Source organism: Erythrolamprus reginae, chromosome Z, assembly GCF_031021105.1.
Source record: "Erythrolamprus reginae isolate rEryReg1 chromosome Z, rEryReg1.hap1, whole genome shotgun sequence".
Classification (NCBI taxonomy): domain Eukaryota; kingdom Metazoa; phylum Chordata; class Lepidosauria; order Squamata; family Dipsadidae; genus Erythrolamprus; species Erythrolamprus reginae.
In genome coordinates, this window is record NC_091963.1 from 29,208,871 (window position 1) to 29,280,959 (window position 72,089).

The 72,089-nt window shown below is 39.1% G+C and overlaps 1 protein-coding gene across 1 annotated transcript; it reads right to left on the reverse strand.

Moving 5' to 3' along the window:
• Window positions 1-6,530: 6,530 nt before the first annotated feature.
• ST8SIA6 (ST8 alpha-N-acetyl-neuraminide alpha-2,8-sialyltransferase 6) lies at window positions 6,531-52,451 on the reverse strand. Its single transcript, XM_070766871.1, has 8 exons — window positions 52,357-52,451; window positions 51,990-52,097; window positions 43,611-43,709; window positions 28,944-29,030; window positions 14,142-14,286; window positions 13,245-13,354; window positions 8,569-8,661; window positions 6,531-7,291 (listed from the first exon to the last, which is right to left on the reverse strand). The coding sequence occupies exons 1-8, from the start codon at window positions 52,449-52,451 to the stop codon at window positions 6,823-6,825; spliced, it is 1,206 nt and encodes a 401-aa protein (XP_070622972.1). The 3' UTR covers window positions 6,531-6,822.
• Window positions 52,452-72,089: the final 19,638 nt, after the last annotated feature.

The window sequence follows — 72,089 nt, forward strand, 5'->3', positions numbered from 1 at the left end:
AAACAAAAACCTCTGAATCCCACGCACATTCAAGGAACAGTCTTAAGAAAAACACGTTGAATGATTGAATTCTAGTTATTCAGAGAAGCTAGGGGAGGAAGAATTTTTCTGAGAAGCCACAGAGCATGTATGGAAGAATAAAATAACTTCACCAACTTGCCTTCTGGCATATGGATGCTTGGTGATTTGTATACTTATTCACACCATGGTGCCCTTTTTCTGATGATACCCAAACAATCTTCAGAATTCTGCATTGTTCCACCAATCCTAAAATAGTTGGGGATCCCTCATCTTAATATGGATATTAATATGGACGTAACTTGGGCGTCCTCCTCGATCCACAGCTGACATTGGAACATCATCTTTCGGCTATGGCGAGGAGGGCGTTTGTCCAGGTTCGCCTGGTGCACCAGTTGCAGCCCTATTTGGAAAGGGAGTCATTGCTCACAGTCACTCATGCCCTCATCACCTCGAGGTTCGATTACTGCAATGCTCTCTACATGGGGCTACCTTTGAAAAGTGTTCGGAAACTTCAGATCATGCAGAATGCGGCCGCGAGAGCCATCATGGGGCTTCCAAGATTCGCCCACGTTTCTGCAACACTCCGCAGCCTACACTGGCTGCCGATTGGTTTCTGGTCACAATTCAAAGTGTTGGTAATGACCTTTAAAGCCCTACATGGCATTGGGCCAAAATATATCTGGAACCGCCTTCTACTGCATGAATCCCAGCCGCCGATAAGGTCCCACAGAGTTGGCCTTCTTCGGGTCCCGTCGACCAAACAATGTCATTTGACGGGCCCCAGGGGAAGAGCCTCCTCTGTGGTGGCCCCAGCCCTCTGGAATCAACTCCCCCCAGAGATTAGAACGGCCCCCACCCTCCTTGTCTTTTCCAAATTACTCAAGACCCACGTTTGTCACCAGGCATGGGGGAGTTAGGATATTCCTTCCCCTAGGCCATTACAAGTTATGTATGGTATGTTTGTTTGTATGTTTGGTTTTTATAATAAGGGTTTTTAGTTGTTTTATTAAATTGGATTGTTACATGTTGTTTTTTATCATTGTTGTTAGCCGCCCCAAGTCTGCGGAGAGGGGCGGCATACAAATCCAATAAATAATAAATAATAATAATATCATTCATAATGATCTCAAAGCAAGCATAAAATGAATTGCTAGATGCAATAAATATCACAAATATTTTTATTAGCAAGATTTTTAAATAAAATAACAAAAATATTCTAGTTCACCAACCAACATGTACCATACCTATGAAAGCAAACATCTTTGGCACTGAGATACTTCATTAAAGCAAAGCATCAACAATGTCTTTTGGCTGATGACAAAATAAACAATAAACTGATACAGAAAGGTAGCAGAGTACAATTCCCAATACATTGCACAGAAAATGAAGGTATTGATCCATAACTTAGTCAGACAATTAATAACAATTTCATGTAGATAATAATATTATAGTTTGACTGTAAGTATCAAGTGTTGTGACAAATTTACTGAAAAAAGACTAAAGGAAGAGGATAATACCCACACAAGCATAAACAGTTTGAAATTCTATGTCCAATAGTTCATTGTAGAAATTCAATAAACCAATAAATATTACAATGAAAAAGTATTTATTTAAAAGTCCAGGAGAAGCTATCTTTCAATAGACATAAAACCAAAAGGGCATTCCCTGATTTTATAAGCTGAAAAAATACTGATGTTTCAATGAATTTTCAAATACAGCAAGCTTCTAAGTCCAGTGCAAAATGTCTGGCATTGTGACAACATGGCACATCTGTAGGGATCTCTCATGTGTATCTTCTCAGTTATGTATCTCCACCTAGATTACATTTCTCTGAAATCAAGAATCAGGAATGGAGTATAATAATAATAATAGCATGTGCTTCAGGAATCAGTAAGGCATTTGACAAGGTAGACCACAACCTACTAGTTGGTAAAATAAAGCATCTAAGACAGTATCACCACCAGAAGGAATTCCAAATGGGTGACCAATCACACTCAACGTGTAGTCCTCAATGGAACTACATCTATATGGAGGGAAGTATTCAGTGGGATATCCAAGGTTCTGTCTTAGGTCAAGTTCTTTTCAAAATCTTAATAACTGATTTAGATGAAGGAATGGAAGGAAACTTATCAACTTCATACACAGCACTAAGCTAGAGGTAATAGCCAACACTTTAAAAGTTAAGCTCCAGAAAGATTTTGTTAGATTTGAACATTGGACCCTGTCAAGCAAAATACAATTTTGTGGTGAGAAAATTAAGGTTTTACATTAGGAAAGAAAAATCAAATGCACAGTTATAGAAAAGATGGTACCTGGCTCAATGGTAGTAAATGTGATAAAGATGTATAGAAATCTTAATGGACAATCACTTAATTATGAGCCAGCAGGGTCCTTCAGCTACCAAAACAATCAATGCAATCCAACCAATGCATCAACAGAGGAGCAGTCTGCTCAAAAACATAATAAAATATTAATCCTGCTATATACTGCCTTGCTGAGACTACACATAGAATACTGCATCCAGTTCCGGTCACCATGGTATAAAAAAGATGTTGAGACACTAGAAAAAGTGCAGAGAAGAGCAATAAAGATGATTAGAGGGCTGGATATTTGCAGGAATTGGGTATGCCTAATCTAATGGAGAGAGGATTAATTCCCTTCTCACAAAGAAGAAGGAGTCAACCTAGTCTCCAAAACATCTAAGGACAAGAGAAGAAATAACAGATGGAAACTTATCAAAGAGAGATACAACCTAAAACTAAGGAAAATTATCCTGACAGTGAAAACAATTTGCCTTCAGAGGTTTTGGGGGCTCCACTATTGGGAGGTTGCATGGAATGATTGGGGCTATCCTCAGTGGTGGGTTCCTACTGATGCGGTCTAGAACGTGTACCAGTAGGAACCCACTGATGATGCAATTTCTGCCACTTTTTTTCCAGTGTCTCCTGAGAAGGAGCTTCTCAGCTGTGCTTCGGATGAAGAATAAAAATCAGCATTAAAGCAGGGTGGCTGGGAGGGCTTCTTCTGATACGGAGACGCTGGGGGAAAAATGGCTGAAAATTGCATCATTAGCGCTTTCCTACCGGTGCAGCTCTCTGGACTGCAGCGGTAGGAACTCACCACTGGCTATCCTATTTGGGCATGGGCTCGGACTAAAAAACCTCCAAGGTCCCTTCCAACTCTGTTATTCTGTATTCTGCTAGTGCGTGACTGAATATGCAAAAAGCAGCGCAATCCATGTAGTTTCTGCTTTTCTGCTGACTATGGAAAATCTATCTGCGAGAGATTTATTTACCAAAACTAGATATACTTTTCATAAATAGATTGCATTCCCTCAGCTTTGTTCAGTAAGTGGACAAAATTAAGCAGAATTTCAGTTTCTGAAAGTGCCTGTGCTCAGTAGAATATTTGCTCTGTCTTTCATTTTTGGAGAAAGTCAATACAAAAAGTTATTTATTTACCCATTTTTTTTATAGACAAGTGCCTCATTTGGTTAATGGAATGCCATCAATGATCTGCAAATGTTGCCCAAGAGGCATATCCCAATGTTTATTGGAATGCATGATATAACTTGTTCTCCTTGTTCCATGTTGTTAAGAAAAGAAAATTTAATCAGGACTTGTTAATAATTTAATTCTAATAGTATTTTAATGAAACACACATTAAGAATTAAATATCAGAGTCCAGATGATTATCTGTAAAACATGCATCAATTAGAAATAGATTGTCTGTCCGTACAAGAAAATTATTATGAGATTGGAAAATGGGTGTGAAAAGCACACTGTCGCTATTCCCGGCCAAGCTTTTTTTTTTCTTTTTCACTTTATTCTGATCTCACAAATTCCATTCCTTAGCATTACACTTAAAAGTATTATTTTATCCTGGTTAAAAAATAAAGGAATATGTAATTTTTAATATTATGACTGGAGAATAAGACAGGGATTGTTAATTCTTGGAATATTTGATTGTATAAGGCATGTTGGAATATTTTTAAAAATATCTTGCTTGCTCTCAATTACTATTATTTTAATGAGTATAAAAGAAATTCTGTAGACGAGATGGACAGGTCAAATATGCAGAAGATTCAGTACATGTTACCTGCACTCTGGTTTTGAAGAGATTGCAGAGGGTTGCACTTTTTGGCAATTCAATACTTCACAGAAATAAGCTGGATGTTACATTGGGATTCCACAAGTAACAAAAACAAGAAAGCAAGGGCAAAATGCAGAGGAAGGCTTACATTTGGACACAGGCCATGTATAACTCTTGCACACTGGAAAAGGTTCAGTAATATTTCAAGATCTTAGACAGTGCTCTACAATTTTAGGTTGCAGTAAGAAAACAATAAATACATTTATAAGAATAACAACTAAGCATGCAATAGTTACATAAACACCACTTTCAGCCTGAGATTTAGTGAACATTCTGAGCTTTGAAAATGTAATCTATGTAAAAAAGGTAGATTACAGCCATTTACAACGGCACACATTTATTTTTATATAACTATATTTAAGTACAAAATGCTTTGTAGTATACTTGCAAAAATTAATCATTTGAGACTTGATCAAATCCAACAACTGATTGCAGTGCATCACTGTGTCCTGACATTTTTTACCCCAGGATTCAATAAAGAGAAGGAGGCTGAATATTGATGGAGAAATAATTGTCCGGTGAAAGATAGAGTACCTTGAAATCCTTTATATATAAAATAAATATAAAAAATCCAGACCTCCTCCATGAGAATATCATCAAAACATTATTTTCCCTGGAAAACCTCATAAAAAGCTACATTGGTTCTCTTTTAGCTCCTCTTTTAACATAGAACATTGTTCATTCTATGCTAGTATCCTGTGGTTAGAAGTTCATATCTAAACTCTAAATTCTTGGTTTTTTTCACCTTTGCATATATCATGCATGATTTTGGATATATTATAAAATAAAATATAATTTACATGATTGCTGATCTTCGTAGGGAACAAGGACCACATTTAATAGAATGATTCTGATCTAGAATCAAGACTCCATTTATTTCTCTTCTACAAGGAGGTATCATGTTCACGTGGCAAAATTAAAATTATAATTTTAGTTAAGGATATACCCAGGAAATTCACAGGTAATAACATCGTTGTCAGAGGCACTCTAAAGTGATGAAGTCAAATAACATTTCTGGAGCAGCTAAAAACTTCAGGTAAATAGGCGTACAATGATCATGTGGTGGCCCCATTTAACCCTGGGCAGGATTAAGATCTGCTATTTTTCTCTGGTTTTTAGATGGCATTAAAAAACTTAAAGTCGTATTAAAACATTTTAGGGCTTCTTTTCACAAGTTTTCTGCATCAGTTATCTCCAACTAACAACAAACTTTACAGTCAACCTCAATCATAGAGGTCTGGTTTTGAGGATAGCATGTGATTATGGGCTACAGATTGTCCTTCCCAGCTATAAAACATGAAGCAATTGCTGTTTAATTAATTACTAGATAGTCAAATAAAATAAAGATGTAGAATTCTTAGTGCTCTTCAAGTCTGGTTATTTGCGTGCAAACATTTCATTACCTGCCTAGATAACATCATCAATGTGTGTCACCACTGATTTTATTTAGTTGGCTAATAAAATATCTGCAAGAAAACAACCAGACTCAGAAAGCAGCAAAGATTCCATAGTTCAACCCTGAGCTATAAATATTCTCTTTTATTGAAAGTAAAAATGACAATTTTTTTGATGCGATCCTAATGCACCCTATGTGATCCTAACGCACCCTCTGGTTCTCACTGTAATTCTGTGCAGGTGTCCTCATTTCAAAAGCCCTTTATAGACAATAATTTTGGGAAATGCCAAGTGGGTAAAATAGAGAGAATCAGAGAAGGGAATACTATAAACAAACGGACTATTACAAAGAAAGAAAAAAAATACAGTGATACCTTGTCTTACAAACTTAATTGGTTCCGGGACGAGGTTCTTAAGGTGTTTGTAAGTTTGTAAGACGAAACAATGTTTCCCATAGGAATCAATGAAAAAGCGATTAATGCGTGCAAGCCCAAAATTCACCCCTTTTGCCAGCCGAAGCGCCCATTTTTGTGCTGCTGGGATTCTCCTGAGGCTCCCCTCCATGGGAAACTCCACCTCCAGACTTCTGTGTTTTTGCGATGCTGCAAGGGAATCCCAGCAGGGAAATCCCAGCAGCACAAAAACGAGCACTTCGCTGGAAACGGAAGTCCGGAGGTGGGGTTTCCCAGCAAAGGGAACATCAGTGAAATCGCAGCATCGCAAAAACACTGAAGTCCTCGAAACCCCACCTCCAGACCTCTGTGTTTTTGCGATGCTGCGATTTCACTGAGGCTCCCCTCGCTGGGAAACCCCACCTCCATTTTTGTGCTGCTGGGATTCCCCTGCAGCATTGCAAAAACACAGAAGTCCAGAGGTGGTGTTTCCCATGGAGGGGAGCCTCAGGGGAATCCCAGCAGCGCAAAAACGGGTGCTTTGCTGGCAACGGAAGTCCGGAGGTGGGGCATCCCAGCAGCGGTGGTGGGTTTGTAAGGTGAAAATAGTTTGTAAGAAGAGGCAAAAAAATCTTAAACTCTGGGTTTGTATCTCGAAAAGTTTGTATGACGAGGCGTTTGTAAGATGAGGTATCACTGTAGTTTCAGAAAGACAGAGAGAAAAGAGGTTTTGCAACCCAGTTTGTGCTCCAGCATCCAACACTTCTGGAATCATCCACATACTGTCTTCCTGACTATCAAAATAGAAATACATGGCCATCACAGAAATGTCCTCCATTCTGAAGCAAAAACATACCTTGGGCTACTCTGTGAAACATTTGCCAAACTGCAACTTGAGGATACCTTTTCCATGAAGCTGGAGTATCTGGTTATACTCTTTGGGCATGGCATGGAAACCTGGCTTTGGAAGCTGGTTGTCATAGTAGTGGTGACTTATGGGGATACCTGCTATGCTTTTGGAGAAAGGCCAAAACCCATACAACTTCACATTCTCACAGAGTTCCATTGCTGCGCTGGTGATCATGAAGCCAGAAGACAGTCGGTAGGCTTTGACACCCTTAGTTCTCCAGAACTGGGCGAGACTTTTGAGATACCTCGGATAGAAAAATATGGCCTTCTGCTTTGCGCTGAACTCTCTTAGGGTGTGATGCACTTTGAAAGATGCTGCTGTGTTGCTTCTAAAGGAAAAGGCAGGTAGCAAGAGGAAAGCTTCTCCATAACTTGCAATGTTTTCCAGGAAGGTGGCCTTCTGATCATTCAATTTGTTATACCTAATCATAAGAGCAAAAACTCTGGATGTGAATACATGCTAAAAATGCATTGCATCTGTTCTGTCTGGGTCCCCCCAGATGCCAACACCAACCAAAAAGAGTAGCCAGACAAACTGGTAAAAAGCAAAGGCAGTTTATATAATTGAAAGCAAACACAGGTAACAAAAACTGTTCTTACAGACAGGAACACTATGAAGCTTCACAGAGGTTTCACGAAGGCCTGGCAATAAAACAGGATTCTTGCTGGCAAAAACAACGCTGGAGATAATAAAAACCCATGCCTCCCCCAAGTCTTCCAGACTTCTAGGCCACAAGCCAAGATCAGAGACGCCAAGAATCGAAGCAAGGTCACAGGACTCCCAGTTGATAACTCTCCACAAGACTGTAAGGGCGGGCCTGCCTTTTCAACCCTGCTGAGGAGAACCACACCCAAACCCAGCTGTTGCCAATTCAGGGATGGAAATACCTTTCTAATTGGCCCCGTCTTTGAGCTGCACATCGCTGCCTCATGTCTATTATAGCCTGTGCGTCTTCATCCAATGAATCCAGGCTACTAGCTGGGAAGAGCCCCCCCCCGGGAGTCTCAGGCTGCTCTCCCTCCTCCTCTTCCTGACGTTCCTCTCTCCCGTCTGCCTGGTCCTCCCCCTCCTGTTCACTGTCCTCCTCCTCTGGGCATGGATCCGGCAGAGCTCCAGCCGGTCCCTGAGGAGCCTCAGGCTGAATCACAACAGCATCTACCTTAAGCAGCAGTAGTTTAACTGTAGACCAGCAATCAGATTGAGCCTACAGTTTATTTAAATTTACCAATATTTAGTTTGTACACAAAGTGACAAACGACTGTGCAGATTTTGTTTTGTGGAGAATCTGTTCACCCCTTTCCTTTTGGTTCTTTGCCATATGTTCAGTCAATGCATAATATAAAAGTAGCTGCAGCACTGAGGCAAAGTCTTAAGGGGCACTGAGAGACAAGAAAGCCCATTGCCACTTTTAAGATAATGGTTTTCATTATTCCAATGCTTTCTAGAACTCAATGCGATGTAGAAATTTGTGGGAGCAGAAACTATAGGACTCCACAGCTCCATTACTCTCTCAATGGATAAAAGGACAAGGAGTCCCTCTTTGCATTAGCCTGCCTTTTAAAAGGCAATTTGGGACATTAATGAAGCCCACAGAACTCAGAAGCCATGGTGATGATGATAACACACCAATGAGCTTCTGGATGTTTAGCCTAATTATAATTAAACACCAATTGCAAATAATACCACACTTATACTCACTTCTGAGCTATAATGCTTGGGTTAACAGTTACAAGGTTTGTCTTATTGCCAACATCTTGACTGACATTTCCACTGGTTGGGGGAAGATTGCACCTGTAATTTTAACAAAAGGTGTTTAGATTTCACTCCTATTCTCCTGTTATAACAGTCAGATTTCTCTCAAGTATGAAAAGATATATTAATTTTACCAAATCAGGCTCTAGCTTCTAGCCAACTAAATTTTAAGAATTGTAGTTTTCATGACTTTTATAGTCTTAAGATTGTTTATTTTATTTTATTTTATTTATTTTGTCCAATACACAATGAGGGTTTTAGTGTGTGTGTGTATGTATGTGTGTGTGTGTGTGTGTGTGTGTGTGTGTGTGTGTGTGTGTGTGTATATATATATATATATATATATATATATATATATATATATATATATATCTGGTACAGAGCTGAAGGGATTGGATACTGTAGCCTAGAGGATAATTCTCTGCCTTACAAGGCAAAGGTTGCAGGTTCAAGTCCCAGTGGGTATGGCTAGCTGATGAGGCCAAAATAAGGCCGAAATAGATCTATCCTAGTCTCCCTTAATTTTCAAAATTCAGCTTAAACATGTGACACATACAGATAGAATTGTCGGCTATCAATAAAAATTAACTGCCTTGGAAATGGCCCTGAGTTGGGCCGAGAGGCAAATAAGGAGCTGTGATGTTCCTTTAATACACCAGGGTGATTCGACACAAAATGTAACCCTTCCCTGGTACAGAGCTGAAGGGATTGGATACTGTAGCCTAGAGGATAATTCTCTGCCTTACAAGGCAAAGGTTGCAGGTTCAAGTCCCAGTGGGTATGGCTAGCTGATGAGGCCAAAATAAGGCCGAAATAGATCTATCCTAGTCTCCCTTAATTTTCAAAATTCAGCTTAAACATGTGACACATATATATATATACATATATATACATACATACATACATACATACATACATACATACATACATACACATAGAAAAATACATGATGAAGGTTATAGAGGAGATACTCATAGTAAAATATATCTATGAAAGAATAGAAAAGAAGATATAGTAATAGAACATATCAATGAAAGAATAGAAGAAGAGATATAGGAATAGAAGAAAGGTATAGGAGATATAGGAGAGTAATAGGACAGGGGACGGAAGGCACTCTAGTGCACTTGTACTCACCCCTTTCTGACCTCTTAGGAATATGGATAGGTCAACCATAGATAATCTAAGGGTAAAGTGTTGGGGGTTTGGGGATGGCACTATGGAGTCCGGTAATGAGTTCCACGCTTCGACAACTCGGTTACTGAAGTCATATTTTTTACAGTCAAGTTGGAGCGGTTAATATTAAGTTTAAATCCGCTCACCCCAGGGGTCTCCCCAGCATCGCCAAGTTAAGGTGGGTGGCCGCTGTCTCCCCTCCCTCCAACCCAGGATTTCCCTCCGGGACAGAAGCTGCTGGTGGCATTGATGGGGGTTCCCTGCAGGGGGCTGATGTGGGGGTGGCATTTGGGGACTCTTCCTGAAAAAAGGAGAGATACAAGCCTCCCCCCCTCATCGTTTTGTGCATGCTTTTGTCAAGCACTGACAGCGAAGGGGCTGCAGGAGGTGTGTGTGTGTGTGTGTGTGTGTGTGTGTGTGTATATATATATATATATATATATATATATATATATATATATATATATATATATATATATATATCTGGTACAGAGCTGAAGGGATTGGATACTGTAGCCTAGAGGATAATTCTCTGCCTTACAAGGCAAAGGTTGCAGGTTCAAGTCCCAGTGGGTATGGCTAGCTGATGAGGCCAAAATAAGGCCGAAATAGATCTATCCTAGTCTCCCTTAATTTTCAAAATTCAGCTTAAACATGTGACACATACAGATAGAATTGTCGGCTATCAATAAAAATTAACTGCCTTGGAAATGGCCCTGAGTTGGGCCGAGAGGCAAATAAGGAGCTGTGATGTTCCTTTAATACACCAGGGTGATTCGACACAAAATGTAACCCTTCCCTGGTACAGAGCTGAAGGGATTGGATACTGTAGCCTAGAGGATAATTCTCTGCCTTACAAGGCAAAGGTTGCAGGTTCAAGTCCCAGTGGGTATGGCTAGCTGATGAGGCCAAAATAAGGCCGAAATAGATCTATCCTAGTCTCCCTTAATTTTCAAAATTCAGCTTAAACATGTGACACATATATATATATATATACATATATATACATACATACATACATACATACATACATACATACATACACATAGAAAAATACATGATGAAGGTTATAGAGGAGATACTCATAGTAAAATATATCTATGAAAGAATAGAAAAGAAGATATAGTAATAGAACATATCAATGAAAGAATAGAAGAAGAGATATAGGAATAGAAGAAAGGTATAGGAGATATAGGAGAGTAATAGGACAGGGGACGGAAGGCACTCTAGTGCACTTGTACTCACCCCTTTCTGACCTCTTAGGAATCTGGATAGGTCAACCATAAATAATCTAAGGGTAAAGTGTTGGGGGTTTGGGGATGGCACTATGGAGTCCGGTAATGAGTTCCACGCTTCGACAACTCGGTTACTGAAGTCATATTTTTTACAGTCAAGTTGGAGCGGTTAATATTAAGTTTAAATCCGCTCACCCCAGGGGTCTCCCCAGCATCGCCAAGTTAAGGTGGGTGGCCGCTGTCTCCCCTCCCTCCAACCCAGGATTTCCCTCCGGGACAGAAGCTGCTGGTGGCATTGATGGGGGTTCCCTGCAGGGGGCTGATGTGGGGGTGGCATTTGGGGACTCTTCCTGAAAAAAGGAGAGATACAAGCCTCCCCCCCTCATCGTTTTGTGCATGCTTTTGTCAAGCACTGACAGCGAAGGGGCTGCAGGAGGGGCGGGCCAGGTGCTACCAAAGCACTTGGCGAAAGTTCTCTCAGCGAAGGGGCTGAAAGAGGGCTTTCGCCAAGCACTTCGGTAGCACCTGGCCCATCTCTCCTGCAGCGCCTTCACTGAGAGTGATTTTGCCGAGCACTTTAGGAGCACCAGGCCTGCCCCTCCTGTAGCCCCTTCGCTGACAGTGCTTGGTGAAAGCGCTCTCAGTGAAGCGGCTACGAGAGCACTTTCGCCGAGGGCTTCGGGAGCGCCTGCCTTTCCTTCAGCCAGGGAGAGGCAGCACCTGTCCGCCCCTGCATAGCTTGCTCGCCCAAGCCGCCAATGCCTGCCGGTCTCCCGCGGTGCCCTCTGCTCCAAACTGGAGTCCCTGTTGGTACTCGGGCCATCACAGCACTCAAGCGCCTTCAGTGACTCAAGTATAAGTCGAGGTCAGATTTTTCATCACATTTTTGGTGCTAAAACTTGACTTATACTTGAGTATATACAGTATATATATATGCTTCACAGAGCTTTTACATCGCTAAGTGATTTATAGAGTCAATATATTGCCCCTAATTATCTGGCTTCTCATTTTACCGACCTCAGAACGATGGAAGGATGAGTCAACCTTGAGCTGGTGGGACTTGAACTGCCAAACTGCTGGCAACCAGCAGTTAGCAGAAGTAGTGCACTCTAACCACTGGGCCACCACAGCTCTTGATTGCTATCTCCACTTAGAAGTGACCATATTGTACATTGTACATTGAACATCTAAATTCTAGAATAATCAGCTATCACTGCAAGGTGGGGGATAAACAATGTTATATTTGTAGTTAATTATCTTTATATTCTTCTACATCAGGGGTGTCAAACTTGCAGTATCACATTGTTGTTACATTATGTATCACAACTTTTTTCCCCTTCGCTAAACTGGGGGTGGAGGTGGCATAATGCAGCTGGCCCACGGGCCACATATTTGACATCCCAGTTCTACAACATGTGCCTTCATCTTCTAGATGTGTTAAGTTATAACTCCAGTCATCAGTAGCCAATAGCTCCACATTGGGAAAGGCTGGTTCACTCCCTTTCTTATTAATGGGCTGCAATGATTTATCTATCTATCTATCTATCTATCTATCTATCTATCTATCTATCTATCTATCTATCTATCTATCTATCTATCTATCTATCTATCTATCTATCTATCTATTCCAATACACAATGAGGGTTTTAGTGGGTATATATCTATATACACATAGTAAAATACATGATGAAGGTTATAGAGGAGATACTCATAGTAAAATATATCTAAGAAATAATAGAAAAGAAGATATAGTAATAGAACATATCAATGAAAGAATAGAAGAAGAGATATAGGAATAGAAGAAAGGTATAGGAGATATAGGAGAGCAATAGGACAGGGGACGGAAGGCACTCTAGTGCACTTGTACTTGCCCCTTACTGACCTCTTAGGAATCTGGATAGGTCAACCGTAGATAACCTAAGGGTAAAGTGTTGGGGGTTTGGGGATGACACTATGGAGTCCGGTAATGAGTTCCACGCTTCGACAATTCAGTTACTGAAGTCATATTTTTTACAGTCAAGTTTGGAGCGGTTAATATTAAGTTTAAATCTGTTGTGTGCTATTGTGTTGTTGTGGTTGAAGCTGAAGTAGTCGCCGACAGGCAGGACGTTACAGCATATGATCTTGTGGGCAATACTTAGATCTTGTTTAAGGCGTCTTAGTTCTAAACTTTCTAGGCCCAGGATGGAAAGATTCATACTTAAAATTTCTCACCTAAACACAAAGTCAGATTTATCGATTTCACCTCCACAATTGGAATTCTTAAGATTTCCTCCATTTCCAACAACTGCACACTCCTTGAAAGGAAAATCCAGAGGCTGAGACTGAAAACAAGAGACAGTGACAGAGTGTGTGAGTTTAAAACATGCATTTCTTTTAATAAAATACTTACTGAGTAATCATTATCTCCATTGTTGTTAAGTACAAATCTCTTATCCTTAAACTCCAAGTTTTTTCCAGGAGCCAAATAATTCTGGGCACACATATTGCATTAAGCCAATTTTCATTTAATCATGGTTTATTGAAATGCCACTGTGAAAAGCCATATCTACGCTGAGAGCATATGCACCAAGACAAATTCCTTGTGTGTCCAATCACACTTGGCCAATAAAATTCTATTCTATTCTATTCTATTCTATTCTGTTCTGTTCTATTCTATTCTAAACATGGTCTACAACCTATAATAGTAGCATTTATATATAAATTAAGGTTATACTATATAAGATGAAATGTGAATCCAGTCAATGAATGTATATCTTTCTATAGTGTATTTCTGTAATTTCATACCACACTTGCTTTCTAAAATACTAGAGCTACATAGCAGTGATCTTGGATATATTTATGGACCAAAACATGAAGCAATTTGACATTTGAGCCATTGTATTTTGCCTAATCACACCTTTCAAGCTGACATAATTTTACTCAGGCAAGAGACATTCTTCAGTTCTGGTGAGATGAAATTGGACATCACATCTAATTAGAGATAGAATAGAACTTTTTTTTTTTTAAATATCTTGTTAAAACTAAACTCAAAAGATATTCTTCTCCACCTCTTATTGGTCTTATAATGCTTTGTTTATGGCATCTTATAAACACCAGAGCTTTCCTTACCTCTGGCAACATCTGGAATATGTCCTCTGTAATGTGGATGGTTTTTTTATTGTCCACTTCATAAGTCATATTGCTTCCCAGTGGGGTATTATTTTGAGAAGCAATGAAATTATGCATAGCATCACAGCATGAAGCCAGCTCTGCCCTGAAGTTCATAATAAAAATGAAAGACCAGTATAATGAGTTTAGTAGGGATATTAATATAATGATAATCATCAACAAATAAAATTACCTTCTGATTCATATTGTTTATTATTATAAACATGCATTAAATGACCCCAACAAGACATTCTTGAGATAAGTTGGATTTCAATTCATATAATTCATCAACTAGTTTGGCCGGCATGAAGAACAGAGTGGGAATGGTGGCAAAGATCATGGAACTGGCTGCTCCAGAAGAGGCACACTTCCAAGCTCCCATCAGATCGTTATATTTAGGAGAAGGGATTAGAAGAAGTGTGTGCACATTATTTGGCCTGGTAGGATGGATAGATTTAGGGAACTAAGAGTTAATGGTGTAAAGAAAGGTAGTCCCACATGTAACCAGACCCTGTGTCATAGGGCTTTACAGTTGATGACCAATACTTTAAATTTCACTCAGAAAAACCTGGAAACCAGTGCAACTCATGCCACAAAGGTCTTACATGGGCAAATCTAGGGCCCACATTATTGTATCCAGTTCTGCTTTGTGAATCAGTTAAAGTTTCTGAGTGGTCTTCAATGGTACCCCATGTAGAGTTTTAAAAAGGGAGGGGAGTCCAAACTAGTTTTTGCTAGTTATTGCTGGCTATAGAGTGCAGTAGTCATCTAGATTTCAGAACCATTGATCCAGCACTGTCCAAAGACATTTCATGATCATATAGCCAATACGACATAGCAGAATGTGGTTACATTCACATTGAAATGGTGCCCATTTATCTATTCCCATTTTCATGCTTTTAAACTGTTAGATTGGCAGGAGCTGTGTCCACGTGGCCATTGGATCTCAAACCTGGGCTATCAGCTTTCCGATTGGCAAACTCAGCATTTTAGCTGCCACTGCTTGGGAGTGCATTGCAGTAATCCAAATATGAATGCTATTATAATATTTTTTGCATTTTACAAAGTACATTTACATAAAAAGAGAGTTGTGCACTGTTGGTTGTAAGTGTCCACTTTAGCCGAAGATGTGAATATCAGTTAAATTGCCTCTATGATGGATAATATTCAGAAGCAAAGCTATTCCCAAAGCAGCGAGCATTATTGCAATATAACGAGAAATAGCCCAATGTTTTTTTTAAATTAGAAACTGATACAAAAAGTTCGCAGTTAATTTTATGCTTCATCTAATGAGGTAAATGCAATCAAGCAGTATTATGTTAATACCATGCATCAGTGGGACAAGAGACAACACAAGGATATTTGTTAAATTATTCCTTCCTCATTTTTTAAGATGAATACAATTATGCCAAAATAAATACTGGCAATGTTTTGATTTTAGCATCTGTAATTACACTCTTCTATTTGAGAATCACCAAATAATACTTGGTCCATGCATCACCTGGGTTTAATTGCACCTTGGGATGTGAAAACATACTATCTAGTATTTATAAAATGTACATATTTTATGAAAATACCTTCCTCTGATGGAAATTAGTAGCACAAAACAAAGATCTCTCTTTCATACAATGGAACATATAAAGCCAAAGTCAATAGTAAAAGGTTTCATTAAAATAGATTAAAACTAATAGATTCAAATCAGATTCATACTTACAAAATAAACATCAATCAATGAGTTTCAACTGGTAGGAAAATCATAATAAAACAGCCCAAGAGGATGTTCATTAACTCTTGGAAAAACCTCTATGGATAAAGCCTTTATTGTATTTTTGTGTTTATGTTATTGTATTTCTATCTCAAGTTGCTTAGAGTAGCTCTGGAGAAAGGTTGTTCCAAAATCAAATCAGATTAGATCAAATCAAATAAAAATTATATAGAGGAATCATAGGCCACACACACACACAAGCTTCCATATCAAAATATGATCCGAAATTTAAAGACTTTCATAAGAGAGGCAACTGAAAATCATAATGACATCCTTCACCTACTAAAACTGACATTCCGTAATTTTGCACTATTTGAGCACCTAAAATTGCTTTCCGCTCACTTTTTGAGCCATGAAAATTATTCTCAAATTACTGTGCCTTAGAAGTTTGCATTACAGATTATATATAGCCACGTAATATATCTGTAACTCAGGTGTAGGATGAGAGTGTAGGACCTCTGGGTTGCTTTCCAAATGTTTTGTTATCAGGTTAGGTAACATCAGCAGCAAAATTTAGAGAAAATTTAGTGTTGGTCTTCTTCTGCTTATAAGTGCTTTGCGTGGTGAGTAAGTATTCTGATGGGAGGCTCACATCAGGTGTGAGTCTAGTGATAGCTCTTGTCAGTGCAGGTCAAATAAAGTGAAAATCTTGTGACAGGATTTGTGGTGGGGAGATCACATCAGGTAAGGGTCATTGGGAAATGAAATGTTGGTTGGGGGCTTATGAAAGCTGGTTGGTTATGCAGTTGATTAAAATTCTCAGGAGTTCTTAGGATGATTTTAGGTAGAATAGCTTGTGGCATGTCAGGTTTCAATAAATTTGCAAGTGGTAGTCTGGCCAACGAATCTTGTATTGCTCCAATCATAGTTGGGGCTGTTTAGTGTCGGTGTGGGTAGAGATTAGAAATTTGGGATCATGGCATTTGACTACAAGCTGATGGTCCTGGATCTGATTTTCAGCTGATGTAAAGTTTATCCCACACAGAATTGGCTACAATTGTTATAGTTATTTTGTAAATTATATTGTTTCTTTCACCCTTCTGTATCATGTCTTTGATTCTGAATTATTCCTGGCAGATTGAAGCTGTGGTTTTGGGAGGCTATTGTTACTTCTAGAGGTTTACAAGGTACAAAACTGGCTGTAACAATTACAACCAATTCTGCAGGGGACAAACATCACATCAACTGAAAACCAGAATTCATGCACACCAGCCGGCAGTCAATTGCCATGATCCCAGAGCCTTAATCCCTATTCGCACTGATACCAAACACAGGGTATCCAGGGGAAAGCATTTTGAAATTTTAAAAAAATTATTATTGATTAGATTTGTATGCCGCCCTCTCCATAGACTCGGGGCGGCATACAATTGATATTTCCCCGACATTTTCCTGTAACTTGCGATCTAGTTAAGGGGCAGTCATAGATGATGTCATACCAAATGGCTAAGCCTTGGAGAAATATCAGTAGCTGAAGAAGAAAATTGTTGCCACAGTTATGCTCATTTTTGCTTGACTCTACCAGGCAGTGCAATCTGTTTTTTTTTAAAACATAATTTTCCCCTTACTTTTAAACATTTTAATTTTATTTATTAGATTTGTATTTATTAGATTTGGATGCCGCCCCTCTCCGAAGACTCGGGGCGGCTCACAACAGTAATAAAAACAATATAGCAGTGGAACAAAACTAATATTAAAAAACATATAAAACCCTATCATTATTTAAAAAACTAAACCTCACATTCATACCAAACATAAAACAAAGTATTAAAAAAAGCCTGGGGGAAAGGTGTCTCAACTCCCCCATGCCTGGCGGTGTAAGTGAGTCTTGAGTAGTTTATGAAAGACAGGGAGGGTGGGGGCAGTTCTAATCTCTGGGGGGAGTTGGTTCCAGAGGGCTGGGGCCGCCACAGAGAAGGGTCTTCCCCTGGGGCCTGCCAAACGACATTGTTTAGTCGACCAGACCCAGAGAAGGCCAACGCTGTGGGACCTTATCGGTCACTGGGATTTGTGCGGTAGCAGTTTGTTTGGTTTTTTACCTTGATTTATTCCATTTTTTCCACAAATTTCCTGATAATTCCCTGTTTTCCAGGTTTGCTGGACACCCCGCAAACAGCATCAATTTGATTGGAACAATAAAAGAATCACCAGTCACACTACCACTCACCACACTTCAGGTTTCACCAATGTGACCCAAACCTGACCCATCACAAAGGCTTCACCTGAAATGACTCACCTGAAGCTTACCTGATGTGACGTCACCATTACAAGACCTACTGACATATTGAAACCCTTATAAGCAGAAGAACACCAACACCTGACATTCCATAAATTCCATTGAAGATGTTACCTCATCTGGTAACAAAATGTTCAGAAACTACCTATAAGTTCAGAGAATGAATTTCCGCGGGCGCCCTCTGCTCCGAACTGGAGTCCCTGTTAGCGCTCGGGCCATCAAAGCACCCAAGCACAGTCAGTGACTCAAATATAAGAGGTCGTATTTTCATCACATTTTTGGTGCTAAAAACTTGACTTATACTCAAGTATATACAGTATATATGCTTCACAGTGCTTTTACATCACTAAGTGATTTATAGAGTCAATATATTGCCCCCAATTATCTGGGTTCTCATTTTACCGACCTCAGAAGGATGGAAGGCTGAGTCAGCCTTGAGCTGGTGGGACTTGAACTGCCAAACTGCTGCCAACCAGCAATTAGCAGAAGTAGCCTGCAGTACTGCACTCTAACCACTAGGACACCACAGCTCTTAATTGCTATCTCCACTTAGAAATGGCCATATTGTACATTGTACATTGAACATCTAAATTCTAGAATAATCAGCTATTACTGCAGGTGAGGATAAACAATGTTATATTTGTAGTTAATTATCTTTATATTTTTCTACATCAGGGGTGTCAAACTCGCAGTATCACATTGTTGTTACGTGATGTTGTTACGTGATTTTGTTACCTCATCTGGTAACCAAATGTTCAGAAACTACCTATAAGCTCAGAGAATGAATCTCCACTTTCAGTTTTAGCCATATAAAAATATTTCTTTTAAGCCAGAATCAAAGGTTTCCTGGTATATATTTATGTAGTTTTCTTAACAGCAATGCGAAACACCTTTGCAGCTGCCCTTTTCTGAGTTATTTTTATTTTTTCTCAATCCCAGAAGTGAATTTTGGGGACCATCCAAGCTCAGCCAAATGCTGCTGCTGAGATTAGTTACCTACAAGGCTTTATTTTAAAAAATACTTTATGTAGGTATGGAGGGTTAATGTTAAAATGCAGATCACAAAAATAGACTAGCTATATACACATACACATGCATGCATACATAATGTATACACATACAGACTCTCTGAACTGTAAAAATTACAGTAGCTTCTTCCAAGGGGTCATGATTGGATAACATACTTTTAAATAAATGGAAATGGTGACTATTGTATTAATCAAACTCCAGAAATTACCATTGTAATTATTAATCAATATATAAAGATATTATCTGGAAATGATATATTATGCATAACTTTGATATTAACAGCCAGATAATTAAAGGCAATTGAGAAGAGGTAGGTGTTTTCCCCTGCAATTTGTTCCTCAAGGTCTAAGCAGATTATTACAAGGCTATTGGGAAAGTATGTGTAAATATCAATAAATATAAATTAACTACGGATGATTATAACAAATTATAGTTACTTTTTATTGAAATGTCTATATTTTAGGTATTTGTGCCTAATGCCGATTTGTATGTATATATGTCTGTATGAAGGTCTTGGCATATTCAGGTTTCTTCCCGTGTAAGATTTAGAGATTTCTGGTGACGTTTCGATGAGGCCCCACTCATCATCTTCAGGCTGGTGCTTCTGTCCTTGTCCTGTTTGCCCTAGAACAAGGACAGAAGCACCAGCCTGAAGATGACGAGTGGGACCTCATCGAAACGTTACCAGAAATCTCTAAATCCTACACGGGAAGAAATCCGAATATGCCAAAACCTTCATACCTGTACCCGTGAAAATCTACGAAAACAAATATGTATGTATGTATATATGTAATTCATATAGCCACCAATCTTCCAAGTAAATGACTCTGAATAACATACAACAAAACTAAACATATATGGAATTTATATATTTATATTTATACAAATATTATGTCTGTATCTTTAAAAAAATTCATTCTTTCCAACCTTCTGTGTTATTTATTTTTTATTTTAGATTCAGTTAATAAAAACATTAAAAAAAAAAACTACTACCCTAAGTGTTTAAAATATGTATATTCAAAAGTATATGTAGCAGCAGTGGGTTCCTCCTAGTTTGGCCTGGTTTGGTGAACCGGTAGCAGCAATGGCAGGAGGCTCTGCTGACCCGCCCAGGATGCTTGTGTTCAGAAGCACATAATGGAATTTAGAACTCACTATTGATATATAATCAGTGGTGAGCTTCATCGCCCAGTACTCCCAGAATGTGACATGAGCACGCACATGCTTGCTCATTCCCGGAACGTGTGCCCGCTCCCGGTGTGAGATTCGGCATCATGTGCAAGGATGCTTCTCATGCAAGGATCCTCACACATGTGAGATTTTGCTCATTTTTGGCTTTTTTTCTTCCGCACATGAGCAAAAGCAAAAGAGGCCAAAAATAACATAACTGACCTTCTCCACTGCCGCCCCATCCTGCCACTCGCAATGGCTCTGCTGCTTGCAGCCCACCCACCCCGCCCCTTTCTTTTGGGGCCTCCTCCACCTTGCTCACAAAGGGGCCATCCTATTTGGCCTGGGTATCACAAATGAACCTGATATCAACAAGATTCACAATATCATTGCACAAGTATTCCCTATGGATGAAATCATCCAAATGTCCAGAGACAGTCCCGAGTTCAAATACAGAGATGGCTCAGCAGCCCCTCAATTCTGCAGAATCATCTGCAAAAACGAAATTAGCAAACGTAAATTCATCAATACTATAAATTCCATTAATTGAAATGACCCCAACGTCAAGAAACTTCATGCAAGACCGGACTTATCCATATTGCATAGAATCCAATCCAGAGAACTTCATGCAGAACTTTAAAAATGTCAAGACGAAGGACAAACCAACCTATACATTGACTACTGAGTTGGCTGTATCAAAACCAAGACCCACATTCCAACATCCAACCCTCCAAACTCCATTATCCAAAACCATCCCAGCATACAATTCACCATCAACCAAGAACAACCCACCATAAACCTGAACCCTCAAACAACTACTGCTCAAATCCATCTTAACTACCTGCCTATCTCCAACCAATAATAATAATAATAATAATAATAATAATAATAATAATTATTATTATTATTATTATTATTATTATTCCCTCCCACCCCTGTATGTAATATAAAGTTTGGTTGTCCATATCTCTTGTGAATGAGGGCAAATATGTGTCCCAGGATAATGTTACAGGATCCAATCTGAGTCAGTCATTGGGTCCAAGGTTTAGTCTTCTAAGGTTTTGGGCTTCTGCTTGATGTTTCCTAATAATCGGCTCCAGCTTGAGTCTGAAAGCTTGGAAGAATGAAATTTGGTCCCAGTGACTGATTCAAATTAAATCCTATACATACAGTAATTAGCAAGATTTCTGACCAAACAGGACATTATGCCTGTATTACATGTATTGATCAACCCATTTATTTCTAGTTCTACTTTTCTTGATTTGAGCCTACTATATTTGAAAAATGTTTTACATATTATTATTAGATTTTATCCTGTTTTAATTACTTTATAAATCATTCAAGGCAGCAAACACAAATAATACTCCTTTCTCCTCCTGTAGCCACCCCATAAGGTAAGTTGGGCTGATAGAGATTGACTGGCTCAAAGTCATGTAGCTTACTTTTATTTCTAAAGCAGGTTAAAAGTAGATTTTGGCATATTTTCATTCTTTCAGTCCTTCAATCAATAAAATATCAATGCCTATTTATTTTGCATTGGAGCCTTTTCATAAATCTTATTTCCATTGTTTCAGTTTTCTCCTATTTAACAAATATTTAAATCTGATTAATGGATATATTATTATTATTATTATTATTATTATTATTATTATTATTATTATTATTAATTAGATTTGTATGCTGCCCCTCTCCGTTGACTCGGAGCGGCTCACAACGCAAAAAACGGTACAAATCCAACAATAAAAACAATTTAAAACTCTTAATATAAAAACAATCATACATCTCAGACAAACCTTGCGTAAAAAGGAAACGGCCTGGGGGAATCAATTTCCCCATGCCTGATGGCAGAGGGGTTTTTAAGGAGTTTGCGAAAGGCAAGGAAGGTGGGGGTATCCTAATCTCCGGGGGCAATTGATTCCAGAGGGTTGGGGCCGCCACAGAGAAGGCTCTTCCCCTGGGTCCCGCCAGACGACATTGTTTCGTCAATGGGACCCGGAGAAGGCCAACTCTGTGGGACCTAACATCAGTTTGGTCTAGTGACTACATTTGGTCTGGTAGTTATTAGGAATCTATGCTTTCTGATTTGGGCTCATAATATCAATACATACGGGCTCAATAGATACAGGAATGAAAGTGAGCTACATGACTTTGAGCCACTCAGTGTTCTAGAGAAATATTTTTTTTTGAAGGGCAATACAGAATCCCTTAAATCACGTACATTCTGGAATTGTCCAGCAACTGTTGTTCCATACATATCTTTCTGCATAATAGTTTCCCCCTTTTATTTCCATTGCAGCTTTAGCCTAGAATTACAGCATTTGTATTTAGGCCAACAACATAAACAAAAATGTAGGTTAATTACCAGTCTGTGCATTTCAAGTGAGAATTGATTTGTGACTGCAGATGGTGACAGACATTCTCTCTGCTTCCAACTTCCCATTTAAACTGACCTGTCTTAGTTGGTGATTGATGTTAAGCTCTCTGCACACTAACTATTCCACGCTACTCATTAATTAAAAATGGGGGGGTTTTTTCTTTGAAAGTTATATGTGATGCCACATCATTGACCACAATCATAGACCACTCGGTGTATGTAAGTGTGCGTGCATGAATAAACAGGATGCTCAAAAATATTTTAGTCCTGATGGTACCCAATATTGATTCTGTACATCTTTGCCATCACATGCCATACTTATTTGATTTAAAAAAAATTTTTTCATTTTTTGACACAGTTAAATAAAACAAGTAACAAGTAAACAAAACAAAAGAACAACAAAAAAGGGATACAATACAATAAATATCACATATAATAATCCTAAAAAACAAAACAAAACCCCAAAACATATAAATACAACATTTGGGAAACAAAAGTTTCCCCACTTCTTTTTTGATTGTTCGATCAGAGAATTTTCCTTTGTCATTAAGTATTTCTTTTATTTGACGAATTGCTTTGCTTGAATTTTGATCATTTCTCCATTGTTCTTTTCTTTAGCCAATCGTAAACATTTCCCCATATCTTATAGTAATCTGAGTCTTCTTTTCCCTCTAGTTTTTTTGACATCCTGTCAATCTCTGCACAGTCTAGTATTTTTTTATTATTATACTTTCTTCTGGTGTTTTATCTATTTTCCAATACTGGGCGTATACTATCCTAGCTACCGTTACTATATGAATGGCTAAGTATCTTACTTCTTTTTCCATTTTTTAAAATTAAAAATGCCTAATAAGTATAATTCTGGTTTTTTTTCAAATTCTTCCTTTGTTATTTCTTTGAGCCAATCTGTTATCTTATTCCAATGGTTTTTTTTTGCCAGTTTACAGGTCTACCATTGATGATAAGGGCAGCGCCGGACTTACCCGGCAGGCAGGCTTTGCTGGAGGGACCGGGAGACACGGTCCCTCATGGCGGCCGCCATCTTGGATCCCGGGCGAAGTCTCGCGATGCGAGACTTCGCTCGGGAGAGTAGGGCCTGATTGGCTAAGGCCCTGATTGGTCCGGGCGGGGCCTGCTTGCCCTATATAAGGGCGAGCAGGCCCGGGGCTCTTCCTTTTCGCCCGGACCGATCTACAGAGCAGACACCCGCCCGCCCTCCACTATTTTGCAGTGTGCTTCAGGGTCGCCCTTCGGGGGCCGAATGGGAATTTTTTGCAGCTCTGCCTCTTAGCTGGGCTGTTTTTTCGCCCATTCCACACTGGGGTGATGGTTGTGCGGTTAGGGGGTGCTTGCATTAATTAGGTTAATTGGCTTACCTTTGGTCATTGGGTAGGCAGGTTAGGGGCGGAAAATTGGGTGGTTTAGCAACCGCGCGTTCTCCCTTGGGCATCTTTGGGGATGATTGACAGGTTCTCCGCAAGCTCATGGAGGGAGTTTCTGCCTGAGCAGCTGGGGGGAACCTGTCTTTGGGTCCTACACCTTTAATTCCCCGATTCGGGTTAGCCGGTGGGACCCCCCTCATGCACAGCATGGCAGAAAAGGTCACAGGTGACGGCCTGGCCCTCACCTGGACCTTGCATCGAGATACGCCCATGAGTTGCCCAGGAATGTTTGCTGGCATACGTCATTTCCGCCCCGGAAGTATTTGTTTGACCCTGCAGGTCCAGTTCCGGGTCATAGTTGTTTATGCAAATTTATGCAATATCATTTGAATAAATTATGCAAATTTATGTTAATAAAAATGACCCAATTTTAAATCCAGCTCTGGTGTCCGTGTCGTTACTCCGTCTCTCCAGCAAAATGTGCCTTTTTCTTTTTTGCACTTCCATACAAACTTATTTGATTTTGAGGAGGGGCAGGGAAACTATGGTTTATATATCTATGCATGTCAATTATTTTGTATGACTGTTGTTCTATGAAAATGGGTTACCATTGCATGAGAAGGACATAGACAAGAACATGCAACTAATCCCACCAGGAGATAAATGGAAATCAGAAACGTTTCAATCAATCCCAGTTTACCTGCTGGGACAAACCTATCTTATCTGCCATTTAATATTCAGAACATCTTTTTTTTCAAAAGCATAGATTTTGTTTTTTCAAAACTTTGAAAGAAATTTTCTGGACTGTTTGGATATTTTGATAAGTTTGGCCCTTTGCAAGAAACACACAAATGAGTACGCAATATGTATTTGCACTAAAAAAATTCCAGGACTGAAGTAAATTTTTTAACAGAAAAATGCTGTTTACTCATGTTTATATAAAGATTAGAATGCTTGCCATTCTCTCTGTTTTTTAACAGCAAGTTCCCAGTAAAATTTTAACGTGTAGTTTCTGAAAATTATAATAAGGAGTAGCACTGAAAGAAGACAACTTCATAGAAGCATATACTTGTTCTAAGATACTTTCTCATAGAATCATTGTTAATTGAGTTGATTACACATGCAAAAATGAAAATATATGTCTTTATATAAAAGGCCTGGGTTTGAATTACAGGAAGTACACAATTTTCATGTTTGAATTACAGGAAGTACACAAAATATATATTTTAATCTGCTTTCTAAATTGTTATTTTCAGTTTTGATCTGGACATTGTTTCCAAAATTAATTACTTGCTAGGTGCTACAAATAAAAAAAATATTTGTGTTATATATGAATTATAAAGAAATCAAGATATATTTACATAGAGAGGTGTGAATGACTTTACATCTTGGCAAGGTGATTTGGAATTGTTTTCTCCCTAAAATGGGACTAGAATTCAAGGCATCACCATTTCTAGTCATCTACCTTAACTAATACAGCAAGCTGATCTTATTGTATGCATACATTTTTTCACATTTTATATATCAAACCTTTAAAATGTTTTTATTGTTCATTGTTCATGATATAAAATGCAATGTGATATTGCCTACAGCTTCAGGCTTGAGCAGGTTTGGATCCAGTCCATTTTGAAAGCTTAAGAGATGGGCTCCATTTTCCAAAATTCCTAACCTATCTGGCCACAATCCATACTACCTAAAAATTGCTTACCAGTAAGTTGTTTTCCAAACTCATCCAGAGAATGTAACACTGAAGAAGGCTATTAACAGGAGTCTTTTCAAAAGACTGAAAAGATGAAAAAATACTCATCCATTCTAAGATACTTTTGCAATATTTTGAGCAGCAAGAACTAGCCAAAGCACATGCACATTGAAATTAGTTTGACTTTCAAGTTCTTAAGTTTGGTATATTGAACATAACATATCAGGTCTCAATCATCTATGACAGTTGTCCTAGAGCAGTGATGGTGAACCTTTTTTCCCGTGGGTGCTGAAAGAGCAGGTGCACACACTATTATGCATATGTGAGTGCCCACACCCATAATCCAATGCTTGGGCAGGATGAAAATAGCTTCCCCCCCACGAAAAAGCTTTCTGAAGGACACGAAATGGCCTGTTTCCCAACTGTTGGTGGGCACAACTTTATGTTTCGCCCTCCCCAGGCTCCAAAGGTTTCCCTGGATCTGGGGGAGGGTAAAAATCCCCCCCAGAGGCTCTCTGGAAGCCAAGAATGCCCTCCCAGATCCTCTGTGACAGTGAAAAATCAGCTGGCCAGTACACACAGAAGAATCTGAACTCCAAATACGAACTGAATAATCAAATTATCACAGATAATCCCCACTCGGTTAAAGACCTTGGTATACTAATAACAAAAGATTTAAGTGCCAAAGCCCACTGCAACAATATAGCCAAGAAGGCTTCAAGAGTTGTAAACCTAATCCTATGTAGCTTCTGCTCTGGCAATCTCACACTACTTACCAGAGCTTACAAAACTTTTGCCAGACCCATCCTCGAATACAGCTCATCTGTTTGGAACCCATATCACATCTCAGACATTAACACCCTTGAAAATGTCCAAAGATACTTCACCAGAAGAGCCCTTCGCTCCTCCACTCGAAGCAGAATACCCTATGAGACTAGACTTTCAATCCTGGGCCTAGAAAGTTTAGGACTAAGACGCCTTAAACAAGATCTAAGTATTGCCCACAAGATCATATGCTGCAACGTCCTGCCTGTCAGCGACTACTTCAGCTTCAACCACAACAACACAAGAGCACACAACAGATTTAAACTTAATATTAACCGCTCCAAACTTGACTGTAAAAAATATGACTTCAGTAACCGAGTTGTAGAAGCGTGGAACTCATTACCGGACTCCATAGTGTCATCCCCAAACCCCCAACACTTTACCCTTAGATTATCTACGGTTGACCTATCCAGATTCCTAAGAGGTCAGTAAGGGGCGAGTACAAGTCCACTAGAGTGCCTTCCATCCCCTGTCCTATTGCTCTCCTATATCTCCTATACCTTTCTTCTATTCCTATATCTCTTCTTCTATTCTTTCATTGATATGTTCTATTACTATATCTTCTTTTCTATTATTTCTTAGATATATTTTACTATGGGTATCTCCTCTATAACCTTCAACATGTATTTTACTATGTGTATATAGATATATACCCACTAAAACCCTCATTGTGTATTGGACAAAATAAATAAATAAAATAAATAAAAAAATGTATGTTGGAGCTGAGCTAGGGCAACCGCTTGCGTGCCAGTAGATATGGCTCCGCGTGCCACCTGGGGCACCGGTGTCATAGATTCGCCATCACTGTCCTAGAGCAAAAGCCTTTCTGGTTCAATATTCTACCTTCTGTAGCACTAATTATATTATATGAAGTAGTTGCCAGTACTTTTTTCTTAATTCCCTAACAGTTGATAAGAGCTTTTATTTAAATTTAGAAGGAGCATGTCACAAACATGATTACTCATTGTTGGCTGATCTTTCCATAATGCAGTGAATACAAATTGCATTTGATCAAATTACCCCATCTAATTAGTCCATGATTCAGTGTGTTGTGCAAATCCAGAACAAGGGTTTATTGACTAAGCAATGTTTCTATTACATATGGATAAACATATCATACAAACTGAGCCACTAGTAGCTTTATTCTCCATGATATTTCTGTTTATTTTTCAAAGGCATTTAAATGGTATCTTTTGGTAACAAAAAAAAAACATTTTAACAACAAGCAAAACAAGTGTAACAATCCCTTACTAGACAACTTTTTATATACAACAAAGCAAGAAATCCTGCTGCTGAACATTTCAACCTCATAGTTGTGTCACTGCAATCTCCTGCCACATAACAGAGTATGGTCTGCAGCTAAAAATTATCTGCCTGTTTCAGCTCCACAAAGAAGCAGAGGGGCAAAATGTAAAAAGAAAAGTATTTCAGCAAAATCAGTCTCTAATATAAATACATGTTCACATAAATCAGGTTGGGTTCCACTTACCTTCCCTACCGGATTGCATCACGAAGGAAGTATACGTTTTGCTTTGCTCTCACATACAACCATCATGTCATGCAAAACACCTGGAAATGACCCTCTGTGCATGTGCAGAAGCTTTTTCCCATGCACAGAGAGTCTTTTTACAAGCCGCAGTAACCGAAGAATCGGTTTGGGAGCATGGTCAGTCATCACTTCCGATTTGGCGAGCATGCAACAGCACAAGAAGCCTTGCAGAATCCTGCTCCACAAGGTGGTTGCGGTGCGCCAGCCGCTCTGCCAGTGCCAAGAACAGGGAGGGGAGGCAGCAGAAATGGAACACTTGCCACCTACTGTACCCCCAAAATAATAAGGGCCCACACGATAATAAGGCAAAAGCCATATTTCAGGTGTCAAAAAAGATATAAGGCCCTTTCTTATTTTCGGGAAAACACGTTAATATATCTCATAGAGAGAAGCATTATCTATATTGCTAAATGCTGCAGCCACTAAGCTAATTCTGCAATTCATCCACATATATAAAATGAAAAAGAAGCATTACAGATCATTTCTCTAATTTTCATTCCACTGAAAATTGCCCTAATATACCATTGTATTCCCAAGGTCGTAAAAAAAAGGCAAACAGTAATCTATTTCAAGTTCAAAGTTAAAAATACAGCGTTATTATTTTAGTATATCACATTTTCATAAAATCCTTCGGTGGTTGATTTTGTAGAAATAAAAAATAACAAACTAAGCTTATGTGTCACACTAACTATATCCACAGATTCAATGGATGAATTGTCATTTTCAAATCCGCTTACCTGAATTTGGCATATTCTTGTGGCCTTCTATTCCAGGTACAGTTCTGTAGCTTACCAACTATTTGCAAATAATAATCTTCAGAGTATCTAAAAGAAAAAAGAATTCATCACATAGCAATGAAGCAAATGGTTATATTAATATTTCTTTCTCAACATCTGATGAAATAGATGTGCAGAGTTGAAAAGACAAGCTTGCTAAGAAAAATAACGAAACCTGATCTCCATGGTAAGAGAAAAAAATAACTTTGCAAAGTTTACTTTTTTGGTGGCTTGTATTTTATGTATTTACATTTATATAATTGCCCACCTCATACACAACTGAGTCGGACAGCATAGAAGAAAATTAGAAAAGAACTAAAAACATATGCGCTATAGGATACTCTTATAAAACAGGTGTATTCAACCCTTTGGCTTGCCTAGGCTGCATTCAATCAATTGTATATAATATAGTTAATGTATAAAACTGTTTCATCCCATTGGGATTGCTGCAGATCCCATTATCCTGATTATTTCAGCTGGTGGAGTCAAGGAGGCACCAACCCTCCTTTATTTTCATAAGGGTCTAAAGATGTGGTTTTGCCAGTCAGCTTGGAGACTCAGTGGGGAAAAACACAATGGAGGTGGTTGACTAAGAAATAACAAATCCCACCTCTGCTCCATTCCACCCTCATCTCCCCGATGTGTATCTTTGGTTTTAAGGTTTGATTTTAAGAATTTAATGTTTTAACTAAGATACAACTGTAGAGTTACACTATGGTAAGATGGGCGGCCTATAAAATTTATAAACAAACAAACAAACATGTCCCAAGGTTGGATATGCCTGCTCTTAAAATATACTAACATTTTGCAGTCTCAAAATGGGTGAACAGTGCAGTCAGGTGGTAGGGAAAGCAAGTAGAATGCTTGGCTGCATAGCTAGAGGTATAACAAACAGGAAGAGGGAGATTATGATCCCGCTATATAGAATGCTGGTGAGACCACATTTGGAATACTGTGTTCAGTTCTGGAGACCTCACCTACAAAAAGAAATTGACAAAATTGAACAGGTCCAAAGACGGGCTACAAGAATGGTGGAAGGTCTTAAGCATAAAACATATCAGGAAAGACTTAATGAACTCAATCTGTATAGTCTGGAGGACAGAAGGAAAAGGGGAGACATGATCGAAACATTTAAATATATTAAAGGGTTAAATAAGGTCCAGGAGGGAAGTGTTTTTAATAGGAAAGTGAACACAAGAACAAGGGGACACAATCTGAAGTTAGTTGGGGGAAAGATCAAAAGCAACATGAGAAAATATTATTTTACTGAAAGAGTAGTAGATCCTTGGAAAAAACTTCCAGCAGATGTGGTAGATAAATCCACAGTAACTGAATTTAAACATGCCTGGGATAAATATATATCCATCCTAAGATAAAATACAGAAAATAGTATAAGGGCAGACTAGATGGACCATGAGGTCTTTTTCTGCCGTCAGACTTCTATGTTTCTATGTTTCTATGCTACAATGAAGGAATGTATGCTAATCTTTTTAATTGTTGTAAATTCTGCAAATTGAAATGTTCCAACATAACATAGGAGGAAGAATATCTTAGAAACGGGAATTAGAGAAATAATACATTTATCCTGTCTATTGGACATAATAAGAACTTCCAAAATAATTCAGCCAAGACACATTGTAAGTTACTTTATGATGCCAGTTCTATGGCTTGAGATTTTGACTCTTTATTTGTATATCTGTACATACAAAATTTTAGATGCCACTTATTTGAGAGCAAAGGCTTTTATAAAAAATACTGTCCAAATAAAAACACTGAATTTATTTTTTTTAAAAATCAAAACAATTCAAGGCAGCTCTTTCATCAATTTCAATTTCTATTTATATATGGTCCATGTCTTTCTCATCCACTTGCTATACGTGTATAAAGTGCAACCGAGGAAATAATAATTTATTTATTTATAACAATTTAAAATTATGCTTCCTGTTTCACATCCAGAATAAGAGTCATGTATTCTACTTTACACATACACCATAATTGCTAATTTAACCCTGCTACGATGATCCGAAATGAAATTTGAGACCCTGTAGATGATTTGTCATGAGGATCTGAAACTTGTGATTAATTGACTTTTCCTCATTTGAAGGGTTCTTACTATGAGTGTTGTTTACTTTTTGCTACACACTGATCGTTACATTTCGTTAAACGTCAAACTGTTCAAGTGTATAGTAAATGCAAACACAACAGTAGGGTTAAGAACCTCTATTTCAGAAGTAAGAAATCTTTTTGACCTAGGATTTAATATAAATGGAATTAACAGAGTTAATTGCCTATCTTAATATGGTTATTGCCTTTGAATTGAATGATTTTTGTCTTCCATCAGACACCCATGGACTTCACGGTTATGTGAAAGCTTTTTTTTAATCAATCCTAAATGGGACATACATTTTACTGCACTCAGAGAACATTCAGGTTCACAGCCTAAATTCCTTCTAAAGAAAGACCTGGAAATCTTGCCTGAAATGGATTCTAAGACAGGGACCTTTTCCTATTTTTGTGCCAAAGATATCTTCTTGTTGTTGAATCAGGTCTTAAAACATTAATGAGAAAAACAACCTCTATGAAGGCAACATAGAATGGCACATTGCCTTTAATTTTCATTGATTTATTTCTTGGCGTCTTTCCATAAGCTTTTGTGTCCAAAGCTAGTGTTCTGAATACTTTTTAAAAAATGAACATTTATCTGCTGAGACACATTTTCACAGAACACATTCATATGCAATGAGCCATCTAAAGGTTACAAAGATGGTGACAGAATAATTTGTTTTTCCATAATAATGCATCTTGCATAGAGAACTGTTCCGAATGTAAAAAAAAAAAAATTAATGGGTTAAGGTTAAGAATTAGTTTTCTTTAGGGTAACTATGCTGAAATCCATGGAGCCTATGTATGTTATTAGTATTAATAACTTGCAAATCCCATATAATATATTCCAACTGAGAGGAATTTACAGTACAACCTTTCAAATATTTTTAAACTTCAAGTGTTAGCATTTTAATGCCATACTCTGGAACAGTTGATATTTATTTTGCTACAAAACCTGGGTAGCCACAGATTCTCTGTCTCTGAGATAAACTTCTATTTGCCTGATCAGATTCTACTATGGATTCAAATAGCAGCCCTAGTGCAATTCAGCAATGGCTTGCACAGGCACAATAAGCCAAGCCCATAGATTTGTAATTGTGCTGTAAATCAATATGTTTCCTATAAATTTGGGGGACAAGAAAAAGGTTCTTCATATAACCTTTCATTCAAAAATATCATCATCATCATCATCCCCATCATTCTCTCTCTCTCTCTCCCTCTCTCTCTTTCCCTCTCTAAAAATGGCTGTATGTATGTATCAGTGGTAGGATTCTTTTTTTACTACTACTGTAGTTCTGTGGATGTAGCTTGGTGGACGCGGTGTGGCTTGGTGGGCATGACTTGGTAGGCATGGCATGGAAAGGATATTATAAAATCTTTATTCCCACCCCACTCCATGTGAAGATCACTGCAAAATCTCAATTTCCTCCAAATCAGCTGGGACTCAGGAAGCAGAGAATAGATGGCATAGTAGCCAGAAATAGTATTTACCTGTTCACCAAACTACTCAAAATTCCGCTACTGGTTCTCCAAATTACTTAAAATTTTCACTACCGGTTCTCCAGAATGGTCAGAATCTGCTGAAACCCATGTCTGGTATATATCACTATGGGTTGCTACTGGTATGGATGAGGATGCTGCATTGGTAGAAAAACAGGAGCTTCAGGCCTCAGGTGTGCATGTGTGCATCCCAGCATGATTTTGCTTCTGTGCACGTATAGCAAGCAAAATTTTGCAAGGCGATGCCCGTGTATGTGTGAGATTTTGGCGATTTCTTTTGTTTCTGCGCATATGCGGAAGCAAAAGAAAGCTGAAATCATGAAAGCTGATGCCAATTTGATGTTGAACTTTGGTTGACCAGATTCTTGTATATGGTCTTCAATGAATCTTCTATGCTGACAACTTACAAATAGTCCTGATTTTTTGCACCTGACAGATGCTATTCAAACTTTTCCCCCCTCTATCTTTTGCTTTATATTGAGTGAAAATATTTTTTCTATATTTTCCATATCTTGCATGTGCTTACTCTGAGTATCAAAGAGGTAGAAAGCATAATCATGGAACCAGCGGTAGCTATGAGCTGGAACGCTAAATCATAAGTGCTTGCGGGGCCAGCGTGGTTTTTGCTTCTACACCTGTGGAGGTAGCAAAATTGCGCACAGAGCCTTAGGTGCGCCCGTGCTTCGGCATGTGTGGAAGCATAAAAACCTCATCGAAACATGGGCACATCTGCAGCTCCGTGTGTGATTTTGATACCTCCGTAGGTACAAAAGGAAAATCATGCTGGCCCCGCAAGCACTTACGAGCCGTAGCGGCAAGCACAATTTAGCATTCCAACTCGTAGCCCACCACTGCATGGAACTCTGAATGCTATTAGTATTCTGTTACGCTTCTCCAAACTCCAATAAATTTGCCCAGGTTAAAAATTTGTCCCAGCCATGATGATTCACCACCACCTTTATTATTATTATTTATTATTTATTGGATTTGTATGCCGCCCCTCTCCGCAGACTCGGGGCGGCTGACAACAATGATAAAAACAGTATGTAGAAATCCAATTAATAAAACAACTAAAAACCCTTATAATAAAACCAAACATACACACAAACATACCATGCATAACTTGTAATGGCCTAGGGGGAAGGAATATCTCAACTCCCCCATGCCTGGTGGCATAAATGAGTCTTGAGTAGTTTACAAAAGACAGGGAGGGTGGGAGCAGTTCTAATCTCCGGGGGGAGTTGGTTCCAGAGGGCTGGGGCCGCCACAGAGAAGTGTGATGTAGTATGTCCAACTTCATTTCAAGTGGGTTTTGTGTCTAAAACTGGGATTAGGACCCTGGATCTGCTGGTTCCTTAACCATTATACCAAACTGGTTTTCTGTTTCTGGGGGGGGGGTGTTCTTGTCATTTTGAGTGCCATTTTTCACTGAAATAACAGTAAAAGGCATTGCATGTATGAATGTAAGTGGGAATAGTATAACAGTATTAACAGTGAGAAATGAGATATATGCCTGAATGAGGGTAGAAAGGGTTACGGGAAGGAAAAAAGTCACCATATATTTCAAGATATTTGGCACAAACTACATAACAGCATTTTTTTTATTATGATCATAATATTTTATTATGTTCAATCTGATTATAGTAATAAGCTGATAAAGCAAATTTGCAAAATAAAGATTCCTCTGCCACCCCAATCTTTCCAATTTATAATTCACTAGCTGAATACTTGTGCTTCTCTGTGAAATGATGTGATTGGGCTTGATAAATCAACACTCACAGCTTGAAAATTAATGAGTAGTTATAATTGGCCTCTTCTCTCCCCTTCTCGCCCTCAGCCTTGCTCCACAGAATCCTCCCCTATCCTATCCCCTTCTTTCCCTCAGCCTTACCCCACAGAAATATCTCCTATCCTATCTCCTTCTCTCAGTGAAGGGCTACCAAAATGTTTACTACCACACTGTGGGTGTGGCTTATGCAGGATGCCTTGCATTTTCTTTCAACATCTTTCAGTGCAAATTGGGTGCTCCGGGGTGGAGCTCCATTTTTCCTACCCCACTGCATTCCCCCGCATCCGGGCAGCAGCCCACCCCTGCCTTCTCTCCCCCAGGCTTTCTGCCCCCCCTCATGCTTGGCCCACAGAAGCCTTTCCTATTCTATCCCATTCTCTCCAGAGTTGTTTTCAACTTGGGAGGGGTCAAAGAAGTCTAATTAATTAGCATCAGAGTGGGTTAGTAATAATATAAGAAATACAGTGGTACCTCGACATACGAGTTTAATTCGTGCCAGAGCTGACCTCGTATGTCGAACATCTCGTATCTCGAACAAATGCATTTAGATTTGGCTTTTCGCGTGGAGATAACAGGAAAAAATTGAATTCTTGCGCCACCTAGTGGATGCTCGGCTCGTATCCGGAATTTGAGCTCGGGTGTCGAACAGAAATTTTGCTCGCATCACAGCTCGTAACTTGAAATACTCGCATGTGGAGCAGCTCGTATCTAGAGGTACTACTGTACTAATGATGTGATGATGATTTTGAAAAATCCTTCCTTAGCGAGCACCTAGAAGCCAAGAGCAACTTATATGCCAAATTTCAAGTTTGTAGGCTTTATGATTCTGGAGATTTCATGATCATGGTGTGAGTGGTTTTCATATGTATACAGTACATGAATTGTGTGTGTGTGTGTGTGTAGATTCATGCTTGTATACTCCAGAAATACAAGTATTAAATACTTCATTTTAAATGCTCTTAAAATAAACATTTCAGTGTAATGAACAGTGGAGCATTCAATAAATATTTCTGTAGAAACCAATTCTCTAATAGTGTGAATTTTACTAACCTTTCTGTTTTATGGAAATCTTAAAGTCAGACTTTCATTCAGAAGAGCAGAGAAAAAAAGAATGAATAAGAGTATCTATTCAGCCATTCCTTTAGTTATGCTGGTTATCATCATATGACAGAAAAATAATTTTACTTAGAAGCTTGAAGCTTAAAGGAGGAAATTTCTATAAATTAAGGGATAGACTATAAAGCTGATATTACAGAAGGGGAAAATGTGGCTTGGGGCAGTGATTTCATCTAGAGAAATTCCTGCCAGTTTACAATGGGAAGTTGTTGCCTAAAGACATTCACTAGCTGCGGATAAGAAAATGAGAATTCTCCGGTTCCAGAAGAAAAGCCATTAACTGGCAACATAATAGAAAAAGGCAGTTGCAACATTCAATTTCAAAGAATCTCACAATCTGAACACCACTTTTAAAACCATTAAGCAGGAACCTGATATTTCTACATATTCTACATCTACCTAAACCTTCTACAAAAGGTTTAGGAACAGCCTTTGGGGTACGAGGCCTTGAAAAGACTTGTGCAGTCCTAAAGAAACACTTTAGCTTAGAATATAATGGGAAGGAAGATGCTCTGAAACTTGAAATTCAGAATCTAAAAGGCTTAGACCTATGAAATAAACATATGCTCTGTGGTGTCAAACTCACGGCCCGAAGGAGAAGCTGTCAGGATTGCGTTCAGGAGCTTACTGGTCAGAAGTAGTCAAGATATCGGGAACTGAAGACGTTGCAATAGGAAGACAACACAGCAGGAACTTTTGAGAAGAATTTTACTTCTTCTTTGTAGCAAACCTATATTCTTTATATTCTATTTACGGAACAGCAATAATATCTTACTATACAGCACACCACCACTAACCACAGACTACAAACCAACCACAACAAGTCACTCAGAACCAGGGGTGGGCTACTGCCCAGCCGGGAGGGGGATGCAGTAGGGTAGCGAAAATGGAGCTCCACCCCACAGCAGCCATTTTGCTCTGAAAGATTATTATTATTATTATTATTATTATTATTATTATTATTATTATTAATTGGATTTGTATGCCACCCCTCTCCGCAGACTTGGGGCGGCTAACAACAATGATAAAAAACAACATGTAACAATCCAATTTAATAAACAACTAAAAGCCCTTATTATAAAAACCAAACATACACACAAACATACCATACATAACTTGTAATGGCCTAGGGGAAGGAATATCCTAACTCCCCCATGCCTGGCGACAAAGGTGGGTCTTGAGTAATTTGAGAAAGACAAGGAGGGTGGGGGCTGTTCTAATCTCTGGGGGGAGTTGATTCTAGAGGGCCAGGCCCGCCACAGAGAAGGATCTTCCCCTGGGGCCTGCCAAACGACATTGCTTGGTCGACGGGACCTGGAGAAGGCAAACTCTGTGGGACCTTATCGGCGGCTGGGATTCGTTGCTAGATGTTGCTAGAAATGCAGGGCGTCCTGCATAAACCACACCCACAGTGTGGTAATAAAAATTTTGGCAGCCCTTCACTGCTCAGAACTAACCACTACAAACCAATCACTATGAACCACACCTATACAAAGGTGCACTACAGTTTATACAATTCTTAACCAATCAGATTGTAGCACATTCATTTTGACTCAGCAGCTTTTCCACTTTGCAATAATTACAGCCTTTCTACAGCTGAGTCCATGGAGAGGTGCGGCATACAAATCCAATCAATCAATCAATCAATCAATCAATACTGTAATTGGAATATTACTTCAGGACAATACTAATCCCGCATCATGTGCTGGCCATGCCCACCCTCAATAATCAACTGTGAATTGGCTGAATGTCAACAGAGTTTGGATTAAATACAGAAAATATAGAAAAGTTATAAACATTAAATTAAATTGTGTGAATACAAATTGGCGGAATGTTAAATGGTGGGAGTAAAATTGTAATCTTAAAAATTAGCGAATAGATACGGCATCACTAAGAGGGAGAGAGAAAAAGTGGGAAATATTTTATTCTCATGTTTTCATTCTTTTTGCATTTCTATTTGCTAATAGTCTTCATTAAAGATGATTTAAGTAAGGGCTTTTAGTTGTGTTTAGAAAGAGGAGAAAGAGGTGCTACGGCTTAATGTTTATTGTTCAAGATGTTGGAGATACTGCTTTTTTCTTATAGACAAGGAACATCAATGATGAATTCAATTAGAAGAAAATTGAGTTATCCGAATGACAAAATAAGAATGACACCATGGAAAAAGAAGGAGTTATACTGAAATTAAATAGATGAAGAAAGGGGTTTTTGTATGATTACATATGATGTACTAACAGTATATTGTATTGTATTTTATCTTATTGAAAATGGAAGGTATATTGCATTGTATAGAGCTATGAGAAGAGGAAAAAATAAAAAAATACCTTCCAAAAAAACTTATATAGTATATCCAAGTGAGGTAGATTTATTTCCAAGGCAGGAATTAGGCAGGAAGCCTAATTACGGTAGCCAAAAGCCAACTATCAATTAGTTAGTCTGTAGAGTGAGAAAGACAAGCTAAAGGATCAATTAAGACAGAAGAAAAAATAAGGAAAGGATGGGTAGATTTCTACTTTTGGGGATAGAGGAAGTTATTGCATTTAGGTATTGATCCAAAATTGAAGTATATAAACACACTGCCATGCTGAGATGGGGAATCGGAAAATTTACCACAGCCAATTCACTGCAGCCAACTCACCACAACCAACTTCCTGTAGGAAAATTCACTATGGCCAACTTGCAGTGGGACAATTCAGTAAACAAGACAATTTAATAATTATTTAATTACTTAAAATAAGTAACAATTATCTTAACCTTTGCCATTCACATTTCATTCTGTCCCTTCTTTTGCATCCTTTCTTTAATGATTATGTTCCACTATTTCATTGATAAAGCAAAGATAAGAATTAGGATATCCATAAAGTATACACTTGTAAATGCATCCAGATAAATATTACGGTTCAGAAACTCTTAATTCTTTATGCTTACACAGGTATTGAATGGAATCCCCTTAATCATTTCTAGATATTACAAAAGCACATGGAATATAAATGGTTTAATTTTGAAGTGTTACAATGGATAACTAAGAGATAAAATAGATTTCTACTACTTCTGATGAGGTTATAAGTGATAAAGAAAGATTTTTGGAATCAGAATAGACTGTAGTACATTATGGCAAAAAGTTACTTATAATAAGCCTTATAATATTCTTAATACTTGAGCATGTCCTTTGTATGTCAATCCCATCTTAAAATAGTCAGTTACAAGGAAGTTAAACAGCTATACCCAAAAACTTCTGGAAAGCTCCAATTTGCTTAAAAATCATGCAAATACCAATCTGGCGAAGTGTCATATAAACAATCTCCACCAAAATATTAAATCAACTGTATCAGTGACAGACGATAAATCCTATACTCTACATTGACTGTTTTCACAGTACAGTGTTCCCTCGATTTTCGCGGGTTCGAACTTCGCGAATAGCCTATACCACGGTTTTTAAAAAAATATTAATTAAAAAATACTTCGTGGGTTTTTTTCCTATACCATGGTTTTTCCCACCCAACGACGTCATATGTCATCGCCAAACTAATAATTTTTGCAAATAAATAACAAAAAAAATAATTATTGTTAATAAATAATTATGTTTATAAATATCAGGATCACTAAGTGTCTTATTCAATGGTGAGTACCAGTAATAATGGTGAGTAAATGGTTGCTAAGGAAATGGGAAATGGTAATTTAGGAGTTTAAAGTGTTAAGGGATGGCTTGTGATACTGTCCATAGCCAAAAATGGTGTATTTACTTCCACATCTCTACTTCGCAGAAATTCGACTTTCGCGGGCGGTCTCGGAACGCGTCCTCCGCGGAAATCGAGGGAACACTGTATATACGGTATTGAAGTAATCCTTGGAAATAATTCTGAAAGATACTATGGTGCCTGAGGAATAAGCAACTAGTCTTTCATTGTGAAGTTGCTAATTAGGAATTAATAACTAATAAATCTTGTCCTATTTTAGTTCTTTGACACTTTCTGTTAAACTTTCTCTATGTGTTCTTTGATTTGAAGTCTCAAAATTATATTAAACTGAAGTTTTCTCACCTATACATCTTGCTTTCAACCCTAGTGATATTGTCTGAAGGAAATTCTTAGTTGATAATCACTGCTTTAGATAGTAGCATGTGAGAAAGAAGATATCAAATTCTAATGTTCAGTGAAGCAGTTACTGATATTTACTGTGTTGCTTTGAATGTTTTATTGTAAAATATCTATAACTCTAAGAAATCTTGATATAAGTCAAAGTTTTCTGAAGCTGCATTAGAATTATCAGCATGCTACAGTACATAAAACCAAAAGATGTAAATTAATTCAAGCTCTTAATCTTTGAATAAGAAATAGTTAAAGGTTTGTCTGCTTTTCTATGTAAGTAGGCCTCCAAAACCTTCTATTTTGCAGTGATTTAAAAACTTCTGTAATGGCTGCCAGGGGTTATGGCAACTAACAGCTTGACGGACTGCTATTGACTCAACCTGACTTGTGTGCCTCAAAGCCTGACCCTGCTGAGTCAGTTGTTCTGATTTCTTCTGGCCTGGAGGTCCAGTCCCCGTAACTGCATAGATGGGTGAATGTGATAATCAACTGTGTTGGGTTATTTGTCATGAAAAAATCTTTGAAATATTGTTTATGAATGTCTTGACCTGGAAATTCTTCACCAAATGTGGAAATTTCTACCAAATGTGGAAAACTCTTAAAAATATCACTGGTTACAACAAACCTCTTTCCCAGGCTGAAGGAAATCAACAACTGGCAGTTGACCTGAATGGGTTTTAATGCAGGTTTGAAAGGAAACTATAGCTATCTATCTCCACAACCCCTCCATAATATTAGATACATCAACAACAGCCAAGCCTCCTACAACTGACTCCATATCATTGGGTTCAAAACCCCAGTGACCACAGAAAAGGAAGTGCACAGACAAAAGCCAGGAAAAGCTCCAGGCCCAGACAAGTCTGCTTAAAAGTCTGTGCTGACCAATTGGCCCCCATCTTCACCTGAATCTTCAATAAATCGCTAGAGATGTGCTATGTTTCTCCTTGCTGCTAATACTCTACTATCATTCCAGTGCCAAAGAAGCACACCATCAAGGAACTGAATGACTATAGACCAGTTTCTTCATGGACCACCAAAATGTTTTTGTGGATCATCAGTGGTCGGCGGACCAACAGTTGGTGACCTATGCTATAGAGCACTGCACATCAGAACAACTAGACAGTTTTCTCCTGAATATCATCACTCTGCTAAACAAATAATTCCCTCAACACTGTCAAACTATTTACTTAATCTTCACTACAATTAATATTTTCATCGTTCCCATCACCCACCTCCTCCAATTAATGACTATATGATGTAACTTTGTTGCTTGTATCCTTATGATTTATATTTATTGTTTCCTAATATGATTTGATTGCTTATTTGTATCCGGTATCATTAAATGTTGTACCTTATGATTTTTGACAAACTTATCTTCTCTTTTATATACACTGAGAACATATGCACCAAAACAAATTAATTGTGTGTCTAATCACACTTGGCCAAAAAAATTCTATTCTATTCTATTCTATTCTATTCTATTCCATTCCAAGCAATGTTGATATTGAAACAGTATTTGTTAATCAAAATACCCCAAAAGTTTGAATGGAAGTATGTTTCTCTTGATGTTTTGTCACCTAACAAAAGCAATAACAACATCACTAAAAGGCATCATACAAACATCAGTTTGGCGTCATAGTTAAAGTGCTGACCTAGAAAACGTGAAATTGAGATCCACATTTGGCATGAAAGCCAACTGAGTCAGACATCCTTCTCTCAGCCCAATTCACTTCATAAGGAAAGGGAGTTGTGGCAGTGAAAAGAGGAATGGGAAGGGGGTTTGATATGTCTATCTAGAGTTGTTTATAGAAAAAAAAGGATTAGGAGATAGATAGATAGATAGATAGATAGATAGATAGATAGATAGATAGATAGATAGATAGATAGATAGATAGATAGATAGAAACAGACAGACAGACAGACAGACAGACAGAAAGAAAGATTAACTGACACCTAGTCAGATAAATATAAAATGAAATATTTTGTAAAATATAAAAAATAAAGCCATGGAAATTTGAGCTTGTTTAAACCAGTAATATAAAAATCAAGTATGTAAGGAAGAAAACTCAACCATAGCAACAAAAAAAAGGCTATTAGCTGATAGCTTGTTTGATGTCATGCATCACTGCATTAACACAACTGGGTATTTTTATGAAATTACACCATAAACAGATCTTCTAAAACTACATAAACAGATGAAGTTCTATTATCCATTTTCCTCAACTGTAAGTTAAAATCCCATAGTATTAGAAATATATAGACTGTTAAGGCAGAGAGCTGGTAAACTACCAGCTAAGTGTTTAGACTTCAGAGTAGCCATCTGTAATTTGGGAATATACTGAACTTCAGCTCTCAGAATGTCAAGCAGCATCTCCAAATCTTGATCTCCTGGATGCAGAAAAATAACATATTTGGAGGGGATCACATGGAGCAAGGTTATCTCAAAACATCACAGCCTCAGGCATGTGAAGCGATAATCTTATCAACTAGACTTTTTCAACTAGCTGGTAGATTCAAACTCCTGGACTGGTTAGTCCTAAATCCATCTTTTAATGGATTTAGTGGATTTAGTGTCTTGGATGTAATATCCTCTAGTACTCCTGGACTGGTTAGTCCTAAATCCATCTTTTTAAAAAATATATATATTTATTAAATTTTTCCTTTAAAAAAAAAGAGTACATAATCATATTTACAGATGAATCTACATCATATATACATTCCTATCAACATCTTTTAATGGATTTAGTGGATTTAGTGTCTTGGATGTAATATCCTCTAGTACAGCTTTTATGTTTTCTACTGATGTAGATAAGCAATGGTATCAGGCCATTGTGTTAGTACCCACAATGCATCAGAATAATCTCAATTGTTGTCACTGTGGGCAATTTAAAGCATATGATTTGATAGTCCAACATAAGTAATAATCTGAGCCCTCATGCTTTCCACAGAGTGTAATTATGGCAGTTTCCATACCAATCTGGACTCTATCCTTGTTTGGCCAATAGACAGTATTTTTGTACAAAGCATATTATCTGTAATCTAACGTCCATCCTTGTATCTAAATAAATAACTCATCAGTGGACATTTTCGCGGGTTCGAACTTCGCGAATAGCCTATATACCACGGATTTTCAAAAAAATATTAATTAAAAAATACTTCATGGGTTTTTTTTCTATACCACGGGTTTTCCCGCCCGATGACATCATACGTCATCACCAAACTTTCGTCTGCCATTGCTGATTGGCCGAAATCTTGGCCAATCAGCATTTTTATCGCAAAAATAATAATTACTGTTAATAAATAATTATGTTTATAAATATCAGTATCACTAAGTGTCTTATTCAATTGTGAGTACCAGTAATAATGGTGAGTAAATGGTTGTTAAGGTAATGGGAAATGGTAATTTAGGGGTTTAAAGTATTAAGGGAAGGCTTGTGATACTGTTCATATCCAAAAATGGTGTATTTACTTCCGCATCTTTACTTCGCGGAAATTCGACTTTCGCGGGCAGTCTCGGAACGCATCCTCGCGAAAATCGAGGGAACACTGTATTCCAGATAGAATTCAAGTGATTTTATATACTGCATAGAGCTACCTAAATCAACCAATTCAGGATAGATACAACAAAACAGCTAATGCAAAACACCCAATTATAAGCAAGGCTAGATAAAAATGAAAAAAGCAAACAAACAAAAAGGCACCAAAAACAATTTCTTACCCCAGGGGCTGGAGAAAAAACCAGGCAATTAAAACTAATTTTCTGGCAATGAAGTTGGGGCCATGTGGAGATATGTCATTCTAAGTGCCATGACAGTAAGGTATGATGCTATAATAATTTCTTAGTGTAATCATATTTAGGTTAAAACAGATGTTGACTAATTCAACTATTAAAAGATCTTGGCCAAGTTCCTATAAGGAGATGCCAATAGATTTCTCACACCTAAAATTGCTATATATACATTTAGTTGTTCAGGATTGTAAAATTGCTGCTTGGCAGTCAAGTACATTTATAACCGAATGCAGACACTTTACCTTTTCTTCTTGATCGATGATGACCAATTGTTACTCCATATATCCTTGCAATTTGAGGCTTGCTCAGATTTCTGCACCCTGGCTGTATTAGGAATTGCACTGTTTATATAAAAAGGAAAATCTATTGAAAAGAAGTGCAAACACTTTGCAACAGCACAATGAATTGTTGAAAAGATAAACAATACGTCAAAATAACAAGAAATATCAATGAGATCTATTTCAGTCTGAAGAAGAATGTAGAAATTATTTTTTTAAACTGGATTTTCATTGAATTATGTCGTGCATTGTGTTGATGCTAATATAAATCAGAAAGATATTGAAGAAAATAGAATTCCTACTTCAATGGAAATGCATTTCAGTCTTACTTCCCAACTTCAACACAAATACAATTCAAAATTGGATTGACATATTTTACAATAAATATAAAATGTTTTTTAATATTCTCAAAATGCTATTTTTTTAAAAAAAAATAACAGGATCTTATCTGTTTTTAATGGCAGCATCAACTTTTTGCAATCCTAGTGCAACTTCACTCCAGGGTAGCTATAAAAAGGAAGCATTGATTTATAAACAATTACATTTTGATACATTAATTCTGAATGCTTTACCACTGGGCAGCTTACTCTGGCTGGACAGTTGTCTGCAGAACAGTTCTATGGACAGATGATCATATAAAGTAAAAGTTAGCTGTATTAAATAGTACAAACTGCACTGCATAAACATTCAGAATTAATGTGTCAGAATGTAATTGCTTATAAATCAATGTTTTCTTCTTACAGCTACCCTGGAGTGAAGTTGTACTAGAATTGCAAAAGCTTGATGCTGCCATTAAAAACAGATAATTCAAGTTAAGTATTTAGAGGAATAATGAAAAGCAGAAAACTTTAGTAAAATAAAGCAACTTCATCTACCACCACCTTAACCATTAATTTGTGCTAATAAATGGAACAGTTATTAGGGCAAATTAATTTACCGAAAATCAATATTTATTTATTTACTTACTTTTGGATTTTTTTATTCCCCTCACCTCACCTTCTTCCTTCAGCAGCGACTGTCCTCCTCTTCTTCTTCCTCCCCCTCCCCCAACCCCAATTCCGAGCTTTTATTTCTTTCCTAAAGGGTTTGCACACGTTATTTGCTTTTACGTTGATTTCTGTGGGAAAAATTGCTTCTTCTTACAAACTTACAAAACAGAGTGATTAAGTACAGTAGTACCTCTATTTAAGAACCTGGTCACAGAACGAATTAAGTTCTTAAGTAGAGGTACCACTGTACTTAATCACTCTGTTTTGCTCTAATCTTTATGTCAGCTGATTCTTCTATCCTGAAAAAATTTGAGTATCCAGCTAATTATATGAGGCACAGTGACCTAGGGTTCAAGTTTTTATTTTAAATATTTTTTTCTTTCACCAAATATTCTCATTTTCATTCTCTCTCTCCTCTCTCCCTCCCTCTGTCTCCCAATCTCTCCATTTATTCATTCTGCTCCTATAAAAAACCCAAATAAATGACAGTTTAGTTATTCTACACAGCAACCATATTATCAAATGAGCTCACATATGCTGGCTTGGGAACTTTGAGAGATGAAGCTCATGAAACTTAAAATTGCTAAGCTTAAAAAAACTCCCTAGGTGTTGTGGTTAGTTCTGGCCCAGCTCCTGCCCCAAGGACTGTGGATGTGGAGGAGACATCCACATGCTGCAGGCCTGTTTTGCCCCCCCCCCCGGTGGAATCTGATGATGAAGGCTCCTCTGACCAAGAAGACATGAGTGACAGGAAGGAGGAGAGTGTGGCAGACAGCTCAGAAGGAGATCAATTATCTAGCTCCTCCTTGGATTCAGAACAAGAGTTAATGATACAGCCACGCATGCGGAGAGCGATGGATAGGCAACAACAACTGAGAGATTATTATCAAAGAAAATGTGGCCACCTGTGGTTGGGTGGGGCTGTGGTAATTAGTGAGGCTGCTATAAATAGCAGCCTGTGGGTTTGGCCATTGTGGAGGATTATCTGATCGCTGTGTTTCATGGCTGATTTACTGACTGACTTTTTGTGTGCTGATTTTTCCCTGCTTTGAAACTAAACCAGAGCAAAGTGTGAAAGAAGGACTTTGAATTGCCTCACAGCTGCAAGCTAAGTATCACAGGATGGATAAGGCACTTGTATAAATTACCAGTTTGTTTGGAGACGAGTGCTCTTTGCTAAAACAAAAGAGGGCTTAGTTTAAGTGAATTTTCATTATAAAGAACATTGTTTTGAATTTTCAAACGTATGTGTGTGTCTGAAATTTGTACCTGTGAATTTTTGGAAGGATTCTACCAGAGAGCCTGACAGAACACTATGATATTTGTTGCCTCAGCAAGAGGGTTGCAATGTAGTAGGGAGAAATGCCTGCAAACACTGGGCCTCTAGCAGGCAACTTAAATACAGTCTGACAAAAGGCTTCATACCCCTGGTATATTATGTTCTTTGAGGTGAAGGTGAAATGCAGCCCATATAGTCTGTCCATCTTCGTCAACCGTTCCGTAATTGCTCTCTGTGTAACATAGAAGCTTCCATCAAATGGCTGAGATGCTTACAGGTGCAGCTCCACAGAACCCTTAAGGCAGCGGTCCCCAAACTTTTTACACAGGGGGCCAGTTCACTGTCCCTCGGACTGTTGGAGGGCCGGACTATTAAAAAAAACTATGAACAAATCCCTATGCACACTGCACATACCTTGTTTTAAAGTAAAAAACAAAATGGGAACGTACTATTTAGAGGGGGGAGAAGATCTGAAATTCATATATGTTTATGTTTTGTTTTTAATTTTCTTTTGTTAACATCTGATTGGCTATACAAGGTTTTCTTGGCTTATGAAAAATGTACAAAGAAAGAAGGAAGCACTTTGGCATAATGGTTAATAAGTTATAAATATAATTGGTGTTGCACTTTTTGAAGGAACATTAAGGAGGGAATTTAATTAAAAGAAAATGAATGTAACTGGATGACAAAATTAGAAAAAAACCCTTTTGCAACTTTTTGGATGATTGATATTAGTTACTAACAAAATACCACATTTTATTCATGGAAAATTAGATGGTACACTGTGTTGTTTGAATGTATGTTGAGAGAAAAATTTAAAAAAATTACACCCCCCCCCCAAAACAGTCCTTCCTTCCTCTGTCCCTCCATTTCATTCTTCCTTCCTTCCTTGTTCCCTTCATTTCTCCTTCTTTCTTTCCTTCCTTCCCTCCCTCATTCCTCTCCACTTCTTCCTTCCCTCTCTTTCCCTTTTCTTTCTTTCTCTCTCTCTTTTCCCTGTGCTCTTGTCACTCACTGGCGGGCCGGATAAATGGCCTCAGTGGGCCGCATGTGGCCCGCGGGCCGTAGTTTGGGGACCACTGCCTTATGGCTTTTCTAACCTCTGTGGGGTCTGCTTCAACCACAGGAGGGCATAAAGAGAGGAAGCAGTGTAGGAGAAGCAAAATCATGTGTCCATTTTATTTTACAGTTGAAAGCAAGGAAAGGACACATTATCCTATGAAGCAGCTTGAAGTGTTTTGCTCAAAATTTGTCAAAGTGACATCTTTTCACTTCCAACCAGGATTTGCACGTCAATATTGAATTATGTAGGGGAGCTACCAAGATGGAACAAACAAAGTAAAGTAATTCACAAAATTCTTGGAAGTAGGAATATCTTTAAGCTTTTGAGAAATAAAGAGAGTTGAATTACTTTCATAAAGCTCTTGGAAGTAGGAATACCTTTAAGCTTTGAGAAATAAGGAGAACTGAATTGCTCTCAACCTTTTACAATAATTACCCATGAATTTTAGTTGAATATAGCTCAATATATTGATGGAATCTGTTTCATCTGTGAAAACAGCTTCCTTTCCACCTTCCTTCAGCTAATACTCTCTCTCACTATCACTTGGATAAGACTACAACATGCACATTAAAAAAAAACTGACATTGAAAAATGTTTGAATAATCACACTAAGGAATGTTTGGCTGTGGTTGTGGTCTAAAAGTCAGCTTTGACTTAATACAAGTTGATAAAGAAGGCAGCTGTTGTGTCTTGGGAAAAGTGTTTTCCTTAGGGCAGGACAAGAAGTGACAGATAGAAGATTATTAAAGAGAGATCCAAGCCATAATTAAGGAGAAATTTCCTGACAGTGAGAACAATTAATCAGTAGAACATTTTGCCTCCTGGAATTGGTCCATCACTGGAGATTTTTAAGAAGAGATTGGACAGCCATTTGTCCTGAATAAAATAGGGGCACCAAAATCTCTTACAGTTCTGTTATTCTATTATTCTATTTCCTAATATTGTGACCACTGAGTTAAAAGTCAAGCAAAAGGATTAGAAAACAACAGTTAAGAGGTGATAGTGAAATTTATAAAGTAATTAGCACTCTTCAGCCATGGTGTGAACCCTAATCACTGCATTCCAAACTGAAACAGAGACAGTCAGACAGATTATAAAAATATCACTGCTCTGGCCCATAAAATACTTTGGCAGGAAAAAAAAGTAACAGGCAAACACAGAGATATGAATAAAAATCTGTTTTCTCATATACATAGTTTTAGCAAAGTGAAATATACTTGTTTTACCTTATTGTCCTAAACCAGAATATAAATTATTTTGTGTGGGTTTAATTCAGTGTTTTAACTTAATCATTTCATTCACTAAGCAACTGAAGAAAAATTAAAGACATTTTCATTTATTACCACATAAGAATTCCCTACTTCCTACTTACTTTTTAAAAGGCTTTTTTTCCCTTTTTATGCAAACCTTCATTAATGGAAACTTGAAATAATATAAATATTAACTGATGTGAATAGCATTTGAAGCTTCCATTTGTCCTTGTAATTTCTCAGAATACTAATGGAAAGATCTATTCTAACCATTGCTGTACTTAGTAAGCACATTGAAATCCATATCTTAAATTGATTTAAGTTAGCAATAAGTAACGTGTCTCATTTCAGTATTTTCAGCAGACTTTCTCTAAGCATGACTAAATTTGGGTCCATACAAACTGCTTACAAAAATTCTATTTATTCTTGTTATAGCTCTATCATTTCTTCTCAGGTATGTCCTGAATCGGATGCAGTTGATTGCTGGATCAATTGGTATGTTCAGTCTATGGAATACAAACACACGCACTCCTAGCTCCTCATTTGGCAGCCTGAGTCCAACTTCAGAACTGACTACCAACTTTTAAGAAATCTAAACTAAGCTAAGTCAATTATCGATGGGAGGAGGCCATGTTGGGCTGGTATATTTGGGGGTTTGGGGGTTGGTTGTTGCTTTGTATGTTAATGTTCTAACTTTCTCCAAGCTCAAAATTCTCTCCTTTCTTTTTGATGTTAGTGGATCACTGGAGATGTACCTTGCAGTCCTCTGCAGCATATTGTACAGCATTTAGCCAAAAATATTTGTCCATGCCTAATCTGGATGACATTTCTTCCTGCCAACTGATTGTTCTACAGGATGTAGGGCTACCACATCTGCACTGCAATATATGTATCTCTATCTATACATCTTTGCTGGCATTAAGATGTTTGCTGTTAGAATTTTTGCAACTTAAATGTCATTAACCTAACCCTATTTTCCCCCTCTCTACATCTTATCTTCATGGCACCGGGCCAGATTATCTCCGGGACCACACGAATCCCAGCAACCAGTTAGGTCCCACAGAGTGGGCCTTCTCTGGGTCCCGTCAACTAAACAATGTCATTTGGCGGGACCCAGGGGAGGAGCCTTCTCTGTGGCGGCCCCGGCCCTCTGGAACCAACTCCCCCCAGAGATTAGAATAGCCCCCACCCTTCTTGCCTTTCGTAAGCTTCTTAAAACCCACCTCTGTCGTCAGGCATGGGGTAACTGAGATATTCTTTCCCCCTAGGCTTCTGCAATTTATGTATGGTATGTTTGTATGTATGATTGGTTTTAAAATAAGGGTTTTTAGCTGTTTTAGTATTGGATTGTCACATGTTGTTTTTACCACTGTTCTTAGCCGCCCCGAGTCTATGGAGAGGGGCGCGGCATACAAATCCAATAAATACAAATCCAATACAAATACAAATTCTCAAGAATCAAGGAAAGGAGCACATCCTCTTAGACAAGAGGATTTCTATTGAACCATCCACAGCAACCATCCATAGCAATGGTTTAAAATTTATAAATCTATCAGGAAAGATTCTCTCTCTCTCTCTCTCTCTCTCTCTCTCTCTCTCTCTCTCTCTCTCTCTCTCTCCCTCCCTCCCTCCCTCCCTCTCTCTCTCTCTCTCTCTCTGTGTTAAATGTAGGGCTACCCAATCGGGACTACAAAAATCCAGATGATTCCTGGATAGCAGTAGGATATTATATAGTTTTCTGTATCTCTTTGCTGACTTCTTGGAGTACCTCCCTTTTTATCGGCTCAGATTGGTAGCTATAGTAAATATTTGTATTAAACTTTTACATTTATATAAAACATCGCAGTACAGCAAACAGTTAATGATCTTAAAATAATAGTATGTTTCTTTTGTGACAACTGATTTCATATAGGAGCATCACACAATGGTGGAGCAAGTTTTTCAGCCAGGGACACATTTGAAACATTGGGAGCAGATGTGAACTGCTGCATTCCCAAAGGGTTACCATGGAAATCTGCCTATTTAAAATGGGAAGGGCCATCGAACTGTCAAATCCAAGCTGCAAATTCAGAAAACTTCTACATGGAAAAAAAAGAGTTAAGTTTTTTTATACACCTTCTTGTACCTCCCTGCAGGTATGTAACCCAGATCTAATATCCTGAACTAAAACATGAATTTTTCAAGAGGTAAATTAACTTCTCAGGATGCGGTGCCTTTCTAGGAGACGTAAAGGGATCTTTTAACAGTCCAAAGCGTTCCAATAAATAAATGGCAAGGGCCAATGGTTTGCAATATGATATTGATTGGTTGATTTAATCGATACCTTACTTTTCATGAAAGAGCTCAAGGGTGCATAGTGTTCTGTCCTCCTCCTCTTATCAAAATAAGCTTCTGAAGTGTGTGCAGCTTAAAGTCACCAGATGACCATCCATAGCTGTGTGGATGGACTTGAACAGAGGTGTACTCATTGCTAGTCCTTACCCCATACTTACCTGCTTCCTAAAATAATTAACCTTATTTCCAAAATGCAGGTGGAATAAAAAGAGCATTGGCACTTATTGTTTTCCACAAGCACCAATCAACCTGTCAACTCAAAGAATTTTTTCTGGAGATAAATAACAGGAGCACTTCCCCGCCCCCACCCACAGGTATCCTCCACCCTCCCCCCCCCACACACAAAGAACAGAAAATAAACAGGAAGCTTGCTCCCTACTTCCCATTCTGTCTGTCTGTGTAAATCATCTCATTGGCCATTACTTTGGCTAAACACAACAGTGATTACTTTTTAAAGCACAGTAATTGCAAACTTTATTAAACCAGCATTTGATTTTAATTCCAACTTAGTTTTTTGTGCTGCATGCTTATTGTGTGAAGAGGCACTTGTAATGATATATTTCACTGCTTCTCTGTGTGAATTTGAGGTTTATAGGAAGTGCAACAAATGATAGGTGAACACTAGTAAATCTGATGCCAAAGAGCTTAAAAATGAATTTTGTTTTCTTTTGAAAAAAAACATCATCCCAGATCACTTTAAATGATGATGGTATTAATAATCACAGGAAAGATGTTACTATTCTCTCTCTCTCTCTCTCTCTCTCTCTCTCTCTCACACACACACACACACACACACACACTAGTAGCACATCAAAGAAAGGATTGGAGACAAAGTAAAAGATAAAATTCATGGAACGTAGTAACAAGCAGAAATGGGTGTCAAATAAATAATTTTCGAAACTCCTTCTGAAATATTATTTTTCTGTTTGCTTACATGTGGAACAAAGACAAATCTAAAGCAATGCATATCATTTCCCCATTGTTACAAATTAGTATGTTTTCTGCTATTGTGTAAAGATAGCATTTACTGAAACTCTGGGGTTTTAACTTCAAGATATCTGAAATATATGTTCAGTATATAGGCTCACACACTTACACAAAGTTTTAAAAGTGTTGTAAGTAGAGCATCAGGCACATTTGCCAAACAGTTAGTATAATGAAAGACTATTATTTCATTACAATATTATTTGCACTAATAGACAACTGAACTTTAGGAATAATTGGATCAGCCATCTAGAAGTGGGGAGGGGGCACCTTAGCTTCCTGTGGAATAATTCCTTACATCACTGCCCAACCCAAAGTGACAAACCGCTGAGAGCTTTTGAGATGCTCCACAGTTTCAGCTGATGTTAGCAGTGCCCCCTTTCTGGTCCAAGATAACGCAAATATGTATTCCCACACCGCAAGCCCCTCGCCATCCATCTTTACCTGTTGGGGACCACCGCAGCGACCAGCTGGACATTCGCGGGGGACCGGAGGTACCTCATCACTCTGGGGGTATAGTCCGTCGCAGCTCTGCCCTCCATGTCCCAACCACTGGCAAGCAAGCAAGGAAGCAAGCAAGAGAGACCAAAGTTGTCTTAAGAGTGCCCAGCGGGAGGAACGGTCAGCAAGAACCACAGCACGCTCTTACCCAGCTGCTAATCCTACTTGTAGTCCCTGCGGGACCGGGACCTACGTATACCCGGTCCGGGATAGCGGCTCCCCCAATTTACCATCTATGCCCCCCCCCGAACTCTGTTCCCCTTCCTAAACCACGCCTCCCCCGTGGAAGCTCCAGGTCTCCTCTGCCTACCTTGTGCTCCCGGCGCCGTCGGCCGGGAGCCGCGCCAAGCACAGGAAGAGGAGCAGGCTACCGACCAGAGCAAGCAGGGCAAGGACCGCCCGCATCGTGCGCTCTGCCGCCGGCAGCTGCCGGAGCAGCTGGACGGCGACCGGATCCGCGAGCTCCAGAAAAAGCGAGGAAAGGAGGATGAAGAAGCGACGGCGATGGCAGACCCCCGCTGCAGCGATGGCAACCCAGTCAGGTCGGCGGCAGTGGCGGTGGTGGGTAAAGGAGGGGCGGCGATGGCCCGCCCAGGGTCGCCTCCTCCTCTTTGGCCGCGCCGCGCCGCCTCCCCAGCTGCTTCAACTCGCGAGGGGCGACCACCTCCAGTCCGGCTCGGTGGCACGAGATTCGCTTCCTTCTGGGTCTGACGAAGCCAAGGGGAGGGGAGCACCTTGTCCCAGCCCTGCGACGAGCATCCCTTGGCAGCCCGCCTCCATTTCTCTCCCCCGCGGTCTCTCGCTCGCTCTTCTCCTGTCGACACCAGAGCCTGGAGGGATGGGAACGGAATGGGTGGAGGGAGGGTGGCGCTGGAAGGAGATGGTGGGAGCAATCGGGTGCCGTGAAAGAGAAGAGTGGAGCGAAACCAAAATATTTGGCAGCAACCATTTTCCAGCAGTAACTGGTGTAAAACGACAGGGAAAGAGTGCCTCTGAGCACGCCAGGAATGGTGGAGTTTTAGGGGCAATAACTGGATTTTAACCTTCTCCTGAGGCCCAAGCAAACGTAGTATGAAAAGGGCACCTGAGCTCTTTAATGATAGTGTTCTGGGAGTAATATTTCAAACCAAGTTTTGATAGGTTTAAATGGATTTAACAGATTAACAGAGTTGGAAGAGACCTTGTAGGTCATCTAGTCCAACCCCTGCCCAAGCCTATAGCATTTCTGACAGATGGCAGTCCAATGTGTTCTTGAAAGCTTCCAAAGATGAACCTCCCACAATATGTAAAACCCTCTAGGTAGGAAATTTCTGAGGTTTAAATTGTGGGCATCCATCCAAAGCTACTACTAGAGTGGAGGAATGCCAAGCCCTTCCATGTGAGACATTTTTCTGCTCATTTTTCCTATAAAGGAAAAATGGGCAGAAAATGTCACAAATGTCTCACAAGGGCTTGAGAAAAAGAAAATAGAAGAGGGTCAGCCCCCCCATCTCTTCTCATTAGTTACTTTGGCTTCCAACAATGTATAGACACAACTGAAATCACTTCTATATCTAGCACCTGTACAGTTGCAACAGGCTAAATGTTATTTTTTTTACCTTGACTGAGGTTTGTTTTTAATTTATTTGTCATGTAAACTTAGAACTTACTTAGTCATGGATCAATACGAGCAAACTCATTGGCTGTATTCACAGGATTAACCTGGTTAACGAATGGATATATTTCTTGAGCCCAAAGCTTGTGAAATACCAGGCTGTCAAAGAGTAGGTCTAATGTGTTATCTCCAGCATCAAGCCACTGGGCCTCTTTATGCTAGTGCTGGACTGGAGAAGTGTGTAGTCTAATTCAGCAGTATGTTGCCTTCATCCTTTTTAACATGGAATAGGACATATTTTTATTGTAGAAGAGCTATGTTCCTTTCTGGACTACCTGCAGGGACCCGAACGTAATGGATGGATAAGTATCTCTGTGGGCCATGTGCCTGGTGGTCCTGACTAAAGCATGAAAGCTGATTGGATGGCTTCAGGCAAGTCACTTTTCTTTCAGCTGAGGTCACCCCACAAGGTTATTATTGTGGGGAGAATAGGAGGAGGAAAGGGTATTGTTTGTCAGTTTAATTTGTACATGAAAACGCATGTGTATTTTTGTCAGTGCATGTTTGCCAGCTTGATTTGTACATGAAAATAAGGTAGCATAGAAATGTGAAAAAAAAAATATACCACACAAGTAATAGGCTGGACAAAACTAAATGAATATAAGTGTTCCCTCGATTTTCGCGGGTTTGAACTTCATGAATAGCCTATACCACAGTTTTTAAAAAAATATTAATTAAGAAACACTTCATGGGTTTTTTTCTATACCACGGTTTTTCCTACCTGATGATGTCATACGTCATCGCCAAACTAATAATTTTTGCAAATAAATAACAAAAAAAATTAATTATTGTTAATAAATAATTATGTTTATAAATATCAGAATCACTAAGTGTCTTATTCAATGGTGAGTACCAGTAATAATGGTGAGTAAATGGTTGTTAAGGGAATGGGAAATGGTAATTTAGGGACTTAAAGTGTTAAGGGAAGGCTTGTGTTACTGTCCATAGCCAAAAATGGTATATTTACTTCCGCATCTCTACTTCGCGGAAATTCGACTTTCGCGGGCGGTCTCAGAACGCATCCCCCGCGAAAATTGAGGGAGCACTGTATTTGTTTTCTGCCATTTTCTTATTCACTGCCTCTTTTTGTCACTTCTCTTTGAATCTCTGTTTCTCATTGTTTCCTGACCCATCTCACCCTAGTCAGAAGACTAGCAGAGATTGTCCTGCCAAAGCAGTGGTGGGCTGCACCCAGTTGGGCCCAGTTCTGCACGTGTGCAGAAGTGTTACAAACATGTGTGTGTACACCATTAGTGCAGGGTTTTAGAATCCACTAGTATGTCAAAGGTGTCAACTGTGGAGATATAGTCAAGGGCACATCGAAGGTAACCCATGCCCAGCTCTAATATTTACTTACCCCTGTACTCTTAATAATGTATGTTTACTCTTGGATTTGGTCCATGATCATCATGATTTCCTCATTGGATTTGTCATGGAGTTTAGAAGATCAAATAGCTATTCTTTGTCTTTTGCTTATTGTTTGAACTGATCTGAAATTTGCTAGCATAGGAGGGTTAATCCCAATAAATCTCTGAGAAGTCAAGAGACTTTGTGCAAAGCTTCTCTTTAAATTTCAATGCTTTGCTTTTACAGAAATGTCCTTCAGAGAATTCTGTTTGGAGGTTGCAGCCAACCTAGTATAGTTTATTGTCTATCATCCACCAACATGGCAAAACATTTCCTTCAATAATTGTATTAAAGATTGCATTTATTAATATTGCTTCTTCATTGCTTATTTGACCCCTATGACAATCATTAAGTGTTGTACCACATGATTCTTGACAAATGTATATATTATTTTATGTACGCTGAGAGCATATGCACCAAGACAAATTCCTTGTGTGTCCAATCACACTTGGCCAATAAAAATTCTATTCTATTCTATTCTAAAATCTCTATAGCTACAAAATGGCAAGTCTTTTTCATTTATGGATAATTTAAAGAAACTCATAGAAGATTATTGAATTGGCTAGAAAAATAGAAAACAAAACCAGCTCCCTGAATTCCCTGTAGGGCTTCCAAAAGCTGTTTTGCCTCAGATAGATGTTGACAGAAACATGTCATATGTGCAGGCACATCTAATGCGAGGTTATTAGTGTCACATTGTTGTTTTCATGGGGATTTTGCACACCACAAGATATAAAGATAGTCACTTGATATGCAAAATGCCTGTGTGCCTAGTCAGTGTAATTTTTACAGTTAAAGACATGGGAAGGGAGAAGTTCTTATACTTGAACTCTAAAAAAGAGGGAATCATATTCCAGTTAACTCAACTCTTTTTATTTCTGTCCTTCAGAGTTGCTGTTTCGATGCATGAAGAGGCTTTTGATGCCCTGAAGAACATTTATTTTTAGCATGCCATAAATTTGGTACCTGTTCTCCCTCCCCTTCCATTCCCTCCCAAAAAATTGTACCACCGATAGTATCAAAGTATTGAGTCAACATTTTTGCGTTCAAGAGGGTGAACTTCTTTATGATCTGTTTCATAATGAAATACATTCATTGCATTGTACTTTAGAACATTTAAATGTACTTCAAAATACATTCTTCTTAAGTGTGGGCAGTACTGAACATCCAAAAAGTGAAAATTCTTTTCATGACAAATTAGAGGACATTCAACAAAGCAGAAATGAAGGAAAGGATGGCACTCAGATCTGGTAAAAACTCTACAGAATCAAGACATTCCCTAATCAATGTGACATCCTGTATCCACCAGTGGTCAGCCAGATGTTTCTTGTAAATTTGTAAACAGGACCTATAATTGTTAGTCAACAGTTGTCCCATAATGCCTGCTGTCAGTATCTGGGTTTCAGAGATCTATCTTCTCTAAACATAGTATAAGTGTTCCACTTAGGTAACTACATGATTTCCAATCTGGAACCACTTGAATGTTTGTTTCATGCCTGCAAATATGCAAATTAAGGTAATAATGCTTAATGGTGGCTTAAGTTAAGGGTACAGAATATTATACAAGATACGTGTACAAGATATTTACTAGATAAGTGGTCAAAGCAATGAAAACTGCAGTTTAATGTTTCCAAATGTAAAATAATGCACTTGGGCAAAAGGAATTCACAATCTGAGTATTGTATTGGCAATTCAGAAGAGAAGGATTTAGGGATAGTGATTTCTGACAGTCTCAAAATGGGTGAACGGTGTGGTGAGATGGTAGGGAGAGCAGGTAGAATGCTTGGCTGCATAGCTAGAGGTATAACAAGCAGGAAGAGGGAGATTGTGATCCTGCTGTATAGAGCGCTGGTGAGACCACATTTGGAATACTGTGTTCAGTTCTGGAGACCTCACCTACAAAAAGATATTGACAAAATTGAACGGATCCAAAGACGGGCTACAAAAATGATGGAAGGTCTTAAGCATAAAACTTATCAGGAAAGACTTAATGAACTCAATCTTTATAGTCTGGAGGACAGAAGGGAAAGGAGGGACATGATCGAAACATTTAAATATGTTAAAGGGTTAAATAGGGTTCAGGAGCGAAGTCTTTTAATAGGAAAGTGAACACAAGAACAAGGGGACAGGTTAGATGGGAGAAAGATCAGAAGCAAGGTTAGATGGGGGAAAGATCAGAAGCAACATCAGAAAATATTGCTTTACTGAAAGAGTAGTAGATGCTCGGAACAAACTTCCAGCAGACGTGGTTGGTAAATCCACAGTAACTGAATTTAAACATGCCTGGAATAAACAGTATATCCATCCTAAGATAAAATACAGGAAATAGTATAAGGGCAGACTAGATGGACCATGAGGTCTTTTTCTGTTGTCAATCTTCTATGTACAAGCATTTCAATATGCTAGGTCACTTTATGCAAAGCAAAAGAAAAGGGCAAGGAAACAAACAAATAAACAAACAAACTCAAACCTCATTCAGACAACACAACAAGTGCACCCAAGGATTGACAGAGCATGCGATTCATTATGTTTCTCCCTGTCATCCCCCAGGCCTTGCCTACAGCTAGTGCCAGTTTGCTTCTGACTTTTCACACTATCTTCCTAGGATCAGTTCCTTTTCTCACTGCTTCCTTTATCATCTGCCATGACTTTTTCATGCTGTATACCAAAAGAAAGTATAGGTACCTGAAATAAACCATGTGTTTGTGGCTTTTGTCCTCCTCCCCCTCCTCCCCCCTCCTCCTCCCTGCTTGTTTAAATATCTATGTAACCTTGGCTGAAAGCTATGCAAGGATAAACACATTGATACTAGGTCACCATGATATTTCAAAGCTGTGAAATATTTCAAAGAAGCATCCCAGAAGGAGACAGTGGGGAAGATAGTGTAAACTGGAGATGGAGAAGAGCCAAGTTAGTTTATGAACAAAGTGGAGTCTGGTAGTACATTCAAGATTACGTTCATTAAGATGTGAGCTACTCTCAAAATCTTATGCTCTAATAAATTTGATTAGTCTTGAAAGTACTACCAGACTCCACGTTTATTAAAAATGTTTTGTAGTTTTGCCAAGAAATGTACAAGAAAGCATTCATGTATTCATCAGGTGTTCAGCTTGAATCTTATCTCTCAAGTTATTAAGAGAAGCTTTTGGAAAACAGCACAGTAAACCCTAAACAAAATATACTATTTAATTCTATGTATATTTATTTATTTATTTATTGGATTTATATGCCGCCCCCCTCCGTGGACTCGGGGCGGCTAACAACAGTGGTAAAAAACAGCATGTGACAATCCAATAGTAAAACCGCTAAAAACCCTTGTTATAAAAACTAATCATACATACAAACATACCATGCATAAATTGTAGAAGCCTAGGGGGAAAGAATATCTCAGTTCCCCCATGCCTGCCAACAGAGGTGGGTTTTAAGGAGTTTACGAAAGGCAAGGAGGGTGGGGGCTATTCTAATCTCTGGGGGGAGTTGGTTCCAGAGGGTCGGGGTCGCCACAGAGAAGGCTCTTCCCCTGGGTCCCGCCAAATGACATTGTTTAGTTGACGGGACCAGGAGAAGGCCAACTCTGTGGGACCTAACTGGTCGCTGGGATTCGTGCGGCAGACATATTACACACAGGCACACAAAAATATACATTAACTACTATATAAACTTTATATGTCTGTACACAAACACATGCACGCACAGATCTTCTAAAATTATACACTCCAACCTCATTTACTGTGATAGAAAAAACCTATCCAAAGCCTAGAAGGGAAAAAAAGAAAAAAAAATTTCTACCAGTTCTGCGTACCTGACCATGCTCTTAGGAGCCCATCACTGCTTAGTATGATAATAATAATAATAATAATAATAATAATAATAATAATAATAATAATAATAATGATATTCACATGATATTTACATGATATTTACATGATATTTACATGATATTTACATGATATTTACATGATATTTACATGATATTTACATGATATTTAGCCCTCCTCCATGCACATGATTGTCAAGCCACTCCCACCTGGTCATATAGCCGGCAAGCCACTCCTACCTGGTCACATGACCATCAAGCCACACCCACACAGTGAGCCATACCCATAGTGTGGCAGCAACTAGGTGATGACAACCATGCGCACACTCATCCAGCAACAAGGCAGGGGCCCCCGTGCTAATAATTTTAAAGCCCACCCCTCATTATCAGGCGTGCATTGTATTTTTATTGTGTGACTTTAGTTGCAGGAACATTTGTGGCATACAGGAACATGTTTGTGGCATACACAGAAACTTTATTTTTAAATTTAATTTAATTTTAAAATGTTAAAAGATCAGGCTATAGAGACTGAGAGACCATAAATTATACTTCCACCTTTGGTACAAAGACTGAATGACCTTGGGCTAGTCACTCTCTCTTAGCTCTAGGGGAGAACACTTATGAAGAACCTTGCCAACCAAACCTCAAGGAATTGTCCAGGAAATCTCTGAGAATCAGACATGATTGAATGGAAGGAAAATACACGTACTGATATATCCCACAGGCACCCCACAGGCACTTTATCATATCATTGGTCTTACTTATCTGGATTCCCATTAAAACCCCTAGAATTTTGCAAAAGGGGATTTGTTTGCAACTTTCCTTTTGTTGCATTATAGACAAACATGGATAAATTTATGCTAACTTTCCTTGATTATAATCAAGTTGGAAGATGAAAAGCCAGCATTGTTTTAGCCATTAAAAAAAAATCTCAAATATATATTAAGGCAATATGGTTAATTCAAGCACATGCAAACCATTTCACTTCTGTATGACTGCTTCTTAAGAATGACGGTAACCAAGGAAAATGGTTTTTTAAAAAAATATTTTCTTTTTTTTTAAAAAAAGGATTGTGATTGACATTGTGGCTACATCTCATCTTGTGATGGGAACAGTCTTAAACTGTCTGTTCTGGCAATAAGCCACAGGCCCTGCACATTTCTTGATAGTTTAGGAGAGGCCAGGCACCCTAACCCAAACCCTTGATGTGAGTGACATCATGCTGGCCACCTTTAAACCAGTCACATGACCTTTAGGCCACCACCCCTGGTCACATAATCGTCAAACCATTCCCACCTGGTCACATGGCCAACAAGCCACACCCACAAAATAAGCCACGCCCACAGTGTAGTAATATATGTTTTTTGCAGCTCTTCCCAGATATTAAGGTACCAGAGAAGGAAGGACGATAAATAAACTATTAAGTATTCAATAAATAATGCATAAACTTACTACCGCACTCCCCCATGGAAACAGCAGCCCATCAATAACTAGTTGGTATCCTTCACCATGGCAGGAGGGGGGCACTTTTGCCCATCCCAGTTTCCGGAGGATTTTCCTGAGCCTCTGTTCTGTCGGGCTCTCTGGTAGAATCCTCCCAAAAATTGACAGGTACAAATTTCAGACACACACGTTTGAAAATTCAAAACAATGTTCTTTATAATGAAAATTCACTTAAACTAAGCCCCCTTTTGTTATAGCAAAGAGCACTCATCTCCAAACAAACTGGTAATTTATACAAGTCCCTTATCAGTCCACTTAGCTTGCAGCTGTGAGGCAATTCAAAGTCCTTCTTTCACAAAGTGAAACACACTTTGTTCTGGTTTAGGTTCAAAGCAGGGAAAAATCAGCACACAAAAAGTCAAAGTCAGGAAAGCAGTCATGAAACATAATGATCAGATAATCCTCCACAATGGCCAAACCCACAGGCTGCTATTTATAGCAGCCTCACTAATTACCACAGCCCCACCCAACCACAGGTGGCCTCATTTTCGTTGATAATAATCTCTCAGTTGTTGTTGCCTATGCATCGCTCTCCGCATGTGTGGCTGTATCATTAACTCTTGTTCTGAATCCAAGGAGGAGCTAGATAATTGATCTCCTTCTGAGCTGTCTGCCACACTCTCCTCCTCCCTGTCACTCATGTCTTCTTGGTAGAGGAGCCTTCATCATCAGATTCCACCAGGGGCAAAACAGGCCTGTAGCATGTGGATGTCTCCCCCACATCCACAGTCCTTGGGGCAGGAGCTGGGCCAGAGCTAACTACAACAGCCTCCAGGAGGTTAAAAATGCAGGCTTTGATGGCTCCCTGGAGGCCAGAAACAGGCCCATTTCCAACCTTCCTGAACTTCCAGTAGGCCCATTTATTGCCCTCCCTGAGCCTCCGTGCACATGCTGCACATACCCTGTATCCAAAATGGACCACATGGGGAATCCTGGGAGAGGCGGGATGGCCTGAATGGGGCCAACTAGGAGTATGATTGTGGGGTGGTGGGATTTCTGAACTGCATAGAATCAGCAGCCCATCCCTGCCTGATACATGTAAAAAAAGGATTGCTCAATCACATAGCAATCCTGATCTTTTTGATCTCCTTCCAATAGAGACCTCCAAACAAACTGATGTTTCCTTGGCCTGATTCTTTTGTGGCAAATATCCATTCATTAGCTGCTCTTGAAACAAATTGTAGTTGTCTTGTTCCCTTATTAAGACCCTCTAGTTATATAAATTAGTTAATATGGCAAAACTGAGAAGGAAAACGTTGCCTCAGATATTCAAAGGTAGTTAGAATGTTATGTGATGTGTACCCAAAATTTAGCAATCCGCATCCTGCTGCTAGTTTTGCAAGTTACAGTATTTTTATTTCTATCTAGTTTTGCAAGTTATTTTTATTTCTATCTAGTTTTGCAAGTTATTTTTTATTTATTTTATTTTATTTCAGGAAAATAAGGGATTTATATTCAATGTAAAAACAATGAATTTATATTCATTATTTATATTTATTTATTTATATTCATTGTCCATTTATATTCAATGTAGAAATAATGAATAGGGAAGCGCCCCCCTTTCTACCTTAAGGCAATCCAATTTCAATCCAACCCAGCCCTATTTCAATCCAGAACCCAAAATCCATCTTAAATGTAAACTAATCAATGCAAGAAGTATAACCAACAAGTTATCTGAATTCCTCCTATTACTAGACACCAACATATTTGACCTAATCTTTGTCTGTGAAACATGGCTAAATTCATCCTATCTTGACTCCATCATCACATCAGATAACTACCTTGTTTTCCGATCTGACCGAGAATCCCGCAGAGGAGGTGGTTTAGCTATATTCTATTAAAAAATGCTCAATTTAAAAAGCATCCAAATTGCACATGATCTTATCCTCCCTGAAACCATTATATGTGATCTTTCCCTTAATACCACACCCCTCTTCCTACTATGCTACTGAGCTCCTGACTACGACATTACTCATGCAACCAAATTAGTTTCACTACTAATGTGGGCAACCTCCTGGTCCTACCCCACTATCTTCCTTGGTGATCTCAACCTACCACACATCAACTGGGCCCTAAATGAATGCAGCACGGAATCAATCCATACTACCTTATTCAGCACCGTCACCAGCCTGGGACTTGACCAATTAGTATCAAAGAATACCAGATTCAACAACTGTCTTGACCTCATATTCTGTAATAGCAAAAGCGCTATCTATGGACTGCATGTAAAGGAACCCTTTTCCAACAGCGATCATAGTATGATTAACTTCATTCTCAATCTATACCAACCTAAAACCCATCTGAATAACGAGATACCTAAGTACAATTTCAGGAAAGCCAACTATGAACTCATAGATGTCAATCTCTCAATTCTTAACTGGTAAACTTTTTTCGAATGGTAACACTATTGATGATCTCTATAACACATTCTTACTCCAAATTAAAAGACTTATCAGACTACATGTACCACTAACATCAACTGAAGGTAAAATGAAAAATAATTTACCTGTCTCAATAAGGAAACTACAAACAAAAAAAAGATCTCTCTGGTATAAAAACCAAAAAGGCCAAGTAACCAACTTCAAAAGCCGCTACAAAAGCATATGCCAGCAAATAAAAGCAGAATGTCTCAACTATCACAGCAAACAAGTGGAAAACCTCCTTCGCACCAAATCTAACCGTGCCTTCTACAACTTCGTCAACAACAAACTCTAATACTCTAGACCTATCCCATCTCTCGTTGGACCCAACAACAAAGAATACTATGATGATCTATCCAAAGCTAATCTCTTCAACTCTTTCTTTGGCTCGGTCTTTGTTAACAGAAACAGCTCATCCCCCATCTTCACAAATCGCACCTCTAACCCACTCAACGACCAAACCCAAATCGACTTCACTGTAGACTGCATTGAAAAAGTAATATGAGACCTTAAACCTTCCCTATCAGTCTGACCTGACGGTCTTTGTGCATACTTCCTAAAAAAGCTTTTCTCTGCTATAGCCGAACCTCTAAGCATCATATTCCAAAAATACTTCAGGACCAGCACACTTCCCAAGCTATGGTTAAAAGCACTAGTCATCCCCATCTTCAAAAAAGGAGATCCTTCTCATTGATAACTACAGATCAATATCACTATGCTGCATCCAATGTAAAGTCATGGAATCAATTATAAATCAATCAATTACTCTTCACTTAGAATCTAATAACCTACTCTCTAACAAACAATTTGGATTCAGAAGGAAATTATCCTGCAACCTACAACTACTTCACTGCAAAAACATATGGACTACCCACCTAGATCAAGGAAAATCCATTGATGCAATTTATATCGACTTCTGCAAAGCCTTCGACTCAGTGGTCCATGACAAACTACTCCTAAAACATAAATCCTATGGCATCTCAGGATTCCTCCACAGCTGGATTACAGCATTCCTGTCAAACAGACAACGTTGTCAAAATTGGAAGCACCATTTCCACCCCCGTCCCTGTTAAAAGTGGCGTTCCCCAAGGCAGATTACTAGAACCTACTCTTTTCATTCTCTCCATCAACAATCTCTGCGATCATATCACAAACAACTATGTTCTTTTTGCCAATGATGTAAAACTCTTCAATACCACAGACAACACAGCTATTCTCCAAAAAGACCTTGACTTTGTCTCAGATTGGTCTAACACTTGGCAACTTCAAATATCACCTAGCAAATGCTCTGTTCTCCACATCGGCAAAAAGTATCAGAACCTTGTATACAAACTAAATAAACAAAATCTCACAAACAAACCCCACTCAGTAAAAGATCTTGGAATTCTAATATCAAATTTTAGCCCACTGCAACAATATCGCCAAAAAGGCTTCTATAATTGTCAACATGATCCTACGTAGCTTCTGCTCCGGCAATCTCACACTACTCATCAGAGCTTACAAAACTTTCGCCAGACCCATCCTCGAATACAGCTCATCTGTCTGGAACCCACACCACATTTCGGACATCAACACCCTCGAAAATGTCCAACGATACTTCACCAGAAGAGCCCTTCACTCCACCGCTCGAAACAGAATACCCTACGAAACTAGACTTATAATCCTGGATCTAGAAAGCCTAGAACTACAATGCCTTAAACATAATCTAAATATTGCCCACAAGATCATATGCTGCAACATCCTGCCTGTCAAAGACTACTTCAGCTTCAAACACAATAACACAAGAGCACACAACAGGTTCAAACTTAATATCAACCGCTCCAAACTTGACTGTAAAAAATATGACCAAATTGTTGAAGTGTGGAACTCATTACCAGACTCCGTGGTGTAAACCCCCAACCCCCAACATTTTTTCCTTAGACTATCCACGATTGACCTCACCAGATTCCTTAGAGGTCAGTAAGGGGCGAGCATAAGTGCACTAGTGTGCCTTCCGTCCCCTGTCCAATTGTCTCTCCTATATTTTATATATCTTTTCTCCCATTCATATATCCTTTCCTCTACTCTTCATTGACGTACAGTAATACCTCATGATACGAACTTAATTGGTGCAAGGAGGAGGTTCGTAAGTCGAAAGGTTCGTAAGACGAAACATTGTTTCCCATAGGAAACAATGTAAAGTCAATTAATCCGTGCAACCAAAAAAAACCCCGCAAAAAAAAGTGTTCCGCGACTGCTGGGAAGCCGCGCGGCTGTTTTAAAAGGTGACAGCCGGCCTGGGGGGCTTCCCAGCAACCTCCCGAACCCCAAACCCAGAAGTTTGGCAAAAGTTCGGGGTTCGGGGGGGGGGTGCTGGGAAGCCCCCCAGGCCAGCTGTGACCTTTTAAAACAGCCGCGCAGCTTCCCAGCTGTCTCCCGAAGCCGAACGCCAAAGCCGAACTTCCGCGTTCAGGTTTGGGAGACAGCTGGGAAGTGGCGCGGCTGTTTTAAAAGGTCACAGCTGGCCTGGGGGGCTTCCCAGCAACCTCCTGAACCCCGAACCCGGAAGTTTGGCAAATGTTCGGGGTTCGGGGGGGTGCTGGGAAGCCCCCCAGCCCGGCTGTGACCTTTTAAAACAGCCGCGCGGCTTCCCAGCTGTCTCCCGAAGCCGAACGCCAAAGCCGAACTTCCGCGTTCGGCTTCAGGAGACAGCTGGGAAGCGGCGCGGCTGTTTTATAAGGTCACAGCTGGCCTGGGGGGCTTCCCAGCAACCTCCCGAACCGAACCCGGGGTTCAGAAAAATTTTGCCTCTTCTTACGAACGTTTTTTCGAGTTACGAACCGGCGTTCGGGAGGCTTCTGGGAAGCCCCACCGCCTGGCTGTCACCTTTTAAAACAGCCGCGCGGCTTCCCAGCAGTCTCCGAACGCCGGTTCGTAACTCAAAAAAAGTTCGTAAGAAAAGGCAAAAATTTTCTGAACCCCGGGTTCGTATCACGAGTTGTTCGTAAGATGAGGGGTTCGTATCTTGAGGTACCACTGTATTCTATTCTCATATATTTTCTTCTATCCTTTCCCTGATATTTACTACTACTGTACATGTTTTTATTCTCTTTAACTTTCAATTTGTATTGGACAAAATAAATAAATAAATAAATAAATGATTGAGTGAGTGAGTGAGTGAGTGAGTGAGTGAGTGAGTGAATGAATGAATGAATAAATAAATAAATAATGTTCTAATATCAATTATGGTATCAGACATGTCATTTACATGGTTGTTTTCACATGGTTAGTATTTTACTTATTTTTCTTTGTCTTCGGCTCCTTGCCTGACCTTGAAATAATTAAAAGGAACATTAATGTCTTAGATGAACTCTCTTTAACTTGGTGAGATTTTAAAATCTTGGATGACGCACAGTTGCTGCTGAAACTAGAAGTAGCTGCTGTTTTAAATGGGTACTTTACTTATGGTATTATTGATGATTAATTTACTTTATTTTAATATCTCTCTTCCTCCTGAAGGACCCCCACATGGAATACAAAAAAGAAAAATAAAATAGGGAAAATATAATATCAGTGAAAGTAATAACAGTTACAATCCATCAATTAAAACAAGTTTCATTCCAAGTGCAGTCTGGCATTGAGGGTTTTCTTTTTGTTCATGGAACATCAGATTGTTTCTCCTTTATTGATATGATGTAAGCTGCTCCTGGGGACAATTCCAAACTGAGGGGCTCCTATAGGAATCTTAATTAATTTTAGCAAGATAAATGAACCTGGTGCCCATGGGAAATGATTTGCTCGCAGACATCTCCCTTGGCACTGACAAACCTTCATTTTTCAAGTTACTTAATTCTTCTAAAGATTCTTTTAAGTAAAAATAATAATAAATGGGAAATCAGCATGCTATAGAGCAAAGGAGCAGCCTCAGAACTAACTTCATTTAAAGAATGCATAAAGGTGTCAGACATACATTTATATTCTTTCCAACTAAGAAGGAATTCTTTCATATGATGCTCAGTTGTTCAAGAAAATGATGAAGATTCATTAGAGAAGTAGAAGCTGGGGCTCGCCTACTTTCTTTCTAAGAAATGAGGATTTGTGACCTTATACACAGAACCACTTTATCTCATTTATCTTTCTTCCTTTCATATATCTTCTCCTCTATTTTTATATCTTTTCTCCTATCCTTTTCTTTATATATATTACTACTTCTGTATTCTCTTCAATGTGTATTGTGTATTGGACAAAATAAATAATAAAAAATATACTGCGTATTCGAACTCGGGAGCTCAAGCTATCCACGCCAGTCTCAGTCTCCACACACTGGATTGCAGGCCCGTGCTATCCAAGCCCAGCTGTGTATACACAATACTACCTGATACTATTTGAGTCCACCAATATAAAACAATGTGGCGTCTCAAAATTGCAGACATGATCCTTTTGTTAAGTTCAGCTGTTAATTAACTAAACTTAGTAAAATATTTCGAAACGTTTTACTACTTGGGGAATGAGATTTTCCATCAAGAGAAGTTAATTGCTGGTCAAAGTTTGAAGAACATAAGAGCATCTTAGAAAATGACATAGGAAGACTATGTGGTTGGACTGAGGTTTGCATCCATTATCCATGATAAATAACAGATCCTGTACTTAATACTCTTCCAAAATTCTTCTTTAGATCAACTGTACATGTGTATCATTCCTTTTCCAAAAAGCAGAAATTAATTGCCTTCTTGTACTTCATGCCCCATTGTGAAAACCAATTTGCTCTGACAAATTTTACAGTGAAAAGTAAAGTAAAAATGCTGGGAAAAATTAGGCAATTTTCTTCAATATTTAGAGAAGGACAAAATGCCAAAATATTGGACTGATTTAACCGAACACAATTCTTGGGGGAAAGACAATGTAGCAATCATGGATATACAGACATGATTTCTGAACAAATCTTTTCTGAGCTAAGAAGTCGCCCCCCTCAGTTAGCTGCAGTTTATTCTTATAGCAAGCTTCTTATGTACACAATTATAATGATTGATTTGATTTGCCACAGAGAAGACTCTACCCCAAGTGATGGTGAACTTATGGCACGGGTGCCACAGGTGGCATGCAGAGCCATATCTGCTGGCACGGGAGCTGTTGCCCTAGCTTAGCTCCAATGTGCATGTGTGTGCTGGGTAGCTGAATTTTGGCTCACACAGAGGCTCTGGGAGAGTGTTTTTGGCTTCCAAAGAGCCTCCAGAAGGATGGGGGAGGGCGTTTTTACCCTTTCCAGGCTTCAGGGAAGCCTTTGGAGCCTGGGGAGGGTGAAACATGAGCCTATTGGGCCCACCAGAAGTTGGGAAAGCAGCCTGTTCCTGGCCTTCAGAGGGCCTCCGGGGGTGTGTGGGAAACTGTTTTTGCCCTCCTCAGGAATTGGATTATGGATATGGGCACTCGTGCATGCACAATAGTGCATGCCCACGCTCTTTTGGCAACCGAGGGAAAAAAGGTTCGCCATCACTGCACTAGACCCTGCCACGTGGCATTGCCTCGCCTATGGGACCTGGAGAAGGCCAACTCTGTGGGACCTGACTGGTCGCTGGGATTCATGAAGCAGGAGACGGTCCCATAAGTAACCTGGTCCTACATCATGTAGGGCTTTGTAGATCATGACCAACACTTTAAATTGTGTTCAGATACCAATTGGTTGGCAATGCAGATTGGTAGCATTGAAATATACCTTGAAAGTCCCATAATGGCTCGCACTGCTTCATTTTGCACTAACTGCAGTCTCTGAATTTTCTTTAAAAATAGCCCCATGTAGAGGACATTGCAGTAATCAAACCTCAAGGTAATGAGGGCATATGTGACTGTGAGAAGAGACTCCTGGTCCAAATAGGCCCGCAACTGGTGCACCAGGTGAACCTTTGCAAATGCTCCTCTTGCCAAAGCCGAAATGTGATGTTTTAAATTCAGCTGTGGATCAAGGAGGACTCCCAAGTTGCGTACCTACTCTGAAGGAGTTACATTCCCCCCCCCCCCAAGGTAATGGATGGATTGATGAGATTGTCCTTGGGAGGCAAAACCCACAGCCACTCCGTCTTGTAGGGTTCAGTCTGTCCGAGTCTTTTATTATTATTTTATTATTTATTTATTATTTGGATTTGTATGCCGCCCCTCTCCGGGGCGGCTCACAACAAGTGAAACAAATCACTCATTCAAATCCTAACAACCTCCAGACACCAGCACATCACCTCCGCTGCTTCACTGAATTAATACGGGGTGAAAATGTACAGCTGAGTGTGATCAGTGTAGTGATGGTAATTCACCCTGTGTCATTTGTTGATCTCACCCAGTGATTTTATGTAGATATTAAATAGCAGGGGGGAGAGGATCTACCCCTGAGGAACCCACAAAGGAGGGACCTAAGAGTCAACCTTTGACCCCCTGCCAACACTGACTGCATCCGACCGGAGAGGTTGGAGGAGAATCACTGTAAAATTGTACATCCCATTATCAACCTCTCCACTCAGCGCAGAAGGATTCCATGGTTGATGGTATCAAAAACTGCTGAGAAGTCAAGAAGCACTAGGACAGAAAGGACCGCTCTCTCAAGGAAGCATTGAAAATCTCCTGGATCCAGCTCCGGGCCCACCAGAGATCATATATCAGTGTGACCAAACCAGTTTCAGTGGGTAGCAAAGCCTGAATCCTGACTGTTGAGGGTCCAGATAATCAGCTTCATCCAAGGACCATTGGAGCTGGAAAAACACCACCTTCTTGACAAACTTTCCCATAAAGGGGCGGTTGGAGACCGGACAATAGTTATTGAATACAGCTGGGTCCAGGGAAGGCTTCTTGAGGAGGTCAAGGATGTCCCTCCTGGCCAAGATCAGCCAGGAGGGACATGGGTCCAACAAACAGGTGGCGGAGCTCACAGCTCCATGGACCTGTCCATTTCATCAGGTGTTACTTGGTCAGACTCCTCCCACACAATAGGACTAAGATGAACCCCTATCACCTCTTTGTCAGTCGACACTGCATTCCAATTGGAGTCAAGGTTTGTGTGGATCTGAGCAATTTTATCTGTGAAAAACTTATTAAAGTCCTCAGCACTACCCTGCAAAGATTCATCAACTCTGTCCCCCAGTTAAGGAGTGAGTGAGTCACCCTAAATAGGGCAGCTGGGTGGGATTCCGCAGATGCAATCAGGGTGACATTATATGCGCATCTTGTCACCTGGAGCGCCACTTGCTAAGTCTTAACATAAGCACTTAACAGAGTTCAGTCGGATTCGGATTTACTTTTCCTCCAGCGCTCCTCTAGATATCTCTTCTGGCGTTTCATCCCTTGGAGTTCCTTAGTGAACCAAGGAGATCTTCAGGGTCTACTGCCATAGAGTGGTCACAAAGGCACAATCCGGTCAAGAGCCCCTGCTGCTGCCATATTCCAGCCTGCAGCAAGGGACTCTGCCAAACTGTGTCCCATAATGTGTCCCATAATACATGAACTAAATGGTATGAAAGGATGAAGAAAAGGAAGATAATGAGACAATGTGAGACAAGAATGTAAGATTTGGCAAAAAGAAAAAGCAATCTACACATTACATAAGTACATTGGTATCTCTACTTAAGAACGCCTCTTCTTTTGAACTTTTCTAGATAATAGCCAGGTGTCCAAGAGTTTTTTTGCCTCTTTTCAAAAACCATTTTCGACTTACAAAAGCAAGCCTCCAAACCTGTAACCAGAAAAGACAGGGAGAAGCCTCCATTGGGACTCTCTAGAAATCTCCTGGGAGGAAACAGGGCCTCCACCCTCCCTGTGGTTTCCCCAATCGCATTCATTGATTCCTATGGGAAAAATCACTTCTTCTTACAAACTTTTCTACTTAAGAATCTGGTCATAGAACGAATTAAGTTTGTAAGTAGAAGTGGTACCACATCGTAAGGTACCACTTATGTGTGTGTATGTGTGTGTGTGTGTATCACGTTTTTGATGAGATTTTATAATTAAGGGAGACTAGGATAGCACTAGCATTGAATTTTAAAAATTCAGCAAAAACATGTGATACATACAAAATATAGTTTGTCGGCTATGAAATGGCCCTGAGTTGGGCCTAGAGGCAAAAAGGACGTTCATTCAATATACCAGGTGTTCCGACAGAAAACACACACTCACACACACACACACACACACACACACATTGTATATATATGGATCTGTTTTAAAATTATTAAGATGTGGAAAATATAAAAAACAATTAAAAAAAACTTCTTTTTTAAAAAAAGAAGTGTTTAAGCTCCCATTGGCTGACTTAGTTGCTATGCCTATTCATTGGTAGACCTTGTTAACATGGCTCTCCCAGTTCATGAATATCTTAACAAAACCCGAAAACTTACTCTGTTGTTCACACCAGCTCACAGTGTGAATTCTCCCGGAAAAATTCCGAAGCACCTTTTGATTGCAAATAAAGTTGTGCCGACTTTTCCAATTGAGCTGCAGGCATGTGACTTGCTGGACTGGAGAATTCAAAGCAATTGTTCAGAGTCAGCATGATAAAACCAGCTCTAATGCTGTCCTCATCCAATTAAAATAGTTTTACTAATCCTACTCATTATGTCAATTAATCTATAGATGTTACTATCCATGTCAAGATTCAATCAGATTGTTGTTGTTTTTAGTTTTGCACTCCAATCTGGGCAAACTAGTCTTTTCAAGGTGTCAACAAACAAGCAAACGAACAAACCAATTCCAGAATATAAAAATAGTGTAGACACACATAATATGGATTTACTGCTCAATCTTAGCCTCCTTCTTCTGTTCCTGTGGAGACCAGTGAGTTTTTGTAAACAGAGAGTAAATTTAAAGGACTGAAGTTGTAGTCTTGTTTTGACAAAATTTAAGTTAACTTTGTGCAAAGTTTGGAAAATACTGAAATCTCCATTCCCTGGCTTTGCCTGAAGGGACCTGCTGATGACAGAAACACCAGATGATCTTGGTGGTGATAATTGTGATGATTGTTGTTATTATTTTAAATTCAGCATTTCCAGTCTGGTGTTTGTTTTGGTACATATTTGCCAGTGGGATTGACAGCTGCTGAATGACACATTTTCCCCAACTGTGTATTCCCCATGAAGGGAAGGTTGGAGACTGGACAATAGTTATTAAGAACGACTGGGTCCAGGGAAGGCTTCTTGAGGAGGGGGCGCACAAGTGCCTCCTTGTAGGGAGCCAGGAAGGATCCCCTCCCCAAAGAAGCATTGACAATCTCCTGGACCCAGCTCCATGTC

Coding starts and splice junctions, on each gene's coding strand:
- ST8SIA6 (XM_070766871.1), bottom strand. CDS start 52,451: ATGCGGGCGGTCCTTGCCCTGCTTGCTCTGGTCGGTAGCCTGCTCCTC. Junction 14,287..28,943: donor CAAGAATATGCCAAATTCAG/GTAAGCGGATTT, acceptor TATGAACTTCAG/GGCAGAGCTGGCTTCATGCT. Junction 7,292..8,568: donor CCAAGCATTATAGCTCAGAA/GTGAGTATAAGT, acceptor TCTTATGATTAG/GTATAACAAATTGAATGATC.